The sequence below is a fragment of the Nicotiana tomentosiformis genome, chromosome 5 (assembly GCF_000390325.3).
Source record: "Nicotiana tomentosiformis chromosome 5, ASM39032v3, whole genome shotgun sequence".
Classification (NCBI taxonomy): domain Eukaryota; kingdom Viridiplantae; phylum Streptophyta; class Magnoliopsida; order Solanales; family Solanaceae; genus Nicotiana; species Nicotiana tomentosiformis.
The window spans coordinates 100,318,167-100,390,255 of record NC_090816.1 but is presented as its reverse complement, the minus strand read 5'-3'; the positions used below and the strand labels follow the sequence as shown (position 1 = coordinate 100,390,255).

Below are 72,089 nucleotides of genomic sequence, written 5' to 3'. Positions count from 1 at the left end.
ACCCACTCAACATAAACCATACCAGACTGCACATGCTCAAAACTTGTTAAAGCCCCAGAAGATATTTAACTTCTTTTCCAAAACTGGCGGTCCTATTTGGCTTACCAAAAGTCAAACATTCCATAAATATTTGCAACTTACAACAACAAAATTCAGTTTCCAAATAAAACAATCCAATTAACTTTTGCTACAAAATTGGGGCGGAGGGAGTAACTTGCAGTAGCCTAAACTATGTCTCACAAATTTAATAAAACGAAAAAATTAAACACTTAACGAAGAGAAAGAAATCATACAAGCCAGTGGCGGGAGGCGAAGCAGACATCAAGGCGACTAATCCACCAACGGATCTTGAACCAAATCGAACGGCCATCACGAAGCGGAGCACAACGCGCAAAAAAGCAGAAAAAAAGCCAGGAAAGCAACATGAAAAGTGTAGCTTCGAGAAATACAGCTTGTGATTGAGTCAACCTCCTAATTGAATCAAAATCGAAAATGGTTCCACTTCCAGGGAAGGATACGGAGTGATAGTCCACACCGGAATCCATCTCCACTGGACCCCATTCGTTGAACAAGTAACAGCTTCGGCTTGTGATGTTGAACAAGTAGCCAGGGTTGCACGCGCATTGTGTGGCGTTGTAGCGAAAGGAGTTGCTGGGACATTGCATTTTTTGAGCATTTAGAACTATGGTTTGATTTTTGTTAAAGAGTTGTCGAAGTGAAGAGGAGGAAGAAGAAGATGGAGCGGAGAAGTAAAGAATATGGGGACAAAAGAGAGCAATGACTGAAAGACCCACAACAATGTCACGAAAACTCAAAAATAGAAAAAGTGGAAGACAAAAAACGTGATCTCATACATCCAGGAATGGAATTACCTTCCGTTTGGGTTCCGTCTAAATTTTTGAATAAATGGGTACATTAACCTTTGGATCGTATATACCTCTCCCCCTAATGGCAAAGTATATGAGCAAACTTCATCGTGATCATCCAAGTGAAGGTTCATTGTACCAAAATCACTATTTTAACTTTTTTTTGCCTTAAAAATTTGTCACGACCCAAAACTTGCCTAGTCGATATGGCACATAACCTTAATGCTAGGCAACCCAACATAAAACAAAGTAACTCAAATGATAAATGATTAATAACAAGAAATTAAATGACTGGATTCTACACAACCTCCTAGTACAAGTCATGGGCTACTATGAGTTAGATTTATAAAATAGTATTGAAGAAATAGTACAATGTTTGTTTGAAATTTATATAAACAGAGTTTAAGTCCTAAACTACCATGAACAAGGGGTAGCCTGAATCTAGAACGTTGGAACGACTTCAAGGCAAGGCTTCGTCCTCCACATCTATGCGGCTCCAAGAGATGCACACAAGGTGCAGAAGTGTAGCATGATTACAATCGACCTCGTGTACTCAGTAAGTATCTTAACTAACCTCGGTGAAGTAGTGGTGAGGTTTTAAGTTAAAAGATGCATACTTATATTTGTACATGTGCAGATAATAAGCGAAAAGAACAGATTCGAGAATAGATAGACACATAACCATGTAATGAATGAAACAAGAGTACAAATGACAGAGGGTCCCAGAATATCAAAATCTCTAATCTCATATCACAACACCTAGGATAAACTATACAGCTACACACGACTATTACACATCAATTTCCGTCGCGGCGTGCAACCGATCCAAATAATTAACACAATACCATGATCGGATTTCCATTATCATACCATATCATCATCTGTTCATATCATATACGTCATTATTTCTTCATATCATATCATTTTTCAGTTCCGTTGCGGCGTGCAACCCAATTCACAATATCAATTCATTTCAATATCGTTGTAGCGTACAACCTGATTAAAAATACCAATTTATTTCAATATCGTTGCGTTATGCAACCCGATTCACAATATCAACAATATCATATGAAACCACAAAAACAACCAAACACGTACAACCTGATTAAAAATACCAATTTATTTCAATATCGTTGCGTCATGCAACCCGATTCACAATATCAATAATATCATATGAAACCACAACAACAACCAAACATGGGGAAAAATCATAAAGTAACACTAAGAAACGAACACGTAGTACCTAGCTTAGGAAATACAACTCAACAGAGTAGAATGAGCAATCCAATATCAAAACTAGTCTACCATATATAATATAACAAGGCCCACACAAGGTATACCACACAACTAATCTACAAGTCACCCAATCCAATTAAGCAAATGAGAGTAGTATATAAAACTAGCAAAGATATTTATCAAGGAAGAACATGGATCAAAGGAAGGCATTCAATATATGAAATCGTGTAGCAAGTAGAAGCACGTACCAAATCGAGGCATTCAACAAGTGAAGGCATATGATAAGTTGAGCATAGAGTGAGTGGAGACATATAGTAGGTTAAAACATGTAGTGAGTGGAGACATGTAGCAGATTAAGGTATCTAACAAGTAAATCACGTGACAATTAGGGGCATGTAGCAGGTATAACTAAAAGAAGTAAAGATATGAATTCGAAAAGGACGTGTAATAGAAGTAAATCAAGTGAAAGTGTAGGTGTAACAGTAACAGACAAGATAAAGACATAGCTAAAACAATACGGTCCAAAGGGAAAATACAGAGATAACTACATAAGGAACCCAAACGGAAGGTATCATGCGAAACAGCAAACTCTAATGAAAATCAAAGTAAAGGGCATGCAAGTGCTTAACGAACGAGTAATCATAACAGAAATCCATATTCTTTTCTTTTCTGGGTAGTAATAACCAACAAAACAATTGCATTTCACAATACATGAAAATACTCATCGTGCCAACATTATATCAACCGCACGAAAATACTCATCGTGCCAAGCATAACCTTAAGGCTCCAATCATCATCTCTTAATACGAACAAATAAGCTCAAGTAGCATGACAATAACAAATGTAGATATAGATTCCCGATACTACGATCAAGTTAAGTATGCAAATGATTCTAGAAAACGGCACATCAAATCTTTTTTAAGATGTCATGTGTTCTAACATGATTTTTAACATAGTTAATTGAGTTTACTATACATAGAGTTTAATGGAGCATAGGTTAAGGGATCATCAAGTTCAACAAAAACAAAAAGAAGCACATAATGTCCCCCTCCCGAGCATGCAAACTCTGCCAAGTGCATATACGTTATTCACCTCATATATGCATCACCCTTGCATGTAGAAAACAATATCAATTAGTAGAAAAACTTCTCCCAACAAAGTTAGAAAAGACACTTACCTCAAGTAGGCCAAATCAACACTCAAAAATAGCTTTTTCTTTAAAATTCACCTCGTCTCGGCTCAAATCTAACCAAAATCAACTTAATAATATCTAACAATGCAAGAGAAACCAATTCCAATAAATAAAGTTAAGATCTTTACACAATTCCCCAAAGGTCAACTCGGGCCCGCCCGGTCAAAACTCAGGTCTAAGGGTAGATCTTGACTAGCCATAACCTCACGAGTTCATATATGTTTTTTGTTTTCAAATTCGAATCCAATTCAACTCTTAAATCTCAAATTTTCGTGTTTCAAAACATAGGCAACCCCCTCCCCCCCCCCCCCCAAAAAGAATTTCCTTCAAATCTCATGATTTTGATGTTAAATCTCATAAATAATAATGTAATATAATTGAAAATCGATCAAAATCACTTACCCAATAGTTGTATGTGAAAATCCTTCCTAAAAATCGCCTCTTACCGAGTCTAGGGTTCAAAGATATGAAAATGAGACCAAAATTCCATTTTCCAACCCTTTTGTTCAGGTGTAGATATCACAATGCGACATATGGTTGACTTCATATTTGCGAAGTCAGGCCCTTCGCAAAAGCGATCATGTGATCGCAAATGGGATCTGGTTTAGCCCAGGTCCCCCCATCGCAAAAGCGAACAATGTGTTCCCAAATGCGAACCTAATAGATCCCAGTGAACCTCGCAAATGAGACCCCCACCTCGCAAATGCGAATAGTGTCTCGCACTTGCGAGACCTGAGGCACCAGCAACACACCAGCAAAACTAAAACAACCCGAAACACTCCGAAATACGTCCGAAACTCACCCGAGCCCCCGGGACTCTAACCAAACGTACCCACAAATACATAAACCTCATATGAACTTGCTCTTGCTGTCCAAATATCAATATATATCCAAAACCGCGAATTGGACACCAAAATAGATGAAAATCACAATGAACTTCAAGAACTTCTAAAAACACAACCACGCGTATGATTCCTATCAAACCAACTCCGAAATACACCAAATTTTGTAGACAAGTTCCAATTAGTAAAATGGACCTATACCAAGTCCCAAAACCAAAATCCTAACATGATAGTCATAAAGTCAAACCATGGTGAAACCTAAGGAATTTCTAAATTTTTAAATTGCCAATCTTCGCCACATAGTGCCGAAACCATCCAGGAACATCCAAATGTAAATCCGAGCATACAACCAAGTCCAAAATTACCATACGGATCTAACGTAACCATAAAAATTCTGATCCGACGTCAAATACACAAAAGTCAAACTTGATCAACTCTTCTAACTTAAAGCTTCCTATTTAAAAATCAATCTTCCAAATCAATTCCGAACAACTCAAAAACCAAAATCGATGATACACGCAAGTCCTAATACACCATACGCAGCTACTCATGACCTCCAACTACCATGCAAATACTCAAAACGACAAGCCGGGTCATCATATTCTCCCCTACTTAAATATACGTTCGTCCTCGAACGTGCCAAGAGTCGCTCCAAAGCCATCAAATCACCGCATAACCTATCCTTACACATACCCATGAGTGATCTCACATTGCCCCAATCCATGTAAGCATGACAACACAACCTAACTGAAGATCTTACTTCATCCAAATTCTGAGCGGAAATATGGTATCATTCTTCCAAACATTCCTTATCTCCATATGGTAGTGCAAATCTCAGGTCTAGAACCTCGCCTCACCCAATACGAGCAACCCAACCAACAAGTCACAACAAAAATCACACAGATCCTCACACTAACGCGATCTGTCTACCAAACAAGCAATAACTTAGATATATGTAAAAACAGAAAGAAAGCAAGGCACATGGACTATCCAACAAGTACAACTGATATAACAATAAAAGCACAATTTCATGAACTCGTCCCACAACTAAAAAATAAAACACAAAATAAAAATAAGGAAGGGTATCCCACATAACTCTGTTGTGGCATGCAACCCGATTCCAAATCTATATCAATCCAAATAGGGATACCTATCGCGCCATAATGCTCGGGCTCACTAACCACATGTGCGATAACATCAAGCACGATAAAGTGCACAAACATAATTGTGAAAATATGATTATACATAAAACAATAAGGAGAAAGGCAAGCTCAACTATGGTGCAATAAGCAAATCAACATCACGAGTGTTATCTCGCCCATATCGCCATAAGGCCTCAACGGGATCACAACATGCGTGCGAATAATCATGCAACCTTCCAACCCGCCATATCATAAAAGCGAAACACATAACATAAACCAGGGCACGGATAACATCCATTCTGCCCGATGATACACCCATGGTGGCAATTGCGTAAGGATAAACAAAACCGATCTAACATAGATTACGCATTCTCATTAGGCTTATAAATAACTCCCAAGCCAATTCGATCATCCCAGACAGGTAAAGGACTTTCCAAAAGTCCATAGCAGCCTATCCATAACACGTACCACCAGTTATCCAATTCTCAATATTTCTTCACAATCCGCAATCAAGGAATAGTCTGCCTACATGGAAATCCAGTCTCTAAACCTCATGAATACTAGAATATCCATATCCTATCTCAACTCTACTAATCAAATATCTCATACGTCACTCATTCTCCATCATCTTACAGAAAATACCCATATATATCTTCTGTGCCATGTAGCAAAAACCTGAGCCTCAACAGCCCAAAACCAGGCGATCACTACAACACTAGCCAAACATCCGCAAGTCAAAACACAATACGCCTTCTAATACGTGCACTCTTCTTAGGCAACATCAAATAGGACCAACATTCTCTTAAACTTCTAAAATCATTCGTGACATCAAGAGCTTATACTCTTCCCTTTGAAACTAAACCGGAACCCTAAACTCGCAACTTTCAATCCCACATGGTGCACCACCACAATCATGATAACTCCTGAAAATAAGAAAAACTCATAATCACCTCTGAACCACAAGCAAGTCGAACACCTCATCAATCGGGAACCATTCATTTAACTCAATCCAGGAGGACATCGCTTGTAATGACCCGACTTGTCATTTTCAGAATTAGTGTTCCGTTCGGTGGCTTACGATCTCAAACACCTTTGAAATGTGTATTATAACTTGCGAGGGTGGTCAAGTTTGGTTTTCGGATGATTCAGGATTTAATTGAAAGAACAATTCTTATTTTGGAAGTTTAAGTTAAAATAATTGATCAGATGATGAATTATGTGTAAACTACCCCATAATGGAATTATGATGGTTCCAATAGCTCCCTATGGTGATTTCAGACTTAGGAGTGTGTCCGTATATTTATTTTGAGGTCCGTAGCTAAATTAGGCTTGAAATGGCAAAAATAGGAAATTTAAGTTTGGAAGTTTAACCGGGGAGTTAACTTTTTGATATCGGGGAGGAATCTAGTTTTGGAAATTTTTTTAGGTCTGTTATGTAATTTATGACTTGTGTGCAAAATTTGAGATCAATCGGACTTGATTTGATAGGTTTCGGCGTTGAATGTAGAAGTTGAAAATTCTCAATTTCATTAGGCTTGAATTGGGGTATGATTCGTGGTTTTAGCATTTTTTGATGTGATTTGAGGCTTCAACTAAGTTCGTATCGTGTTTTAAGACTTGTTGGTATGATTGAATGGGGTCCCACGGGGCTCGGGTGTGTTTTGGATCACTGGTTGAGAAACTAGTTAAGTTAAGGATTTAGAGTTTGACCATGGTCAATATCAGGTCAAGATTACCTCTTTTCGGTATTTTGAGTGCGTGAACAGATTTGTAGTGTATTTTATGATTGAAATGCATATATGGTTTGTGTCTGGGAGGTTCCGAATGAGTTTTGGGTGCTAAAACGAAAATTCTTTCGTTGCTGATTTTCTGGTGTAAAATAATTAAGAAAATATCATTTTTATCCCTTACATTTCTAGATTTCACTTAAATCTTCAAAACATCATATCTCCCTCATTTTTAAGGCAAATTGGGTCATTCTGTCACGACCCAATTCCATCTTAGGCCGCGATGGCGCCTAACACCATTGTTAGGCAAGCTAACACTAATCAATGTAATGGTTTCCTATTTAAATAAATTACTAAGTGGATAACATTTTCTCATTTGTTTAAAAGATTTAGAAATTTGCAAAGGTGACATAAGTAAACGGAAGCAAACGAGTACAAATCGTAATCATGTAAACAAATCCAAAAAATCGTAAGTCTACTAGTGTGTGTGCCAAGACCTGGTGTCACAAGTATGTGGGCAATCTACTAGAATATACAAAGGAACACTAGCCTACTGTCTGAGGGCCGCGAGAGGCCGGGGCCGTGGTAGAGGTCGAGGTGTAGCTTGTAGAGCAGTTGGAGCAGCACCTGTAGCACCACCAATTGCTCCATCTCAGGAGCAAATTCCAGGTATAGTTGAACTAGAGGGGCTAACTCAGGCACCTTTTGTGCCCATTGTGATTCCATGAACGAGGTTCCAGATGAGTATTATGTGTTTTGGTGATGGGCCAGTCTGGAGGACTTGAGGCCAGGGCTAGACCGCAGCTTAAGGTCGGTAGTTTTGGATGTGAGAACTTGTGCGTTTGGACTTATGCGTCGGTAGTATCCCTATGAGTGGGATTTGTGGCTCGATGGGCGGTTGAATGACTATATGATATGAATACGGGATGTGTTCAGGTGGGTTGAATGAGACGAATAAAGTTTACTTGTCATTCAAGAGTCTGCTATTGGGTATTTGATTCCTGTTTTGATGTGACGTACAATCTTGAGTTATGAGACTGTGAGTGCGTTGAGGGATCTGTCATGCTGTTTAATTGTGGAGCGGAGTAGATTTTCATGTCGTGTTGATGAGTTCAAACTCATAAAGATTAAGTGATTTTATAGTAATTATGACTGCGAAAGGGTATAACAAGATGCCAATTTGAGGCTAAGCAGATGGGTTATCCCCTGCAGAGTAATCTACGTATGTGTGTTCCTTATAATGTTGAGTGAAGAGTTTCTTTTCTGCCAGCGGGGAGTAGGTGTTGAGACTTGAATTTGAATATGGTTTAGAAAGTTGACTTAAGTGTCAAGAGAATGAATGCGTTAGCGGATGATTGAGGTATTTTTATGGTTGGCGTTGCATGAGCTTGAGAAGAATTTTCGTTGAACTGATTGCGGTATTATGGCAGTAATAGAGTATGGGTATTGTGAGTTATCAAGTGTTTTAATTTATGGATTTGAGCCAAGTGGGGGAGCCTGCTATTGACAATTCAATTTCATGGTTATATGTTAAATTTTAGTTTTGGTCTGAGGCATACTTATGGATTTAGTTATGACTTGCATAGGTTGAGATCGAGGATGACTCGAGTACTGGAATTCCTAAATACGATTTATATTGCGCGTTATGAGTATATGAAAATCATGGAATGATTGAGTTGTTATTTGTGAAGGATGTAGTGCGCACGGAGTATGAATTTGATAGGTGGTGTTAAGGCAGGGTTACCTCTTTGAGTGTGATTGTGCTAAAGGAGCACGTGTCTTTCGTCCCGTTTGGGCAAAGCAAATTAGATTTGAGCAGAGTGAATGACTCTCGAAAGGGTCCTAATGGATTCAAAATGTATATGTGGCAATTGAAAGTTTTTTGAATTTTTATATCACTAGAATCGGTTACTTACATTGGATGGTATCGGGACGTGCGGTAATTCTGTTTGACTATAGATTCTACATTTCAGTATAAGAAAGGAAAAAGGAACAATTTTTAATTCACATAAGGTCCTTAAGAGTGGGTGTCTCGGTTGTGGTATTTATGGAGGTGCTTAAGAAAAATACAGTGTCTTATGGGCCTTAGGGTGGTATGATTTTATGTTAGGATGTCTTGTAGTGAGCTTTGGGTAAGGATCGTAGTGTTCTAACAAGGAAATAGTGTCAACTTGAGGGTAATTCAGAAGAAACTCGAAGTAAATAGGACAACTGGTAGTAGGCTAGACCAGTATGATAATAATATGCTCGGTTCTTTTGGGTAATTATGATGTGGTGAGACTGTACAGATTTTTTAGTGGCAATATTCTTGGGTTGGTGACCTGCATGACTTGGTCGAGTTAGAGGAATTCAGTTCCGATAGCTTGGTTATGTGCAAATAGATTTCAAAGTGTTCTTGATGGTTTCTACCATGGTTTGAGTAGGATACTTTCTACTGGTGTGAGAGACATGTTGTGTATTGTGAATTCCTCATGGATGAGAGAAAATGGAAGGTTTCTAATTGACCGGGTATGTAATATGCTGGTGACTCAGAGTTGATAATGAGATTTTCGTACTTGTCACATGATGGCATGATAGATGTGGTGTGTTGTGCGGGATTAAGATTTATATGTACAAGGTGGCAATTCATTCTGGAAAGCAAGACCACGAATTATGGACAGAATGGTCAATTTTAGATGTTTAGACGGATATTATAACTGCTTGGTAATTCCTGAGAAGGGTGTGCATTTCAATAGGCGCATTGTGTTTTGACTTTCAGATGTTATTGGTATTGCGATACTCACCTGGTTAATAGACTGCTGATATTCCAATTATTGTTATGAAGCACGGAAGGAAATGTGGAAGTATTCCTCATAGGATGATCGTGCGTGAAAGATGTGTTAGTCATTCGAGTGCTGGAGTTAGGACCAGTCACAGTGATTTCTGTGTTCTATGAATGTGGAGACTGGAGGTTCTCAGAAGCATATTGTTTCAGGGTTGCGGCCTGTTTGAGATGAGTATTTTATTTAAACTCAGTGGAGGCACTAGTTGCGTTAATTATTTATGATGACTATGCGCTACGAATGCGTATATATATGTGAGGTTTGAACCCATGTGCGGGCATCGGGGCAAGTATTCAGACTCGGGAAAATGTTTAGGCTATGATATGTCTAGAGTTGGCGGTTAAGCGTAAAGTTATGATGTTTCTCGTATTCGTACCTTTGTTGAGAAATATCTAGGCTATACTTGAGGTTACAAAGAGGCTAATTCCCTGAATAAATTGGGTAGTTACTATTTCTGCGTTCACTTGCCAATTAGAGTTGTGATAGCGCACTTTGCACATGCCTACTCTATGGCGTGTTATTTATACTAGTCCAGGAGCATGTGAATTTTATTTCATTTATCATATACATGTGTACTTATTTGATTGCTCATGTATGATATGCTTGGACTGGAGGCATGTGACCATGCCAGGCGGATTATGTTATTGACATATAAGTTGTCCGTGCGGATCCATATACTGATATTATTGGCATGTGAGTTATTTGTGTGGGTCCAGATATTTATACGATAGCACGTGAGTTGTCCGTGTGGGTTGCTATTAATATGAGCTCTAGGAGAGCTGGTTACCGTTATTAGATTCGTGTGTCTTGGTTTTACCATGTATGGTGAGCTCATGGAATTTCAGTTGTAGTAGTGCTTGTTGAACTTGCGAAACGGTTCTCTTCTTTGAAACATTTTCCATTTTTGGGTACACGGATTGCGCAGTTTGCGTCTTGAGTTAGGTTGGTGTGGCATATCTGTGGGATAGTTGTGTTTAATAATATACGGTCATTGGACCTAGAATGGGTACTATTAGGTTTGATTATGGTATATTTGGGAGGATGATATTGAAAGTCGGCTTAGAAAGTGATTATGGTTCTGGTTGGGGCGAGAGGGCTCCATGACTTGTTGATCTGATAAGAGGTTATGAGATTCCACGTGTTTCTTTTATTATCAGCAGTGTACAAAAGTTTTGGAACAAGGTTATGTGGAATGTGGGGTTTAATATAGTACTTGGTTAGTTTGGAGTAGTTACCGAGATCAGAAATAGTGCTGCGAGTATGCGATTTGTGTGATATATCATGTGATTACATCTTGAGTTATGACTATGGATTGATACAGTTTGTTCGGACTTATATAGTGTGTAGATGTGAGATTCGGGTCTTGAAAAGAAATTCTGAATGTTGGAAATTGAATTCCAAGGTTTACAGGCCAAGGTTAAATTAATGATCTTCATTTATGTTGTATTGTCAGACCTATATGGAATAGGGTGGCGAAGGATCACCCCCGGGTACGTGCGTGGTAAGATGGAATAGTGATTTGATGGCTTGGAAATAACCCTTGGCACGTTCGAGGATGAACATATGTTTAAGTGGGGGAAAATATAATGATCCGACTTGTTATTTTGAGAATTAGCGTTCCGTTTGGTGGCTTAAGGTCCCGAGCATATTTTAAATGTGTATTATGACTTGCGAGAGTGGTCAAGTTTGGTTTTCGGATGATTCAGGATTTAATTGAAAGAACAATTCTTGTTTTGGAAGCTTAAGTTGAAATAATTGACCGGATGATAAATTATGTGTAAACAACCCCAGAATGGAATTATGATGGTTCCAATAGCTCCGTATGGTGATTTAGGACTTAGGAGTATGTCCGGATATTTATTTTGAGGTCCGTAACTAAATTAGGCTTGAAATGGCGAAAATAGGAAATTTAAGTTTGGAGTTTTGACCGGGGAGTTGAATTTTTGATATCGGAGTCGAAATCCAGTTATGGAATTTGTTTTAGGTCTTTTATGTAATTTATGACTTGTGTGCAGAATTTGAGATCAATCGGACTTGATTTGATAGGTTTCGACGTTGAATGTAGAAGTTGAAAATTCTCAGTTTCATTAGGCTTGAATTGGGGTATGATTCGTGGTTTTAGCATTGTTTGATGTGATTTGAGGCTTCGACTAAGTTCGTATCGTGTTTTAAGACTTGTTGGTATGATTGAATGGGGTCCCGAGGGGCCCGGGTGTGTTTTAGATCACTGGTTGAGAAACTAGTTAAGTTAAGGATTTAGAGTATGACCATGGTCAATATCAGGTTAAGATGACCTCTTTTCGATGTTTTGAGTGCGCAAGCAGATTCGTAGCATGTTTTATGATTAAAGGCATATATGGTTTGTGTCCGGGAGGTTCCGAATGAGTTTTGGGTGCTAAAACGAAAATTCTTTTGTTGCTGATTTTCCTGGTGTAAAATAATTACGAAAATGTCATTTTTATCCTTTAAATTTCCAGATTTCATTTAAATCTTCAAAATATCACATCTTCCACATTTTAAGACCAAATTGGGTGATTCAAAAGCCTAACTTGACTGAAATTTCACAAGAAATCCATTGGAGGAATCAAAAGAGAATTTCGGGATTGTTTGGTATATGAAACGATGCAGAACAATATAAGCATGTAATGATCCAAAGGTCCATTTTTAGTTCTAGAGATCGAAATTCTATTTCGAGACTTCCGGGAGTTTGATAATGAATTATAGAATGATCTGGAAAGTTTGGTCTAATTTCATCAAGTCGCTATTGGGTTTTTAGCGCGAAACATGAGTTAATTGTTTAACGAGTGAAATTGGTATCGCATTGAACAAATGAGCTCCGAATTGAGTTTCGATTGAAGAACTACTAGGTTCATATTATTATTTGTGACTCATAGGAACAAGAATCATCGAATTCTGAGTTCGTATGATGGAGTTAGAGCCCTTTTAGTGAAAATAAATATTGTTGGTGCAACAGGTTCTCGTGCGCACCTTTAGCAACCAGATTTGACACTTTTTGCTACGGGAATTGGGCTTTTAGCGACCAGAATAGTGTTTTCATTGAGAAGTTTTGTTTTTTTTTGCTCATTTCAACATTTTTGGATGAAAGAACACAATTTTGGGTGATATTTGAGGGAGAAATCACGGGAAATCTTGAGGTAACTCACTTGCGATCATTTCTACTCCATAATATTGAATTATCATCGAATAATCCGACTAGATTACATGATTTTGAGGTGTAAATCGAGGATTTGGACCTAGGGATTTGAAAATAAGATTTGAGGATTTGGAGGTCGAGTTGATGTCGTAATTTGGTAAAATTGGTATGATTAGAGTCGTGGTGGAATGGGCTTTCGAATTTTGTAACTTTTGCCAGGTTCTGCGACGTGGGCCCCACAAGCGATGTTTGAGTTAAATTTTGGATTTTGTTGGAAAAATTAGTATTTTCTTATGGAATTAATTCCAATAATTTGCATTGACTGAATCGAATTAATTGTGGCTAGATACGAGTCTTTCGGAGACCAATTCATGAGGCAAGGGCTGTAACGACCCGACTTGTCGTTTTAAGAATTTACGTCCCGTTCGGTGACTTAAGGTCTCAAGCAGCTTCGTAATATGGATTATGACCCGCGGGTGTGGTCAAGTTTGATTTACTGAAGATTCAGAATTTAATTAAAAGAGCAATTCTTATTTAGAAGCTTAAATGGAAAGAATTGACCGGAAAGTTGACTTTTGAGCAAACGACCCCGGAATATAATTTCAAGGATGGAAATAGCTTTGTATGATGATTCGGACTTAAGCGTATGTTCGTATTTGGATTTGGAAGTCCGTAGGATAATTCGACACATTTTGGCGAAAGTTGAAAAAATTGATTTTTTTGGAAAAATCCTACCGAAGGGTGAATTTTTGATAATGAGGTCCCTTACGTCAATTATGACTTGTGTGCAAAATTTGAAGTCATTCCGGATTGATTTGATACGTTTCGACACAAAACATAGAAGTTGAGAGATTTGTAAGTTAAGAAATTTGGGAGTTTGGCCATGTCAATATCGGGTCAAAACGATCTCTTTTCAGTGTTTTGAGGGCGCGATCAGGTCCGTAGCGTGTTTTATGATTGACTTTTGAGCAAACGACCCCGGAATAGAATTTCGAGGATGAAAATAGCTTCGTATGATGATTTCGGACTTAGGCGTATGTTCGGATTTGAATTTGGAAGTCCGTAGGACAATTCGACACATTTTGGCGAAAGTTGAAAAAATAGAAGATTTTTGGAAAAATACTACCGAAGGGTGAATTTTTGATAACGAGGTCCCTTACGTCAATTATGACTTGTGTGCAAAATTTGAAGTCATTTCGGATTGATTTGATACGTTTCGGCGCAAAACATAGAAGTTGAGAGATTTGTAAGTTAAGAAATTTGGAAATTTGGCCATGGTCAATATCGGGTCAAGACGATCTCTTTTCAGTATTTTGAGTGCGCGAACAGGTCCGTAGCGTGTTTTATGATTGAAATTCATATATGGTTTCTGTCCGGGAGGTTCCGGATGAGTTTCGGGATGAGTTTTGAGCGAGTCTGGATATTTCGGCACTCTAATATTGTTCTGGCACTTTCGGGGACACGGACCGCGCATTTTTGGGCGCTGAGGAGAAGGAGGGATGCGGACCGCAAAAATTGGGGCGCTGCGGCCAAGGAGGGGCGCAGAATGGGTGATCAGATTTCATGAAAATTATGTCGGGTTTCGAGAGGCGGGCCCCGCGTTGACTTTTGTTGACTTTTTGCAATAAATTTTGAAGTCGACGTATTATTATCCGGAATTGTTTCCGATGAATTTTAATTAAGTTATACAATTAATGTGGATAGATTTGAGCAGTCCGGAGGTCAATTCAAGCAAGAGGGCGATTTTGAAATATCGGCATAACTTCAAAAAGGTAAGTATCTTGCTTAACCTCGAGTGGGGGAATTACCTCTTAGGCATTGAGTTTTATGTGCCATTTGTGAAATGTAAAAAGCCGTGTACGCGAGGTGACGAGTACGTACTCGGGCTTATACGTGCAAAAATTCATTGAATTAAAGTCTTAGGCATTATTGTGTAATAAATTGGAAAATTGTGGAAAATTATTAAATCATCTGTTTGCCATGCCTAAATCCTTATTGTTGAATTTGTTTTTATATGATAATTTGATGTGATTGTTACTTGAAATATTTATGAAATTTCGTTAGTATTGTTGGTTTAATATTTATTGTGAAATTAATTGATTTTGTTATATCTTTGGAATTTGGTGGTGTCCATTGGGCAAATTGTTATATGAATTGATTTTATTATGTTGCCATGTTAATTTCCCATGTAAATTTTTATGTTGTGTGAGTTGTTATTTTGGGGAGATAAGGGTGGCATTTCACCGTTGATATTATGTGGGTATAAGGGTGGCATTTCACTGTTGTTGTATTTGTTGGAATATTGTCTGAGTGGAGCGATAATGGTGGCAATAGGAGCGATAAGGGTGGCTATTGATATTGTCTGGGCGGAGCGATAAGGGCGGCTATAGGAGTGATAAGGGTGGCAATATGAGCGATAAGGGTGGCTATTGTCAGGGACGATATGTGATGATGTGGGGTTGTGGCGTTGATAATTTTCATGTGATGTTGTGATTTTCCTTGTGTTTATTTTTATACCTTGTGCAATTTATCTTGTTATTGGTAAATTGATAACAATCTGATTTATGTTGAAATTGAGAGCCTGTGGCCATTGCCAGGTGGATTATAAAATAAAATGTGGGCACGAGGTGCCATGAGTAAATAATGAGGATATTTGGCACGTGAATTGTCCGTGCAGTTGTGATATGAAATATGGACACGAGGTGTTGTCATGAAATGATAATGATAATTGACACGTGAATTGTCCGTGCAGTTGTGATATGAAATGAGGGCACGAGGTGCCGAGGAATATGATGATTTAATTATGGGCATGAGGTGCCGTGAAAATATGAAAATGGGCTGAGACCGTGTTTAAAAAATAGAAAAATGGGCTGAGACCCGTATTTTTATGATTATGAAATGAGGTGTCACATGGTGACTTCTTAATTAAAAGAATTATATTCAAAATATTTATTTGGAAGGATTTTTATTCAAAACGAATTATATGAAAGAATTGTATTTGAAAGATAGTTATTTGAGTAAATTATATTTAAAAAGATTTATTGAAAGAATTATATTTGAAAAATAATTATTTGAGAAAAACTACATTTGAAAGAGAGTTATTTGGAAGAATTATATGTGAAGGATATTTATTTGAAAAACTTGAATTAATTGGGCATACATGTATTTATTAATTGTTGAGTGATATTTATGGTATTCTTGTTGTCTTGCTGCGCATACCACTGGTTGTTTTATCCTGTCCTTATTGCTATCCGTTTCCTAGTATTTTGTATATTATATTGCACAGGTTATTAGACTAGTGAGTGTCTTGACTGTACCTCGTCTCTACTCCATTGAGGTTAGTCTTGATACTTACTGGGTACCGACCGTGGTGTATTCATACTGCACTTCTGCATATTTTTGTGCAGAGCCAGGTATTGGAGATATCGGACTTGAGCATAGTTAAAGCGTGATCGTAAGGATTCAAGGTAGAGTTGCTTGGCCGTCGCAGTCCCTTAGAGTCTTTTCATTTCATTGTACTGTTAATTTGTAATCAAACAGTATTGTATATTTGGTCCTCGTGATCATTTCATATATTCAGTTAGAGTTCGTGACTCAGTACTACTAGTCTTGGGAGGTTGTATATTGTGACTATTTTCTCTGTTAGTTTCAAAAAAAAAATGGCTTCAAAAGGTAATTGAAATCGGCTTACCTAGTCTTGGAGACTAGGTGCCATCACAACGCCTGTGGTGGAATTTTGGGTCGTGACAAGGGCATTGCAGAGTAAGAAATTACACGGTTTGAGGTAAGTAATATTTCTAACCTTGGTTTGGAAGGTATGAATCCCTAAATGTTGTGTTATATCAATTGTTGGAGGTGACGAGCGTGTGGGCGTGCACCATAGAAATTGTGACTTAAATAAATTCTGTGAAGTTGAAAAATTAAAGAACCATGTTATTATCCGCGTATCCTCCACGTGTTAGAGAAATTGAGATAAGGCTCTTATTGAAGATCATGTTTAGGCTACGTGCCGATATTTTGGGACTCATGGGGTTGTGTTGCTGTTGAATTAATTATTTTAAAAATATGTATTTCACACTCGGTCATATTCATTCATTGTGAGGATATTTATGGGATTGAGCTGCGTGCCACAGCATGCCATATATATATATATATATATATATATATATATGGGATCAGACTGCACACCGCAGCAGGCCTTATAGGCTTATTTATTATACGGATCGGGACTGCCCGCCTACAGTAGGCCATATCGGCTCTATATTACACTTGGGCTGAAGGAGCCCCTCCGGAGTCTGTACACACCCACAATGAGCGTAGATGATTATATATTCTGGATGGACTTCCTAGGGCATGGACTTGCCTTACTTATTTATATTGTGATGAATTTTCCCCGGACATGGATCTTGTCCGCATTATTTATATCTGGGGATAAATTACCCCAGGGTTGGATTGGCCTTATACGGTATTGAGTGACTGATTGTTAGTCGATGTGTATATATATGGGGGATGGAATATCCCTAGGATGGATTGGCCATAAACAATACCGAGTGACCGAATGATTAGTGACCAGTAGTACATGAGGTCTTTCCACTGAGATGTCACATTCCTCATATCATACAGAATTGATCTGTTTTGCTAGTACTGAGTTTAACTGTTGAACTTGAAAGCATGTCTACATTAATGTACCATTATTTATGTACTGGACTGTACCAACGGAGCTTGTCACTACTTTCAGCTCAGAGGTCAGTCTTGTTACTTATTGAGCTGGTTGTACTCATACTACACTCTGCACCTCGTGTGCAGATCCAGGTGCTTTCGGACACGGTTACTGTTAGATCTTAGAGTGCTATCCGTTGGAGACTATCAAGGTAACTGCCTGGCGTCCGCTGACCTTGACTCTCTCTTTCTCTCAGTTATTATACTGTTTTATACCGTCAGACAGTGTTTTTATCAGTCAAACTTTGTATTTATATTAGATGCTCATGTACTCAGTGACACCGGATTTTGGGGAGTGTTTATATCTATATTTGTGAGATTTCTTCCGCTAAATTTAAATATTATATTTTTAAATTTAAAAGATATGGTATTTTATTGAGATTGTCGGCTTGCCTAGAATTGAGATAGGCGACATCACGACAGGTGAGATTTTGGGTCGTGACATCACCACCCGCCACACACCTCCTATACCAGTAGAAGACACCAACCTCGCGTCGCGGCCATAACCATAGTGAATTCTTCGGAACTCATTAACACATAATCAAGTCATCAGAACTGACCTCCTCTAACTCAACCGAGTCATGCAGACTGCCAAACCCAAAAGTAACACAACCCGATATGCTCGCTCTGAAGGAACCTTCTATGAATTCGAAGTAGTTTCTTACATCTCTCCAATACTGCCATGTAGAGTCATTCTTGATATAGAAGTACCGCAAACCCAGACACCATCTGTTACCGATACCGATCTCTAACCATTCATAGATCTAAAAACCTTTAAGTGGCACATATAAATCTTGAACTCATCAGAATCTTTCTATAGTCTTCATCCTTGCTCTGAATCCCCCCTTCACATCCAATAGACACTGAATAGCCCGCACTTCGTCCGCACCTGAACAACCAAAAGAGGCAACCACGCAATTTATTTTCCTTGCACACTGCATCCACAACGAGCATCAAACTTGAATCTTTCCTAAGACTTCTATATACCCGTAAAGCATATTACATCATACATCCACTGATTCCTTGCTCTAAATCATTCTCGATGACACCTTTCTCAAATCATAGCCAATCTGCAAATATATCCTAGGCCAGGAACTAATACAACGCATGACCATGCTCTTCGACAATCCACAGTACCATTCCTTCGTAGTTTCCGCGGCCCCATATTGTTAATTAGCTGAATATTTCATAAGCTTCTGTAACACTAGTCATAAAACACTCTGAAGACGCTGTCGAGTGCATACTCATCCTTGTGATAGTCAATCCAATTTCTTCAAATGCCCCAAAATGATAATATATGCATTCTACTGAATAGAAACCTCATACAAAACACGTGACCTCAAATCCTCATGCAGGATATAACCCACCGACTAGGCTCAAATCAACAACTCCCCATGACCCCACCATGGTCACAATAACTAGGCAACCGACTAATACTCCTGAGTCTACACTCATCGACACAGTATAAGAATCCGTTTCATCCCACAAATGAAGAACTGGAAGATCTACCAAAACATCCGCATCAAAGCCTGGACAACACATCACGATAGTAATCAAGTATCCACAACAGTTTGAAAGTATACGAATTCTTTTTGTCCCACTGCCCTCTGTTGGAGGAAGTATGTATTTCAGCCTCAGATTCTCTCAACGGTTTTAAAGTTGCTGGTTCATTGCCTAAGTTAAGGTCCATGGAAATATCAGATTGTGATTCTTTGAATACTATGAAGGTTCATGCTCCAAGTCTTGTGTGTTTTACATACATTGGACCCGCTACCAAAGTGCCTTTCAAGAAAGATCCCCTCTAATATGAGCTACTTATTGGAGGATATTATGCTGATTCTTTTATTTTTGATGCTCACAAGCACTCTAGCTATTATCGAAATCTGAAGAAGCTTAAACTGGAAGTGTCTTCTGAGGTTGTAGCATATATCTACGCTCTCTCTTTTTTTTTATCACTTGTAGTCTGCTTTTATATTCAAATTAAATTGTTAACATACATTCCTCAAAATCTTGTTAGTTATCTAAGAAATGTCGGGAGGTTCCCGACGAACATCCTCAACTCTGCAATCTGGAAGAGTTGGAATTGGACATCACCTTAGAAGAGGATGATGGCCTTTGCTTCTTAACATTCTTGACTAAGTGTTCTCCTCACTTGTCAAGATTAACCATCAAGATAAAAGTTCACGTCGCATATGCTTCTCCTTTATGTTGTGTCACTCTCTTGCCTTCTATAAGCTATATGACAAAAAGTAACCTTCGAGTTCTTTTGAAATGAAGTGCTGATTGTATGAACTTTTAAAAGCTCATCTAAAAGCATAAGCTATTAGTGACTACCTGCCAAATAAAAAAATGCATTCCGTTTTAAAAAAAGGATAAGATCTACTTTAATTATTTAGGTTTTCACAGGTTGGCCATTATTCTACCATTAAGTTGTTGAAATTGCAGGTATATGAAGAATTTCCAAATAAGCACGCAATGAGATACGTCTGTAATTAATTGCTTTGTGATTGTGTAGTTCTACAAGCAGTTACTATCATAATACTAGTTGCATGTCAGACATCAACAAATATAAATATTTAATACTCCGAGTTATATATTGATAATTAAAAGAACTAGCATAGATGAGTAGTAACTAGTCAGGCATATATAGAGTGAGATTGCTATGCATGGGTTAGATATTTCTCCTACCAACTATTTCTGAAATATTTCAAGATTTGAAATGATATTTGAGCAGAAGTTAACTTAGAAGTCCTGCTTAAGCCGAACTAATATTCTACATTCATGATCAATATTCTAAGTATGCAGATATTCTTAACGGTTTTATCTTTGATTAATGCTTTCTGAACAACTGTCTAGGTCACTTAGGTATAGTTGGTGCTAGTTTATCATTATTGAAAGAACAACGTTTTGCTGGTATATTAATTTAAGTCGCGCATTGGTGCCTTTTGTACCTGTCACCATTTCCTTACCTATTATCCCTTCTCTTCTTTTTGGGTTCAGTGTTTTCCATTGCATATTTAGTAGAGTTAGTGTATTCACTAGAAATTGTTCTGCCCATTTCTTAGTTTAATGCATCTTAACAGTTTTACAAATACATTTTCTTCTTCTTTGTGGCAGTTATTCATCCTTTCAGGCACGCAGAAAGCTGTAAGCTAAAATCTATCTAGCTATGTAACAACCCGACCGGTCGTTTTGCTTTTTAGAGTCACGTTCCCCTAAATAAGACTCCCTGTACGTGCTTCTACTATTTTATGACTTGCGAGGATGGTTAGTTCGAGATTTGGAAGGGTTCGGGTTGAAATTGGAACACTTGGTTCCTTAAGGTAGACTAAAAAGGCTAAGTTGACTTCGGTCAACGTTTTGAGTAAACGACCTCAAAATCGGTATTTGACGGTTCCTATAGGTTCGTATGATGATTTTGGACTTGAGCGTATGTTCGGATCGGGGTTTGGATGACCCGGGAGTATATCAGTGCCTAATAGTGAAAGTTGGTTCTTTGAAGGTCTTGAAGTTCTTTAAATTTGGTTTGGAGTAGGTTTTGGTGTTATCGAGGTCCAAGTGGGATTCCGAGACCAGAAATAATTCCGTATGGTGATTTAAAACTTGCACACAAAATTTGGTGTCATTCCGAGAAGTTTAAGTACGCTTCGGCGCGTTAGGAGTAAATTGAAGAACTTGAAGTTGATATTTTGATTCAATTGGTTTGGGAGTGTGATTCTTAGTTTTGATGTTGTTCTGTGTGTTCCGAGAGTTCGAGCGAGTCCGTTTTATGATTTCCAACTTGTTGGTACGTTCGGGCGGGGCCCCGGGTGTTAAACGGACGAGGCACGGAACTCGTTTGGAGCTTGGAGGAGCAGTTGATGCACCAGGCTTCTGGTGTAATCGCACCTGCAGAGGGCTAGCCGCAGGTGCGAGCCCATGACCACAGAAGCGCCCCAACATTGGCTGCCCAGCCATCGCATAAGCGGAAGAAGGACCGCACCTGCGAAGGCGCAAGCAGGCGTCGCAGGAGCAGGCAGTGTCGCAGGTGCGCTCTTTTAGTCGCTGGTGCGTGTCTGCAAGTGCAATCGCCTGAGCGCAAAAGCGAGAGGAGGCATCCTGGCCTTGGTCCGCACCTATGCAATTTTGTCCGCAGAAGCGGAATTGCAGGTGCGGCAGTGGCACCGCAAATGCGAAAATCTCTGGGGGCAGACCACTTCATTTAATATGGGACTTAGGCATTTTTGCTCATTTCTTACACTTCTTGGGGGCGATTTTGGAGCTGGTTAGAGAGGGATTTTCAACAACTAATTGAGGTAAGTAATTCCTACTAAATATGAGTTAAATATATAGCTTATGGGTAGATTATAACATGTAAATTAGTAAAAATTATGGGTTTAGGTGAAAACCTAGGTTTTTGATAAAAATGAGATTTAACCACGAAATTTGTTATGGAATTTAGTAAAAATCATATATTTGAGTTCATGAGGTTATGCGTAACAATCTTCTTTGAAAATTTTCAAAATCCGGGCACATGGATCCGGGGGTGAATTTTAGGAATATTTCAAATAGGCTTGGAAAATCACTTTGATAGTTAGGATATGAACTTATGAACATGTATTGCTCATTTTTATATAATATTTGACTAGTTTCGAGTTGTTTGGCATCGAATTGAGGGTTTGAGCACAATCTCGGACCGGGAAGTAGGCTTTGAGATGAGTTAAGCCTCTTTTCTAACCTTACAAGAGGGAGTTAACCCCATAGGTGAATTAATTAATATGTATTCCTATTTGTGGGGGGCTACGTACACACGAAGTGACGAGAGTCCGTACGCAGCTACTAACTATGCTATTGTCCGGTTAGTCTAGGACCCATATAATGCTATATTTGAAATGTTTGCACCCCACTGGTTAACTTAATTGCCCGAGTCATTTTGAAAATGTATAAAAGAATTCTAAAAGGTTAAATTTCACTCACTTGAAGTTGTGAATGGGACACTTGACAGTTATTGAGAATTTATGTTTCTTTAAAGTATTTTCTTTTGTAGAGCGGGTTGAACGCCTCGATAGCAGATAGATGCATCTATGGTTCGAGACGTTCGACCCTCGACAATGCACAGTTTAAATATTTTATGTTGGATCGGGCCGTACGACCTCGGTATAATTTGCGCATGATAAATATTTGAAACTATTTATAATTGATATTGCTTCATTGGCTTGAAATATAAATTGTTAAATGAGGAAAAATAAATTCGGGACTTAGTACTTGTGAAAGGATTATTTATTAGTTCATGTTATTGAGTTTTCAGTATTATTCATATAATCCATGCTTATTTATAATTTTGGCATATTGTCTTTAGCCCATTGTAAGTGTCAAAGTCAACCCCTTATCACTACTTCTTCGAGGTTAGACTGGATACTTATTGGGTATATGTTGTTTATGTACTCATGCTATACTTCTGCACTTAATGTGTAGGATCTAAGGCAGGTGCATCTAGGTATCAGTTCGGCGCGCACGCTTGATCCCTGTTATGAGACTACACGGTGAGTTGCTTTTCGAGCCGTTCTGCAGCAGCCAGAGTCTTTATTTTGTTATTGTTCTATCTATTCCATTTCAGACAGTAGAGTAGTAATCTTTCGTATATTCTACTAGTAGCCCATACTCTTGTGACACTAGATCTTGGCACACACTAGTAGACTCGTGATCTTGGTTTATTTCATGGTTATGATTGCACTCAGTTGCTTTCGCTTTATTTATTTTAATCTGTGTTTTTCTTAACTCGTTTAAATTAAGAAAAATTTAATTACTTGAAAATTTATTAAAAAGAGAAATCACGTGGTTAGTTCATTGTTGGCTTGCCTAGCGACGACGCTGGGCACCCTCACCGCCTATTATGGAATTTGAGTCATGACAAGCTACTTTATAGAGCTTTCTAAAGATCGTTTAGTTAAAAAACATTATTGTCCTCAGTCTTGCTTTGATGCCATCCTTTTGGTTTTCCTATTCAAACGTAGTTTGTCTCTTTTCTTCGTCTTCCTTTATTTTAGATTGACACATATACACAGCAAAATATTTTGATATCAGAACTTAATATTTTTGATTATCATGTTCTCCGAAATGTTCCACCTAGCGTGATTAAGGGGGTAAATTATTTTCCTTACCTCTTTTTTAGAAAGTTTTGGGTCTAAAAGTAATATGACTCAGTTTCTTTTACCTCCCTAGTTGCGGCAGCAACTGAAAGGGTTGCGCAGAGCTGATCGTGATGCACAAAAAGCAACTACGTTCTGTCACAAATGTCTAGAGGTGGTGAAGTTTGTTGGTTTTATTGGTGTAACGATCCGAGCGATCGTTTTGAGTATTATAGTCTCGTTCTCCTATTTATTGCTTATTCTATGCTCATTTGTGGTTATGTGACTTGCCAGAGTAGTTGGTTTGGTTCCGGGAATGTGTCTGAATGAATTGGGACACTTAATCCCAAGGTTAGAAGCTTAAATTGAAAGAGTTGACCAGATGTTAACTTATGTGTAAACGACTCCAGAATGGATTTTTAATGGTTCTAATAGCTTCGTATGGTGATTTTGAACTTAGGAGTATGTCCGAATATTGATTTGGAGGTCCGTAGGGCATTTTGGTTGAAATTGGCAAAAGTTAGAAAGTTGAAGGTTACGAAGGTTGTAAAAGTTTGACCGAGAGTTAACTTTATTGATAGCGGGCTCGAATTTTTGTTCCAGAAGTTGGAATAGGTCCGTTGTGTCATTTATGAATTGTGTGCTAAATTTGAGGTCAATCAGAATTGATTTGATAGGTTTCGATATTAGTTTTAGAAGTTGGAAAGACATTAGTTTCGTTATGCTTGAATTGGGGTGCGAATCGTGTTTTTGATTTTGTTTGATGTGATTTGAGACTTCGACTAAGTGTGTATCATATCTTAGGACATGTTGGTATGTTTGGATGGGGTCCCGGGAGCCTCGAGAATGATTTGGGTTGAAATCGGATTGAGTTTTCGACTAATGGATTTTTTGTTAGCTTCGGTTTTGGTGCAACCGCACCGATGTGAAATTGGTCACAGGTGCGAAGCCGCAGATGCGGATTTTGGCTAGGCTGGGCAGTGGTCACAAGTGCGAGGTAGTTTCCGCATCTGCGAGCCCGCAGATGCGATGAAGCTGCCGTATATGCGGATTTTGGTCAGGAGCGATGAAATCATAGAAGCGGAAGGATTTTGCAGGTGCGCTCCCGCAGGTGCGGGACTTGGACCGCAGAAGCGGGTTTTGGACGCAGAAGTGGCTTATCGGGAAGGTTAATGAATTTTCGCAGAAGCGAAAGATTTTTCGCAAAAGCGGAGCTGCAGGTGCGGCTGTTGAGCCCTCAAAAGCGGGAATGATGGACAGAAGGATTTAAACGAGGGTTTCGAGTTTTCTCTCATTTTAGGACCTAAGAAGCTCGGCTTGTGACGGTTTTTGAGTGGGATTTCACTATAATTCAAGAGGTAAGTGACTTTAGATCACTTTTGTCCGTTTATATTGAATACACATTGAATTTCCCACCTAGATTATGTGTGTTTAAAGGTGAAATTTGAGGAATATTTGGTCTAGGTATTGGAGAGTAAGATTTAGGGTTTTGAGGGTCGGTTTGTGGTTGGAATTGGATGATTTTAGTATGATTGGGCTCGTTATTGAATGAGTGTTCAGAATTTGTGAATTTTGACGGGTTTCGAGGTGTGAACTTGGGGTTGACTTTTAGGGTTGACTTTTTGAATTTGGTTAAAGATCTTAGCTTTTATCATATGGAATCGATTCCTATAGCTTGTATTGATTATATTAAGTTGTTTATGACTAGATTCGAGTCGTTCGGAGGCCGATTCGCGAAGCAAGGGTTTGTTGAGCATTGAATTGCACACTTTGAGGTAAGTAACACTTCTAAACTTGGTACTTAGGGTATGAATCCCTGAAATACATGTTATATGGTGTGTTGGGGTGACGCACATGCTATGTGACGGGCATGTGGGCGTGCACCGTGGTAATCATGATTCAGTTGTTTCTTTTGTACTGTGTTGCTATTAAGGCTTGTCCTATCCGTGAAATTCTTACTTGTTATAGTGATTGAGCGGTGAATCCTGTTAGAAATCATGTTTAGGCTATGTACTCATCCTGTTGAGACCCATTGAGGTTATTCTTGCTATTTTGAGTTATCTACTTTAACTGCAATTATGTGTTCAGTCATGATCCTTCATTTGCATATCATATCCCAGTTTTCATTATCATTTACTGTTACATTACATGTTCTTATGTTTGGGCTAAGTAGTACGAGGTTGTGAGCCTTGAGACATGAGAGATTGGTGATTGAGGTGGGCCTAAGAGCCATGTTGTGAGTGTTATTGTGGATCGGGATGCGCCCGCAGCATGACATATTGGCTTTATTATTATTATTATTATTATTATTATTATTATTATTATTATTATTATTATTATTATTATTATTATTATTATTATTATTATTATTATTATTATTATTATTATTATTATTATTATTATTATTATTATTATTATTATTATTATTATTATTATGGATCGGGCTACACGCCGCAACATGCCTTATTGGCTTATTTATTATTGTGGATCGGGCTGCACGCCGCAGCAGGCCTTATAGGATTTATATTAGCGCTTGGGCAGGATCCGCCACTCCGGATTTTGATATACCATTAGTGAGCGCATGCACATTGAGTTATATACACGTGCTTTAGTGAGGGGCATAAACGCCAGGCACCCGTATAGTGCTGAGTGCTTGTGTGTGATGAGTGGAAATTTGAGATAGACAGATTGAGTATTCTGAGAGTATGAGTACCCGAAAATATCACTGTGATACGTTACATTTGATATGCATATTGACATGTAGGCATAGAGATGTAATATTCCTCATGCTAGCTGAACTTGGCATATTTTATCAATGTTGGGCTTTAATTATTGAATTTGAAAGCATGTCTAAATTTCGGTAATGTGAACGAGCTAAACATGGAAGTTTATTTGAGTTATTACTATCATTTTCTTTGTTATATATGTGTTGTCATTATTTGGTTCTGATTGTATCCTTCTAAGCTCGTCACTGCTTTCAGCCCAAGGTTAATGCTATTACTTGTTGAGTACATTGGGTTGGTTGTACTCATACTATACTCTGCACTTTGTGTGCAGATCCAGGTACATATGAACGCGATGAATGCTAGATTGTTGCCAGTGCTTGCTTAGAGATTTCGAGGTGGCTGCTATGACGTCGGCATGCCTTGACTCTCCTTCCTTTTATGCCTTTTTGTACTGTTCTATTATTCGGACAGTTGCACTAGAGTTTTGGTTATGTTGATACTTAGTAGTGCTCATGTACTCGGTTGTCACCAGATTTTGGGATGGTTGTAGTTGAGTTACAAATTTTTTTTGGCAAATTATACTACTAGGCATGCCTAGCAGCTATTTTATTAATAACAAATGAAAAAAGAAACCACAATGTAAAAGTACAAGTAAGGGATCTAGCTATAACAATGTTTCCTCTATGCCTTCGCTATATAATCACTCATTTGCGCCTCGATTGCCTTAAGATGGCAGCCTCATTTAGAGGATCATGGTGTTGCTGCCGGCAGAAGTCTCACGAGGGCATACAATCTCATAGCCGCTTGGATCTTCCCAAAGGCATAGGAATATAGCACACACATACTGTGCTAGAACTTACCTTACAAATCCTATTGAGGCATAAAAAACCCCATCTACTAGCAAGCATGAATAAAATATGAGCTAGAAATAACTAAGTACTCTATGATCATCACAAAGTTTATAACATACTATGTGATGATATTACAAATGATGATACTTAAAAAGTGAAAAAATAAAACAATGTAGAAATTTGTGTCTTGGCCCTCTTTCTTCAACCTTGTGCACTCTTCAATTTGTAGCTCATTTGCTTCTTCTTCCACTGTCTTCAAATATTCTTCAAATATTTTAATTTCTTTTTTGATTTATTTGACCTTGTGGAGGTGGTAGGGACACTCACCTTTTGCTTTGCAGTTCTCATTGGTGGTTTCCTAATGATAACCTCTTATGTTGCTTTGCCATCCCAGCTATGTTGCCTTTTATGTGCCTTCTTTTTGTTTTTGTTTGATCCACTTCTTTTTTTTTTTTTTTTAATCCATTTCTCATTTGCCTCGATGATAGGTCTCCCTCCCTAGCTATATATTTAAAGCAAGCATCTAGTAGTTCTTCCTCTTCCCCTTCTTCATACCAATCGCGACCCATTTCCACCCCAAAAGCGTCAATAGGATTGTGTGAGGGTACTAGAGCTCCTCTTTCGGTCCTCGGATTGTCAAGAGCCTTTAAGGTATCCATGTCATGAGTTACCAGAGCTCGGAGGATGTTTGTCGGAGTCAAGCTATATTGTGCAGCTACTCCACTCGTACTAGCTACCTGTCCAGTTTTATGGATCAATTTAAGATTGAAAATCGTACCTGATAGTTGCTGTCCAGTAGGAACAAAAACAACAGCATTAGGACTTAGTTTTGTTTTGATTTGCTTACTTGGTGAAGTACTAGCAACCTGCTCAAACACAGTTACTACTCCTTCCTTTGCGTTATCCCCTCGTATTGTTGACGAACCTGTTTGTTGAGTGTTTTGTTCCTGAGAATCAACACCATAATATTCTTCACCTTCTCCATATTCTTCTACTTGGTCAGCCCATGACTTAAGCTTATAGCTAATTTCCTCTTATAGCTCGTTTAAAATTTGGACAGGTTCATCACTTAGTTCGGCTTCACTCATCGTGTCTTCATGTTCTTCTCTTGTGTGGTCAGCCCCTCCCTTTTTTGTTGCCGACGACATCATGGATAAAGTTTGTTGGTTGTTTGAAACTTGTAACATGTTGCCAGATTGATCAAACAAATCATTGGAAGGGATATCATGTTGGGATGTATTCAATCCGACCCCTGTCATGCCATTATTTTCCTTCACCTCAGCAAGAGACATTCCCTTCGTTGGATTAGACAAAAACCCAGGCAGAACTTGCAATGGATTCAAGCCTTCCAAAATTTCAGCTCCAATTGCAGTAAGATTTACATTAGTAGGTGCAATAGAGTTCCTGGAAACTTTGCACTCATCCGCAACTACCACAATCTGCCCATTCTCATTTTTTGAACTCTTCTCTGCATCTTGATCTGGAGATTTAATTCCAGATGTTTCCTTCTTTTTGCGTGTTACAGAACCACAACCTTCCTCTCTATTCCCATCCACTCCTTTCTTGCTACTAGTGATTTCTACCTGTTCCAGCAGTTCATTAGGTTTAGTAGATTGTGAAGCAGATTGTGCACCTACATCTGATGGAACAACACCAGTTCTGACGGCATCCGTTGAATTTTCCAAAACATGATCATGCTCATTGAGCAATGCATCAAAGGAGTTAGAAAACTCAATATGCTTTGGTGTTATGACCTGGTCTTGCACGTCTGGAGATCTCCTATTTTTAGGTGATCGTTGCGTCACTGCTTGCTGCTGATTCCGTCGAACATATGTAGTACTTAAAAACTGTTGCCGTTTCATCGCTTTTGGAGATGCATTTTGCCTTGTAGGTGATCTCACCACCATTGTTCAATCAAGTCGTGCTGCATTCACTTGTGCTGCATCATTAGACGAAGTGGAAATGTGGTCTAGATCCTCCACATTCACAGTTGCAGCCTCCAAACCACCAGGTCGTATACCAGCATCAATAGCAGCAGGTTTTTTTAACTCGTTCCCCTGTTTCTAAAGCTTCTGCTCCCTTAGTAACCTGGTTATGATGTTTAAAAAATTTTTCAGCACTCATAACATCAACCTCATTCAACTTCACCTCACCATGAGATGTCTGTTTTCCAGCTTCACGCATTTCACAAATATTAATTTGCACTTCACTAGCGTGCCCAGAAATGGCCTGATCAGTTGAAGATTTTGGAGAGTTCTTAGCTTGTTCAAGCACTTTGTTATCACCTGTACCAGTCACATAATCCAAAGCATAAACTCCTTCCATTTCTTGCATCTCATCATGCATAACAGTAGCTATAAAACGTGAATGTTTTTCAGCTAGTTCTGCACGTGCATCAAATGCATCAGGCATATGTTTAAAGTTAGTCAGCCCCTGTTCCTTCTCAAGTTGATGCGCAACTTTAGTAGTTTTTTCCTCAACACCTTTAGCTTCCTTATCCCTCGTTGAAACTCCATGAACAACATGAGCATTAGTAGCCCTCAAATCCTGAGAAACTCTCGCAAGAGCTGTCGTAACTGGAACTGTAACAATGCCAGAATCAGCTGATGTATGTTTGTCTTTAGTTGCATCTGAGCCTTGACCAACAACATTAGATTTTTCTATTGATGCCAGTCCTTTTCCAGAAGCATCCTTTTGTAAATTTTTAGCATCCAACAGTTGTCTCGCATCACCTCGATATTTTTCAATACCTGTGCAAATTCTTTCAGCATCTTCTTGTGATTTAACATCATGGTTCCCTACAATTGATCGACAATCATCCTCGTCATGACCTTGATGCTTACAAAACGTGCAGTATCGAGGCAAATTATCATATACAAATTTCTGTACATGCTCAATAATCTTTCCAGTTTTTTCATCCACTAATTGAACCTTCAAGTGTTGCGGCAGATTTCCCAATAAATCAAGCTCGACTTTCACCCTAGCTGTGCTCGGTCTGGATTTCTCTTGTGTTGCTTTATCAATTGCAATAGGTTTACCCGCTGCTGAGGCAATAAACATCAGAGATTTCTTTGCAAAAAGAATAGGCGGCAGACTCAGAAACGATATCCAAACAAAAGCTCTTGACGTCTCTTCTACAGGGTTAAATCCTATTGTCCAAGGAAATATTCTAAACTGATATTCCATGCCATTAATCAGTAGATAATTAATAGATTTTGCTGCTGTTAAAACATAATCATCATAACGATCAAACCTGACCAATACATGTCTTCTGGCAAGCCATCCGATGATGCATCGACCTTGAGTTCTAAACTGTATGGGCAGTAGTTTGCGAAGCTGCTGCATATCATATGGATCATAAGAGGATTTAATCACCAAGGCTTGGTGTAATCCTTCCTCTTTTGTGAATTGGTTTATCTCCTCCATTGAGAACTTGATCGTTGCTTCACCATGAACATAAATCACTTATTTTAGCTCGATTTTTGCAACGTTCTGTCCAGTTTGTTTTGTTTCCGGAAGAGTAGCGTATGTAGCTAGTAAATTTGGCAGGTTTGACGCAGAATCAAGCTGGGAAATTTCAGATATGCCCAAGCGAGTATTTGCTACAGTAAACGCGTCGGTATTTTTGAGATCTGTAACAGCTCCTTTGGAATTTTGGAGTGAAACTTGTTGGGTTGTGTTCGCCTTATCAATGCGCATCTTTTGGGATAGGTCTGGTGGTTTTCCACCACCGGACAGAGAAGTAGTGGCCATAAGACCACCACCCGTTACTGTAGCGGCATGTCTCCTGTATAGAGAGCGTTTTTCAGTTACAATTATTTTTATCAGATTAATTATGAGATTTTTTGCTGTTGAGTTTGTTAATCATATGTTCAATCCAAATGCTTAGTTATTATGTGATTGTCGACTTGCCAAGTAAGTATGTTAGGCGTCGTCACGACAGGTTGAGATTTTTGGATCGTGACAATTTTGTGTTCAAGCGATTATAATCTTGCTTTGTGTTTGTTGCGAATTGCCGGATCTCTTAAGAAGATGATCCTTGACTTATAGGGAGATACTACTTCCCTAATTGAGGAGAAGGTAATTAGAAAGTGTGTTGATCAGCTTAAAGCAAATTTAACTCCCGGAGCTGAATTGTTGACATGTGGTCCTGGTTTTACGAGGAAAGTGGATGGCTCCGAATGAATTTAAACTATCACGATCCCAATTTTCCTCCGTAGGATGTCGTGATGGCACCTAGTCTCTAATACTAGGTAAGCCTAACACTTACCGATTAAATAATAGATTTTTAACCAAATAACTATTAAGCATGAAACGGAAGTTTCTATAATAAGTCAACAATCTCAACATGATACAATGTCCCAAAATCGGTAGTACAAGTCATAAGATTTTCTTAGAGTCACTAGAAATAACAATAAATCACTAACCCTGAATAATAGGAAACAATGGAAATAAAATACAACAGAAGGTGACTTCGGAGCCTGCGAACGTCAAGCAGGTATACCTTAAAGTCTCTAGTCGCGCAGACATAAGTCTCAAACCAACTCGATCATAAGTACCTGGATATGCACAAAAATATGCAGAAGCATAGCATAAGTATACCACAACGGTACCCAGTAAGTATCAAGTCTAACCTTGGTAGAGTAGTGATTGTTACACCCCATGTTTTCATACATAAGAGTACGTCATAAGATAGTTGATGTAAGCTCAGAAATGAGATCATTTTTGAAAGTACATAAAGTAAGTTAATCATGTTACATTGGAGGTTACAAATATGAAAGATCATGAATAACAAGTACCAAGAGGGTTGGAAAGCTTAGAAGCTAAACGAAAAAATAAGTTTCGTCGAAAGTCGATAAGTTTGGAATGTTATAACATACACTTTGGGGTGAGACTAGGGTTCTTAACATTATAATGAGGTTATGTTATTAGTTTTTTTAGTCGTATGATAGTCCTTTATTATATTTTGAAGTCAAGCGAGTTGTGGAACAAAAGTTGGCAAAGGTGAACAAGTTACATTAAAAAATGTGCTGAAAACTAGGTCAAATATAGCTGAGCCTTTCTCTAAAGATACTTGTAATTGCGAGGTGATCTACCTACCAAATTGAATATGTACGAGTCTAGTTTCTAATGCATTTAATTGTTCGTCGATACGGCATCGGAGTAGAGAGACATTCATATTTTTGCGAGACCGTGCAAGCAACTCTCATTGGCCGGGTGCCCTGTGGAACATGTTTTATGGAATTTCACTCTTTATGTAATGTTTCTTTTCTTACTGATTGAATTAAGGTAGAGAGAGGAATATTCGATCAAAACCTTTAGTCTGATCAAAACCTTTAATCCGGATAAGACACTGAGATGAAAGACGAATCAAGCAAGAAAGGCAAAAAGGGGGCCGCTTTCTCGAGTGATATTTCTTTTTTGGGGTTAGTCTAACTGTCCTAATTCTAGTTGGTAGGCGTGCGAGTAAGAGGGTAGTCGGCGAAATTATATGAATTGAATGGGACTTCCATAAAGTCGGTGTAAGACTCCAGCTTGTATTTAAGGTAATTCTAAGTAGTTTTAACTCATTTTTCCGGTCCAAAATAGTTCCTAAAATCTCCTAAATTCTCTCCAAGAATTACTCCATGATTCTAGGGTGAAAACCTAAGATAAAAACATGAATCAAACGCTAGAAATCCCATGGTGCTTTCTAGATCGTAGTTCTTCATCTTGTGGCTATTTTAGAGGGTTCTTCAAATGTAAGTAACCTCTGATTTCGTGTTGTTCTTGTTGATTAAGGTAATAATCAGTCCCTCCTTCATATATATTAGATTTGCAAGGCGAACTACAAGTGTTTACACACCAACTTAAACACCAAAAGTTGATTCAAGAAGAGAATACAATACCTATAGTGTTGTGGTGTCATTGAGGATAGTTGTGGGTTGTGCTTGGCTGAAATTTCATGTTATTTCTACTGGTTAAGGTGAGTATAACATCTTACTACATGTTCTTGAAGTTTTTTGTGTGTTGGTAGCATTATTTGAGCAAAATACTACAAGAGGAGACTTGAAATAGTTTGAGATGTTATTATTTTAATGGACTATTTTGGAAAGGTTATTTCCATGAACTATAAATGGTTGGAAATCCTTTAAAAAGTATTGTTTATTATACTAGATATATTACTAAGTTCAAGAATGAATGATAATGGGGTTGAAGGGTGCTAATGACATTCAATCCGAGCTTGTCGCTCCTCGTGATATGTTGATGACTTGTTAATGAAATATTTTGTACCCAATTGTTGATGTTGTTCTTATAGTATTGCTCTGGTTGTTGTTTTTGGTATATGGTATTGGAGGAGGCCCTTGTTACAGGGGAGATGCTGCCCAAATTTACTTAAACGAGTTAATAGTTTAAGTTGCGGACTTAGCCTTTACTCAACATCAATTTTGAATCTCTTCTAGTTGAGTTGTTTGAAGAATTTATTAGAAGGTATTAAGGGCTCAAAGGAGTTAAAGTATGTAAAGGCTATTTTCCTTTTGTCACGATCCATATGATACAACGAAATGAGCAAACACGCAACTTTCACAAATGACTCTATTCTTAGAAGTACAAAGGGTGCCTACGTTCTTGATTCCCCATGTGTCTAGTTATTATATCGTCTGTCATGGGTCTTAGAAAATACGTAAGTTGATAAAGTTTATTTCATGATATTAACCGAAGGCATATTAATCTTATGACATTCAGAGGGATCTTATTGACTTCTTATGACATTTAGAGAGATCTTATTGACTTACTGCATTATGCATTGCATTCATTTATACATGTATATTGACCCATGACCAGATGACATTATATACGCATATATTATATATATATGGGGTATGGGAAAAGGTTATGACGTTATATATACACCACCACCTGATCAACTGGTATACGTTGATAATTTCGCCCACAGAGGCCGAGATGATATAATGGGATGCCCTCAGAGGCTTGATGATGTTATGTACGCATATACCTATGCATGATATGACATTTATATGCATATGCATGACATTATAAATATTTCATGATTCACAGAGCTTTTCAAACTTACAGGTTGAGTTCTTTACTCCATGTTTCTTTCATGTCTTTTATATACTACTTTCATGCCTTACATACTCGGTACTTTATTCTTACTGACGTCTCTTTTGCCTAGGGACGCTGCGATTCATGTCCGCAGATCCTGGTAGACAGGTTGACAGTCTTCCTAGTAGGCTATCAGCTCAACGGAAGGTGTTAGTGGACTCCACTTGTTCCAGAGTTGCTTATTTGGTCAGTATAGTTTGGACATGTATTAATTGGTCTGGCGGGGCCTTGTCCAGACCTTTATGATATTTATGTACTCTTAGAGGCTTATAAACATATGTCATGTATATGAATACTTGTATGGACTTGTCGGCCTATATTTTGAGTGTATAAATATTCATGTCGGCCTTATAGGCCCGTATGTCACATGTATAAGTTTCTATATCATGTTGGGTCGTCTTATGTCTAATATTCCCTTATGGCCTATTTACCCGTGATGGTGTGATAAAAAAGATACGTTATGTTGGTACTCGGTTGAGTAAGGCACCGGGTACCCGTCGCGGCCCTCCGTACAAAATTGTATACACTCAATAAGAAAGTGGCACCTACCGTGGCTAATGAACATAAAAAAAATCAAAGATGATGTTTGAGATCATATGAGTTACAGAAAATTCTAGTATTCGTTGGCAATAAGATAAGATAAGTATTCATGCAACAAGTGGCGGAATGACCAGGAAAAGTAATTACTTACATTTAAATACATCTAAGAAGGCACGAAAGGAAATCTATGGTGCTAGCAAGTTAAAGGAAGGTTGTGAGTTGTATAAATAGATATGTGTAGGTCGCAAGATAAAGTATCGTAGAGCGACAATGTTTTAGGTAGATAAGAGTAAGGATAAGAAAGGTGAGTGAGAAGGTGATGAGAATAGGTAAGTCCTCGAGATTAAACCCATCAAAACAAGAGAGTTGATGGTTTCCGTAAGTAATAGAAAGCTCGGTACAACCTGAATGAACTCAGAGGAGTCTAAGACTAAGAGAAATTAAAAGAGATGAAATGCCGCCCTAGTAGTAGAATAAGGGTGTAATTGTAATAGATAGGAGAATGACGCTTAGGCCTTTGATTGAGTAATAATTTTAAAAAAAGGTATTTCATGAATTGCACGGGATTAGAATACCCCCATAAGATGAATCACGTTGGGATGCAATGAAATACGGTTATTGAAGTATAGTATCATTCATAGGTGGATTAGGCAAATCACTTCAAATGTTCCTCGATGCAATGTGAGCCCTAGTGAAAATGTATTACATAAGAGGCTTCAAGTTATCAAGGATAGATTATGGATCAACATTAATGTGAATTGGAAGAATTTCGACAACAAGTCATGGCGTAAGAAAGAGGTCTAAAGGGGATGTAAATTCAGAAGTTCTTTGATTCTATGGGCATAAATAAGATTAGCTTCACAAGCAAGCCTATGTACCTCAACTGTTCTTTTCTTTCATGGTATCACATAGGCATTGTTTTGATGAATTCAACAGTTGATAATATACAACAACAACAATAATAATCCAGTATAATCCCACAAGTGAGGTATGAGGAGAGTAGTGTGTATGCAGACCTTACCCCTACCATAGGGAGCAAAGAGGTTATTTCTGATAGACCATTGGCTTAATAATTGATGATATAAATACTATTATTCACGAGCCAAATAAGAAATAAGAGTCTTATATATCATGTTGAATACGTTTTACAACTGTCAATATTCTGTTATGAATCAATCAATTGTGACACTTTCAGATTACTAGAAATAGAGTTTTCAAGAAATTAATTATCATACATAGTAATGGGAGACACTGGAATTTTGTATTCACAATTTCTTTGCATGTGTATGGATTTAATCTAAATGGAAAACAGAAAGTGAATTGTTTCATGACGAAACATTGTTGGAGATGCTATGCCGAAGTATAGTCAAGTAAAGACAATAACTTAAGTTCTATAATTTGAATATATATATTTTGGAATGATCCTCATGGAATATATACTATTGTAAGCTATTTTTATTCATTTCCTTTAATATTATAATTAAAGGAGGAGAGATGAAAGGGAAAAAGAAAAAAAAAACAAAAAAAAAAACAAGAAAGTAAAAAACAAAAAAAGTGAAAAAAAAAAACCAACACAAATTTTGACATCGAGATGACAAATTTTATTGTACAATTTCCACAACTTTTTTCTTTGCTTTTATGTGTCTTCAAGGAAATGTGCTCACTGCCAGTCCTTCTATGTAGATGGAGTAGCCGTCAGTTCCTCCCTCTTGATTACTGAAATTTCTATATTATTTTCACTAAAATAAAGATCATGATCTTATAGATTATAATATGATAGGTACTAAAGAGGATTGTAAACATTGAGTAATTGCAAAAATAATGAGTAACGTATATTTAGGAGTTATAACAGAAACAATAGTAAGTGTAATAATTATAACATATTTATTAGTAAGGGAAAAAATATTTGGAGGAAAAAATAACAAAGAATGAGAAATATAACCGCGCGAAGCGCGGATATACTCACTAGTATCTTATATAAAGTAATAATGCCAACCTAATAAATAATAAGTAACCTATTATAACAACTAAAAATAATAATACAAAATTATCATTACACTATTAATGCATATAGCTTAATCCATATGTTACTTATTCATCACGAAAATGCGCACTCTCACAGTCCCACTCTGTAATGACCCGGCCGGTCATTTCGAAGTTGTAGCCCCGTTTCACCATTTACTGCTCCGTTTGTGCTTTATAACTGTTATATGACTTATCGGGTTAGCTGGTTCAGGTCCGGAGAGATTTTGGAATGAATTGAGACACTTAGTCTCATAATGGAAAGTTCGTATGATGTTTTAAGGCTTGTTGGTATGTTTGGTTGAGGTCCCGGGGGCCTCGGGTTGATTTCGGGTGGTTAACGGACTTGGAATTTGATTCGAGAAGTTGCTGAAGTCTTTGTTCTGTTGCTGTAATCGCACCTGCGGAGTGGGAACCGCAGATGCGAGCACGCATGTGCGTGTGAAATTCCGCAGATGCATAGATGGAGGAGAGAAGGCAGAGGGATGCAGGTGCGAAGGTTTTCCCGCACCTGCGAGACCGCAGATGCGGGGTGAAGGCCGCATAAGCGAAGGGAGGAAGGGGAGCTGGGCTCCGCAGAAGCAGAGGATATCACGCAAGGGCATGTTCGCATGAGCGGATGTGGGAGCCGCATATGCGGAGGTCACCGCAGAAGCGGGCATTTTGTCGCTCCTGCGAGGCCGCAGAAGCGGATTAGTTGCCGCAGGTGCGGAAAGCCTGGGCAAAACCTATATAAACTAAGGTTCGAGATTTTTGCCATTTCTTACATTTTGAGATCGGATTTTAGAGGTTTTTGAGAGGGATTTTGAAGAGATTCTTGAGGTAAGCTCATTGTGTTCATTTCTATTCAATAAATGTGTTTTACCACTGATTTTCCACTAGTTGGTGTGTTTTTAAGGTGTAATTTGTTGGTTTGAAGCTAGGAATTTGTAGAGTTGATTTTGGGGATTTGAATGACCAATTGGTGTCGGAATTTGATGAATTTGGTATGACTAGACTCGTGGTTGGATGGGCTTTCAGATTTTGTGAGTTTTGTTGGATTCCGAGACGTGGGCCCGGGGGCGATTTTGCGGATTTTGAGTTATAACTTAGTAATTTCTTGTAGAATTGATTCCTTTAGCCCGTATTGATTGTATTATACTGTTTGTGGATTGATTCAGGTCATTTGGAGGCCGATTTGCGAGGAAATTGCTTATTGGAGTAGGGATTTGCTCGGATTGAGGTAAGTAACACTTCTAAACTTGGTTCTGAGGGTTCGAAACCCCGAATTTATGTGTTATATGATTGGTATTGAGGTGACGCACACGCCAAGTGACGGGCGTGCGGGCGTACACCGTGTGAATTGTGACCTGGTCGATTCTATGGCACTGTATAATGGTTCTATCTTGTTGATATCCGTGTTTTCATCATGTGATAAAGTAATTGAGCTGTCACTCATGCTAGATATCATGGTTAGGCTTTATGCCGGTATTCTTGTTCCATAGTGGTCGTTTCTTGCTTTTGTCTTACTGATTTCATTGATATTTCATACTCAGTCATATTCATTCATTTCATATCATATCTCAGTCTCTGTTGTTATGTATTGATACATCATATCATTGTTTCCGGGCTAGTATCATGACATTGTGAGCCCGTGAGAGAGAGACTAGAGAGATTAATGACTGAGTGAGGCCGAAGGCCTGAATACGAGTTATATTTATGGGATCGGGCTGCACGCCACAACGGTTATACTGATTTATGATAGCGCTTGGACTGAAGGAGCCCCTTCGGATTCTGCACATACCCCCTAGTGAGCGCGGTTGATATTATTGAGGGATGAATCTTCCCTGGACATGGATCTTGTCCGAAGCATTATACACCTGGAGATGGTTCTTCTACACGGGTTGGACTGGCCCTACTCGGTACTGGGTGACTGATGGTCAGTGATGTATATATTCCGGGATGGATCTTTCCTAGGCCGTATGAGCCATATATAGTACCGAGTGATTGACCATTTGAGAGTGTGAGCACATGAGGCCGTCAACATGGTGCGTCACATACAACATATGCATTGTCATTGTAGAAGTAGAGGAGTTGTATTCTTCATATCATTCAGATTAGATCCATTTTACCGTTTAGAGATATCTGTCGAACTTGAAAGCATGTTTACATTTCTGCACTGTTATTTTCTATATTGAATTGTGCCGATTGAGTTCGTCACTACTCTCAGTCCACAGTTTGGATTTGTTACTTATTGAGTTTGGTTGTACTCACGCTACACCCTGCACCTCGTGTGCAGATCCAGGTGCTTCCGGTTACAGCGGCTACTGAGTGAGGAGTCGAGATCTCGGGGACTATCGAGGTAGCTGCATGGCGTTCGCAGGCCTTGACTCTCCTTCATTATCTTTATTTGTATTTCAGTTCTTATTCCTCAAACATTGTAGTAGGCTGTATCCTGGTATAGATACTCATGTACTTGGTGACACCCCGATTTTGGGAGATATTTGTATTGCATTGTGGTTTTATTTCGGTTTTTAAATGGTTTTTCTTAAGTATTAACTGTTTCCATTTTATTTTCAAAGTGTTTACTTGGTTGAACTGGTTGATTAGTTGGCTTGCCTAGTTCCATGATAGACGCCATCACGACGGTTGGTTTTGGGTCGTGACGAGTTGGTATTAGAGCCTAGGTTACATAGGTCTCACGAGTCATGATCAGGTTTAGTAGAGTCTTGCGGATCGTGCGGGGATGTCTGTACTTATCTTCAAGAGGCTATCGAACCCTTAAGAAATTTCACATTCTTGTATTCTTGTCGTGCGAATATGTTGATTCCGGTAACTAAACTTCTGTTATTCTATTCTCTCACAGATGGTAAGGACACGTACTACAGGGCAGGATGAACAACCACCAGTACCACCAGCTGGGGTCGCGATAGGCCGAGGTCGCGGTAGAGGCAGCGGCTCCTGCGGCATGGATCCATGGTCTTCCTAAGAGAAAGTTATAGGAAGTGTCCATGTTTAGAACTTGGAATGTTACTTCAAAATCTGCGGGGCCAATGGTTAGGATCAAGTCAATTTCCCCTATCGTATCCCTTTCGACACCGTCGAAAGCACGCACGCAAACATTGTTTGGTTTGATCCTTTCTGTCCCAATTTCCATCCTTTGTAATGTTGATAGAGGGCAAATATCGACTCCGGACCCACCGTCCAACATGACCCTTTTCACGTAATATTCTTCATACTTGACAGTCAAGTGAAGGGCCTTGTTGTGGGCGGCTCCTTATGGAGGCAAGTTATTTCGGCTGAAGGAGATTCAGTTGACCTCTAAAAATTGCTCTGCCATTCTTTCCAACTGTTCAACCGTGGTCTCAATTGGAACATACGCCTCATTCAGTGTCTTTAGAAGCACTTTCTGGTGTTCGTTTGAGCTCATCAGTAGAGACAAAAGTGAAACCTGGGAGGACGCCTTTCTGAGTTGATCAAATACAGCATACTCTGAGGTTTTCATCTTCCGAAAAAATTCCTCCGCTTCTTCAGCAGTAACCGGTTTTTTGAGGGGGAACCGCTTCTGCTTGGTTTTGTTCAATTCTTTTGGGTTGTGATACTTCCCAGATTTATTTGTTTCATTTACTTCCCCCCTAACTTCCTTCCCTTTATATGTGACCACTGTCTGGTTGTAGTTCCAAGGGACGACAGTAGGGTCTCTCATGGGATTTTGTGGCATGCGACTAATGATCAAAGGCTCATCCAGCCTAGGTGGAATGACTGGCCTCCGTGCCACGTAAGTCCTTTTTGGTACATACATCTTTGGCACATTTGGCGTGGTTTTCCTCTATTCAAATATCTTGGGAGGGCTTAATATAAGTTGTCCCTTCCTGGGAGCTCTTGGGACATAGAGAATGGCCTCTTTGGCAGGTACTGCCCATGTCTCTGTTTCCCCGGCCTTTCTGCATTTTGGGGAGTGGAATTTATCTTTTTCTTATCCCTGACTTGTTTTTCCACCGCTTTGGGTTTCTTTTCGGAGTCAGCGATGGCAACTATAGCTTTTAATGCTGGGTCGAATTCTTTGTCTTCGCAGATCATCCCGATGACCGGCCCGTTATTGTGGGCCGGTAACGGGTTGTTGGTTATATTAGGGACTTCCTCGTCCCTTAACATTACCCGCTTCTGTTCTATCTGATTTTCGACTGCTCTCTTAAGGGTCTAACAACCTTCAGTGTCATGCCCTTTCGCACCTGAGTGATAAGCGAACCTGGTATCTGGCCTGTAGGATGGAGATTCCAGGTTCTGTCTATTCGGAGGTACAAGCTGTAACAGGCCCATTTGGACTAATTTTGGGAAGAGGCTGGAGTAAGATTCACCAATGGGGGTGAATTCAGTTTTCCTGGGTGGTTCACAGGGACGGGTGTTATATTGGTAATTGTTCTGAGGTGGACGGGGATTATACGGAGCTTGGTGAGGAGGGTTGTTTCTTGGAGGTGAAGCTCTGTTTTGGTTGTAATGTTGTTGTGGCCTGGTGTATGGTTGGGCATTCATTACTGCATAAGGATTAGGGTCCATAGCATAGGCTGCATCCTGGTAGGGGTAATAATGTTGCGGGGTCCTGAAAGAAGGACCAGAATAATCCCGGGGCCGCCGAGAATTTCTCAAGCTTGAAGCCATCATGGCTCCTTCTTTTTTTTTCTTCTGGCTGGTTAAACCTCATGAGCCGCTCTGAATGGCTTGGGAAGTGGCTCTTAAAGCTGATTGACTTAAGATGCGGCCTGTTTTTAGGTCGTTCTCTACCATTTCTCCAATTTTGATGGCCTCCGCGAACAGTTTGCCCATGACAGACATCATGTTTTGGAAATAATCGGCCTCTTGGGCCTGTAAGAAGACACTGACCATCTCGGTCTCATCCATCAGGGGTTTTACCCTGGCCGCTTGTTCACGCCATTTGATTGTGTATTCTCGTAAGCTTTCCGAGGCTTTCTTTTTGAGGTTCGTCAAAGAATTTTTGTCTGGGGATATATTAACATTGTACTGGAATCACCTTACAAAATCCCGGGCCAGGTCATCCCATATATGCCAATGGGAGATGTCTTGGTCCATATACCACTCAGAAGCAATTCCGGTGAGGCTTTCTCCGAAATAGGCCATTAACAGCTCCTCTTTTCCACCAGTACCCCTCAGCTGGTTACAATATCGCTTCAAGTGAGAAATCGAGTCTCTATGCCCGTCATATCTTTCGAACTTTGGTGTTTTGAAGCAGATGGGTAAATACACGTGAGGGAACATGCACAGATCCGCATATGAAATGCTCTTCTAGCCACTCAGGCCCTGCATATTCTTGAGGTTTTGCTCGATGCTTCTCATTTTTCGTGCTATCTACTCATGTTTAGGATTCCCCAAGGCTTTCTCATATTCTACGGGAGACTCAAATTGTGGGTGCTGAGGATAGGAATTTGGGGTAACCCGGGTGGTGTCCAATTGGAATTGGGGAGCTTGGAAAGTAAAAGTTGATGGTTCGAAGCTTTGTCGAGGCAGTGTTGGTTGTGCCATGCTAGAGGCTGGTGGTGTTGTGAACACCGTAGATGATATTCCTGAAGATGGTGCCTGGGGGCGAACCTTAGAAGGCATACCAATAAAGTTGGTTGACATGGTGGGGTACCTAAACGGGATGAATAGGTTGGTCACTGGGATAGGGACATTAGTGGTTATTCCCGTCCCGGGGAGCAATTCAGATAATCCAGGGATAGAACTGGATGGTTCCCTGCCGTTGGACCATGCGTCCCACATTTATAGCATACGGCATCGTAGACTTCTATTTTCCTCAGCAGCTGCTGACTCTGACTGCGGGATAGCCGATACCGGGCTATCCTCGGGCTCGATGATCGGTAGATGAATTTTCGAGGCCATGGCGATACTTCCCTTAGATCTCGTGAAGTAAGGATGTGAAGCCAGATTACCACCTAAAAATATGATCTGTTCTTTTAAAGAATACACAACAAACCGGTTAGTTCGAGACTTTTAACACATAGGGAATCGCATATTGGAGGATGTAATGCACCTAAATAGTTAAACATTTTCCTAAATGTTTTGCAACGGCTGTGTGTTTCATCCCGGATTTATAGTCTCTCTCTTTTGCTTTCTTAACTACTTTTTTTAGGGCTATGATCGAATCCTACATGGATTGCCTACGTATCATGACGCCGCGTGAATCAGATCATTATGTAGTTCAGGGGATAGGACATTTTTTCATTTCATTAACAAAGATATCTCTTTTTTCGGTTTTTCATTTCAGGGAATTAAAGTACTAACGACTATAAAGGAAAACAATACAGACTCAAAATAAATGACAAAACAATTTTGAACAAAACTCTAGAAAGAAGTAAAGTACAGACTCGAAAACTGGAAAGTGAAAAGTACATGAGAACCTCTACTGGTCTTCTTGGAGCCTATGGGGCATTAGCTGGTCTTTGCGCGGGCCTTCGCGCAATGTCTTCTTGAAGACGGTCTAAGTCATCCATTACCTGGTGGACGAAGGTCATTATAGAAGCAAAAAATATGGACCTATTCATGTATTCACACTCGTGCCATTTCATCACGACATAGCCAGCTATCTCCTTAATCCTGGTTCTGATAACTCCTTTCTCTTGAAGCAGACACCCAGTTTGTTGTGCCCGGGCTTCCAACACTTGTGCGCTGGTATTGTTTTGGTCCTGTAGCTGTTGCACACTTTCTTCTAGTTGGAAAATTAGTGCGTAGCAGTGCTTTTTTCTGTCTTAAAATCTTTGGTTTCCTGGACCATTTCATTCTCAAGGACAAACAACTTTTTCTTTAGAACTGTTATTTCTTTGTCGTATTTCTGCTTCAAACGGTGGGCATGTTCTTCTGCTCCTTTGGCCAACTTTGTTTGAGCATTTAGCAAATCATTTTCGACCTTTTTCAAGTCAGCTGCATAGTTGTGTACCTTCACTCTTAAGTTACTGATGATTTTTTCATCTCTCTCGCTCCTTACAGGCGTTTCGGCGGCTATCCTCATGTCCCAGAGTTGGGCTCGGAGCGCCTCGTTCTCTCGGGTCAATTTTCTCTTTTTGCCTTCGGTTACCTATGCCTGTAAGTCATTGTCAAATGCAAGGTTCCTCAACTTTTCCTCTAAGGCATGGATGGTGGCTTGATATTTCTTTTCCTTTTCTTCCCAGGCCAAACGCTCTCGGACTTTGTTATCAAAAGCCTGAATATGAGGCCTTTTGGCGGGCCTTTCACGCTCGGGCTCTAGCTCATCATTAATGCAGTTTCTTCTGTCGAACCATATGGCATAGCCCGGATCTACTTCACCTCTTGCAGGATCGGGCACTTGGGTATCCTCTTTCAAGTATCGACAACTATTCCAGATTTGTTGGATTAAATCCCCGGGAAGTGGGGCTTCGAGGTGTAGCTCAATAACTTAGACACTCAAATCTTCATCCTCAGGTACCACTTGATATCTTCCCAATTGTCTTAGAACCCTTTGCTGTGCATATGGTTGGACACTTCTCAAGCCCATCAATAGCAAATAGTTCTTTGTGCTTGTCATATATATGACTTCCCTAACTGGGAGCCATCCTAAAGTCCACTCAATTGGATTCGCCTTTAAAGTTCTCAAGTGGGCGATCCAAGCTTCGACCCCTTCTAGAGAGTTGTAATCTTTTACCCTCTCCTCATAACTCTCAATGAAGTTGCTCTTGCTTGGGCCGTAGCTTATAAATTTCGGATGATGGTGAAGATGTTCAATCAGCCACATTTGTAGCAGGATATTGCAACCTTCAAAGAATGTCGCCCCAGACTTACATCGTGTTAATGCCCGATAGATATCCGACAATATAAGTAGAGCAAGTGTGTGATCTTCTTTGGCAATTAGAACTTGTGTAATTCTAGCCTTACGGATATCAATTGTCCCTTTTTCATTTAGGAAGACCATGATGCCCAGGAATGCCACTATGAAAGCAAAGCGACGATGAATTTTCCAAGTATCTTTGCTTTGCTTGTTGTTCAACCCCTTTTCATGCGTTTCAAACCCATTTGGATGCCCATACCTGGAGTACAGGAAGTAGAAAGAGCACTATACATCGTTTACATTGTTCTTCCTTATTTTTTTTTACTGATGTTCAAGATATCAAAGAACCGGTGCACAGAGGGAGGCCTTGGGAATATAAGTTGCTGATTTCTCAAGTCTCGGCCGAAACCAGTATATCCGGCTATTTCCTCCAGGGTGGGAATGAGCTGAAAGTCCAAGAAGTAGAAGACATTGTGAACGGGATCCCAGAAGGGCACTAAAGCCTTGATCGGATCATTCTGGGGCTTGACTTTTATAATATCTGTGAGAGCACCCAAATGTTCTACTACCCAGTCTTGACCATCTTTACCCAAGTCATACCACCACATTTGAAGCTACAGTGGAGCCTGCTCTACAACATTTAATGGCAGATTTTGGACAATGTTCATTTTGTACATGTGAATGGTTAGGGTTATGGTTGACTCTAGTTCGAAAGACACACCAGCGGACACTTTTGCAAAAACCAGTTTTCAATTTTTCAAAGGAAATCACCTGAAGGTGGCTATTTGTGCAGCGTTGGCCAAAAATGGTCATCTTTGCAATAATGGCCCCTTCCCACTTTCAAATAAAGTTTTGAGGCCGGGGTAAGGCGCTTTATGGGAAAAGTGATGCCTATTGACAGACATGTCCGTTCTTGGCGAGAATAGCCCTTCGACAATTTAAAGGTATTCTAAGGCTATTCCGGCAAAAACGGCGCAGGACTTAACCGAAGCTGGGTCTAAAAGTTTTTGACCAATGGACATACTTTATTTATTTGGTTGGAAAAATTGGGGTCGGTACCGATGAGGCTTGCCTAGGTATCTCACACCCGGTGAGAATCAGACCCGCGTAGTTCGGTCAGTTTTGACATAATTGGAAAAGCATGATATTGACTTACTTTCATTTTTGAAATGCATTTTCTTTTTCTCTCTCTTTTTCAAAAATTTTGGCAGAGTTTTGAGGCATTTTCAAATACCGAGATTTTCAGAACCGGATGAATTTTCTATCCTAACTCACTCTTGGTTTTCCTGCTGATTTTCTTTCCTTAGCCGGTCAACAAACAAGCTGAAATAAATAAATGCACACATAGCAGGTAAGATGCATCAGGATGGTCTTTTATTTCGGGTAAACCTGTCCTAGACGGACCCAACCCATGTGTTGACTCCCCAAAGTTAAGTGCACATGATACAAACAAACGTACCTACTAGGGATCCAGCATGAGGCTATGTTATTCTAGGTTTAAACCTGGGGGTGTGTTCTAGACATGGCTTACCCAAGCGAACAACTTGAGCCGAGGCGGGGGCAATGTACCGGGAGCACGAAAGTCTACCCGGTCTAGTGGTTGATCCATCCTCGTTCTATTTGGTACGACCTCTAACAGAAAAGTGGGCCACGCGTACGTGTGCACCATATTTTTAGAAGACTCAGAAGGGAGACGTAAGAAGACAGTTTAATACAGTTCAAATAATATCAAAGCGGTAAATGAGCGGCAATTAGCACATTAGGCCCACAAATACAGTAATATCAATAATGAATAAAGCTAAGCACAAATTACATTACAAGCTCGAATTCTTGAACCCTGAACCAGAGATTCTGGGTTCGATCCCCAGCAGAGTCGCCAGAGCTGTCACACCTCCTTTTTTCTGAAAGGGGATAATAGAGAGTTTTTCCAATTTAAGTGACATAATCGAATTGGGATTATTTATTTCATTTTTTAGAGTCGCCACTCGAAATTATTTATTTAAGGTGTTCCGAGTCACCATTTATTTAAAATTTCAAATCGAGAAAAATTGACTCCGCAAAAGTCTGAGAAACCAGAAGACCGGGTAAGGAATTCTATTAACCCGGGAGAAGGTGCTAGGCATTCCCGGATTTCGTGGTTTTAGCACGGTCGCTTTAATCATACCTGGCTCAACTAATTTGTTTAATTACGTATTTTTAGAACCTATGTGTTTTTACCTTTTATCGCTTTTAATTATGGCGTATATGGATTTATCGTTGAAACGGATTACATGTGTGTAAATTCGCTTTATTTGGGGCATTAAAATCATATCATGCGTACGTGTACACAATTAATTACGCTTATTTAATTATGAAGATTGTTTTTGGCCGAAATTGCCCAAATGCATACTTCGTTTAAGTTTTGAAAAATTGTAATTATGTCACGCGAACGTGTACACAATCGCAATAAGAATTTAAATCGCGCCTAAAAGCATTTCTACGAGTATTCAAATATTAAAATCGTACTCATGTCACGCGAACGTGTACACCGTCACGATAGTTTGATTAACAGCGTGCCTAAAAGAAACCTTTCCACGGATATTCATAAGTTATTCAACAATTAGCTAATTTCGGAGTAACGATTAAGCAATGAGAGTCTAATCTGTTCCTAAGGAGCGAACTTATGCTCACATGGGATTTTTATTCCAATCTACAATGTTTGCTTTCAAGAGCCTATAGATTACTAAAGGTTCTTTGAGGTGGGCCGTAACATTTGGGCCAGCCCAAAACTCATGCTTGAGTTCACATGAACTCCTTTGCTATACAACTTCAAATGTTTTGTTATTGGTCTTAGTATACAAGAGAGACACGGTTTCAAATGTCCAAACTTTAAAGATCAAAATTATAAAGAAAAGAATAGTTCAACTGAAATTTACACATTTTTTAATCATGAACAAAATAAACTTGCAATCATTACATCTGGCTAAATATTCTAAATAGTCATGGCTGTAAGTAAAAGACTACACAAATACTCATGTAACACCCCAAAATCAGTATATCCAATGAAAGAAGAAAGTTATAACTAACATTACAATGTATCATTATTTATACTCAAACTCCAAATAAGTTGTATAAACAGTCTTGTATACTATGACTCTCTCAATTATCATTTCCTAATACTATAACAGTAGTTCCCAACTACAGCCTAACAAATACAGATTCTCCACAAAACAACTGATTTTCAGATGGCGTTTGACATTCTGATGATGTTCTTGGACGCTATTTTGGCCTCAATATTTACAGATTTGGCCAATTATGGTCGAATCTGCAAATCATGGCACCGGACAGTAACAACAACTCATTTTACTCCTCACATTTTAAGCAAGCATGCATATCATGACCTTCAACATGAGCAATCACATAAAACTCAAACAAGTTTTAATCAGCCTTTAGAGAGCTTCAAACAGAAGTCAGCATAGCTTAAATAAATTATCAACCAAAACAACACCTTAAACAGTCAAACCCAAGGACACATGGATAATACCCAAACCTTAATTAGGAAGGAAACATAGAAAAACTGATAATCAACTCAAACTGGATATTAAGTTTATAACACATTTCCAGTATCAACCACATTAAACATTTCAACTAAAGTTATGCACAATGGATCACAATACATGATTTTTAGGAGTAGTAATTAACATTTCAGTATAGTTCCAAGAAAAACAAAGTTGAAGATGTGCACCTTGTTGCGTAAAACACACAAAGATGCTAAATAAAGGCTAAAAACTGAAGGATAAACTCAGCAACTCAAGCGAACAACAACAACAATGAAAAAAGCTCCAGAATAAAACTTCAACTTGAGATATCATAGTAATTCTATGTGTATGTTTTCTACTCTGAATGCAGGAATTGAGAAGGAAAATGCAGGAGTTTGCTATTGAGAATGCAGATAATTCAGTGTGTTTTCAGGGAATATTAGTCTCTGTCTAATGAAAGAATGTGAGTGCCTTTATATAGAGTAGGAATGCAAAGGATAGGAATCAGAGGTACCAGGGATCTGCCAGCATTCCCTTAAAATCAGGAAATGGGCATCTTTCCAAAACAGAAAAATGGACAGCTGTCTAATTTCTGGATATTTCACTCACCCTTATCTCTTTATAATCAGACTGGGACAGCTGTCCCTGTTCTAGAAACTTCCTATGTATTTCACCTCATTTCTGACCTAATTTCAATTATTTACACTTTGGTCCTTACCATTATTTTCTCGAACCTTCCAGACACTTCTAAATTTAAACTCCCTATTTCTGGCTTTCAATTAACCCCCTTAAAATTTTTATCATTACCCCTTCAACCCTTTTAATTCATTCATCAGCAATCAAACAATCAAAAGCCATCTCAAAGATCAAATGACAAACAGAAACAAACGACTGATTTGCCTAACTAGATTACTGAACTAATTAAATTTATGCAATTAATCTAAACAAACAGTGATTAAACTAAATATCATGCGATTAACTCAAACCTATTTTAATTGAACTAACCAAACAACAGATTAAACACATAAAATTAGTAATTCGTGGAATTAAAAAAATAAAATAAATAAGAATATAGAAAAGAGAAACGAGTGTATACCTAAACTAGACTGACTTTGACAAAAAAAAGGGTCTAGTTGCCAAAAACCCTCTTGCCAAGATACCCGTCTGGAACGTGAATCCCTGACGGGAGATCTTGGCAGGAGGATCTTTGAACGTTTTAGTTAAGGACTGAGGGTTGATCAGAAAAAGGGGCAAGTTTAGGGTTTGGCTTTTTTTTTTTAGATCTAAGATTCACCAAATTTGATGGGGGGTTTTGGAAAATCTATTGGTAGGATGACGATTAAGGGGTGTTGGAGATTATTTGGTCTCAATTTGGGATGGTTTGGGGTGTTGCCGCCGCCATAGGCGATTTTCGGTGGCGGCCAGTGGCAGAACTTTAAGAGAGAGGTGAGAGATGGGTTATGGGGGTCGTCTCTAGGGTTTTGGGGTATTTCAGACAGTTAAAAGGTAATAAGCAAATGAGTTCCGAGTCGTTCGATCAGAAATCACGAACGACTGAGATTGATTGGGGCCGAAACGATGTCGTTTTGGTTGAAGGGGTAGCTGGACCGGTTTAGGTGTTGGGCTTGGGTGGTTTTGGACCGTGTATTTGGGGTTGGGCTGGTTTAAAACTGGCCCAATCCAGCCAATGTTAATTAGACCCCTATTTTCTTTAATTAACTTTTAAAATCTAATTAATTTAACTAAATCCTAAATTAAGTATTAGATTATCCTAATTTATAAAATTAAACTAATTCACTATTTGTATTATTTGCATAATTAGTCAATCTTAAATTATTAAAAGAAAAATTACTAATTTTAACATTAAAACTAAAAATGTCAAAAATAAATATTTTTTGTGATTTTCTTCTAATAATATAATCAAATTATGTAATTAGATACTAGATTCAATTAAAAAACCTAATAATGCTATATGACGAGGATTTAAATATTTTTGTTGTTTTTTATGATTTAAAAATGCTAAAAATTCATGAAAAATGCAACTAAATGCAAATAATTGTGAATAATTACTAAAATTTAAAAATAAATAAGAAAAAATCTATTTATTAATTTTTGTGGGAGTGTTTTTAGTGAGGTAAAAATCACATGCTCACAGCAGCTTATGAACCTGATATGATAAATTACTAATGTTGTAGTATATGAAAAGGAGTATGTAGACAAAATATATATAACTGCCATAACTCACATTTAGTAGTTTATCGTATTATGGTATTTATGATGAACGTTATAGAAGAAATTTATTTATGCGCAACTAATGTTTATATTATTAAATATTAATATTATGTGATTATTGGGCCAAGTGGAAGAACGTAAGTTATTTTTCCTACGTGTATGTGGCCCATTAGGTTTAAGGCCCATAATTAATATTTAATTAATGATCAAATCTCATCCATCCGATCGATTACTTGATGAACGTACCAGATTAAGTGAAAACCTTTATAAATTGATCATCTCCCCAAACCAATTTAAATTAACGCTTCCGCTTCACGATAATGACTTACGATTCAGGTATATTTTCTGTACAATTTTATATATCATTAACATGTTCAAGATCTTGGTATGCAATTAAATTTATGCTCACATGGATTTCATTCCATAATTCTACATTGTATGCCCTCGGGAGAAACTTTTCGGATCGGGGCTAAACTCATAGTAAAACACTAAACTCATAGTAAAACATTCATGCTGACGATTATAAAACAAGATAATTTCTAGTATGACGATACACAAGCTCAGTAACAAGGTCAAATTTGACAAACCAACAAAAAAGGCGAAGAGAACAGTCCAGTCTAAGCACTAAAAGTTTACTTTATTCCCACAATCGACATAAGAAACTGAAGCTTGTCATTCACTTCTGCCAATTCGGATGTGTTCCTGAACGTAGATGGTGGCTCCACTCCAGTAAATACGTATAAAGCCTTTAGTTCATCTACCAACAAAGGTTGAGGTGCGGCTCCGTATCCAACGATTGTTCTCATTGCATTTATCTTCTCCCATATTATCTCCTCACTGAAGAACTCCTAGCAATATCATTAGTTAAGAAAAATGAATCTTCATAGCTTCAAATGTATTAGCAGGCAAGAGCAAAAACAAGAATAATGAACGAAACCAAATAAGTACGCAGCGTGTTTTAAAAAAACAAAAGACCATAAGCAGTTGTCGAGCAAACACATGTAAGAAGTCAAGAACATAAGAGCACAAAGCGTACAAACATCATTGATACCAATAGCACTAGCGTTTGACAGCCCCCAACTAAGCTGAAGTTATGGTTGCATTAAATTGAATTGATGGATATATATAGTTCAAACCGAAGGCAACAGGCACACCAACACTCATTGCTATAAGGCTACTTCGCTGCTGCATCACATCCTATTGGTCTCAATGAACCAACAAAACACAAGCCGCGAGTGCAAAACTCGAATAGCGGCTCTTGAAACACCCAATTCCCATCCAGCACGTTAGTTTTGCTCTCTTGAAAAAGCTCTCCATAGGTATTAGAGAGCAAGAGATAGCAACTACAAACCTGGCACATAAGTAATGCTTCACTAGTCTTGCAATATTCTTCTTCTAATACTCCACAAGGACAAAGATTTTGGATGACTTTACCTTTTGACACATACACAGAACCCCAAAATTCCCAATTGGGAAGACTTAAAATGTTGGTTATCTTTCATGAAAAAAACAGTAAATAACATATAGAATTCGCAGAATCCTGGCTTTCAGAGAGGGAATCCGAAACAATTCTAAACAACTTTAATGAGGAAATATCAATACAAAAGGAATTTAACTCCAACATGGAGGATCAACAAATCTTGAGGTTTGCTAGATAAAGACAAATTTATATTGATTTTCCGGAATCCGAGTATCTTTGAGAGGTTCTCAACAGCCAAGACAAGACAGCTAACAGATAGCAAAAGCGTTGCATTTGTCATGCAATCCTACTCCTCCACAGGGAAGAATTCTTCTCCCTCTCTAAGGGAGATACTTCAAGCCTCTCTTCACATAACTATTAGTCATCAACTACTAATATGTTGAGGTAACCCTACCCACAAACGAAGGAAAAAAAAGACAATAAACTGGTCCCAAAAGAAAAGACTTGAAAACTCAAAATCTTCACTTTCTTGCCCTAATAAGGGACAACCTAGCATTCCACAACTAAGAAAATAATCAGATATATGGACAGCGTGTTCACACTTTGACAAGTGCTGGACATATCGAGCCGCCAAGGCCAATGCAAATGGACTCACACTAGTGTTTTGAAATGAGCATCCCGTCACAAAACTTACTATGGAATAACATAATGGGGACACAAGAAATTAAAGAAAAAGCACTAACAGCAATGGAAGGAGAGAGCAAACGCAAGAAATGAAGTCATTATTATACCTCTCTGCTAATAAATAAACTAGAGTCCGCATTTAAGCTTTACAAGGAATAAGACCAGGTGAACGTGAAACAAACTACTACCAGTACTATAACCTGAAAGAGCTGAAAAAGAGGAACAAGCCCCTTTTAAACCTTTCCTTTCTTTAAAATGAATTCCCTTATTAGCAGAATATTCACAAGGAGCTGAGCGACATTTACTTGAATCTCATAACTGACATCCTAGACAAATGCCTGCATTAGCGGCCATTGGTTGATGCTCTGGACTTGCACCATGATATATGTTACAGATGGTTTCATCTGTTAGTCCATACACACTGCTGGACATTATTAACTTTCTTTTGAAGGATTATGAACCTTTGACACTCTTTAGCCATCAGTATATTTTATGTTTTGCCACACAAAGCATCTGGAGCAAGGCCATATAATTAGTAACTCATACTTTTTTTGAACATCGGGAAATAATTACAGTAATAGTTTATGTAATGTGGAGTATTTTTCTTTCCTTTGCAGGTGCAATCTAGGTTTCTTCATGAGGAGTGGCATTTGTTGCTAAGATAAGGAATATCTCTTTCATGAGTAAATTAAAACAGGAAAAAACCTGAATAATATCCAATATCTATTCAAAGAAATTTTAACAGCAAGTATAAGAAACAAAGCCAGCCAGTATAACCTACATGTGCTTTCAATCAAATCGATCATTTTTCCACAGTAACTTTGAACAAGAGAAACAATGATATATAAGAAGATAAGCCTCTTGGTATTTGCATAAATATTTCCAATGGAACAAACTAAGGTGGCAGATTTAAAAATAGAACTGACCTGGGTGTGTTTGGCGTCAAGAATCCCTGCTCTTCCAGGAACATGAGCAACACCACTCGCATTCCCATTTTTCTTTTGATCAGTGGTCCCTTTTCTTTCAGATGGAAGGTTCCCATGGACACCGTCTGCCTTCCTTTGAGCGTCTTCTGCAGCCACCGGCTTATCCTTGCTTTCCACTGAACGAGAAGCATCTTTAGCAACATGCTTGCCATTGGATACTGCTTTATGATCCTTAGTTGAATTCGCAGCTTGCCCAACATCCTTGCCAGTTCTCTCATCTCTTCTTCCAGGAGATGCTTTTTCCGTCTCAGCAGCTTTCTTGGCCTTTTTGGAAACACCACTTTGATTGACCTCGTCTCTTCCTTCTTTCGTCTCCCGTTTCACTGGTAAATGCTTCTCGTCTTGCTTCACCTTGACTTCATCCCTCACCTCTCCTTTTATTTCTATCATTTTCGCATCACTATCTTCCTGCTGCTTGTTGCTTAACCCCTCCCCTTTCTCTAATATTGCAGCATTTTCCCCTTCATTTCCTTTCTTCTTTTTGTGGTGTTTCTTTGAGCTTTTGCTGATGTTTGGTTTCTTTGTTACTTCTATACTCTCCTTTTCTTCTGAAATAACCACAGGCCCTGTTTCACTTTTTGTTCCTTGAATCTCTCTCACAAGACTATCTACTTTCTCATCTTTGCGTTCCATTGGCTTCTCTACTACTTCTGAATTCTCTAAGCTGCGGTTATCTTCCTTCGCTGCATCACCTACATATACCTCAACCAAATTCCTCTCTGGCAAACCTGGTGTTAAAGTAACATCTTTTTCACCCTCATTTTCTCCCCTGGCTTCTCTGGCCACCAAATCCAAACCCTCAGTTCTCTTAATTTTCTCATCAAATTCCCAGTTTTCTTCTTCTTTCCCTCGTTCCGTTTCCAAATTTATCTCCTTCATTGCTCCCTCATTCACTCCTTCCAAGTATTCACCCACATCTTCTTCATATCCTTCCTCTTTGCCACCCTCGTCTACATTGATCTCTCTTTCTTCCTCAGCTCTTCCAAAGTCTTTATCTTCATATCCCCGGCTCTCGTCCATCACCAATCGAATCCTCATTTCAACTCCTTCTTTTGCATCCTCCATTTCTTTCTTTTCCTCATCTTCCATCACCATTTCTCCACCAAAACCAGCACCTTTTCCTCCTAAATGTTCATCATATTCCTCTTCATCGCCATACATTTCCCCATATTCCAATAATAGAGGTGGCTCTGACCTTGGAAGCAACTTGTTCATAAGCTTCTCAGTACAAGTATAACCAACAAAAGCAAGACCAAAAGGGACCGAAAAAGCAAACCCAAGTGCAGAAATAACAATAAGTGGAGGAAGAACCACTGGTGCAGAAGAGACAACAATACCTGTGATCATAACCTTCTTCCCTAACCACAATCCTTTGTTCACAATCCATCTCATCTTACTCTCTTTCAGTTCCCCCTCATAATCATAATCATTGTCCTCCTCCTCTTCTTCTTCTTCTTCTTCCTCTAAAGAAGTATGCTCCACTATTCTCCACTCCACAATTTGATCTTCCATCCTACAAGCAAACATAATCACATCTCAGACCAACTGAAATATTGAATAATTGGAAGTTATTCAATCTAATAATTCTGAAAATAAACCAATCAAAATTAGTACTTTCAAAAAGAAGAACAAAGATAACACAAAACTAATCCCAGCGGAGTCAAAAACACAAAAGGTGATTTTTTCTCATTGGTCTAGGCTTTAGTGGACAAAGTTACTCGATAACTGCCCAGTTATCGAACTAGTCGATGTACGCACAAGCTAGTCCAAACACCAAAGTTACAAAACTAAAAAATTATGAGTTTATAATAGCTCATTGGAGGAGCTTGCATGCCCATATAAAAGAAGTAAGCTTTTTGCAAGTAGCAAAATTCTATATGGGTTGTAAACATAAATCCGAGGAAAATCAAGCGAAATGAGCAAGAAAATCTTTATGGGTACTCCTGTAAAAAAAGATCTATCCCGTAAACGATTTAAGTGAAGCTATAGAAAATTAATTCCTAGTTGGTTTTGGCAAGAATATGAAATACCCAATTGGATTTCCAATTATAAATCCAAGAAAACAAGCAAAATAAGCAAGAAAACACACTTACAACATGTGCACTCCACTAAAGAAACAAACTACTACTATAACTCACCTGAAAAATGCTAGAAGTGAAGCTTATACAGCAGTACTATGTCATGACACAAGAACCCGTTTGAACGAAAGAGAGAATTTTGATAGCGTGTGTAGGGGGAGGGGGTTGTTTGGTTGTTTTAAGGATAGTAGGGAGATAAGCATGACCGAATAGTGGTATAGCACGTAGAGATTAAAAGGAAGATGGGCGTGACAGTTGCAGGGTAAAGGAGACGCCAGACGTCGCAGTGGAATAGCTCAGAAACTGCATGCAAAACATTATGAGGCAATTGCAGAGGTTTCCACGTAACACATAAGGGACCTGCAGTGAGACACAGGATTTGCCACTACGTACGCGGCCAAGGTAGTGTGTCAGCTTTTTTCTTAAGTCCAACTCCCTCCGTTTTAATTTACGTGAACCTATTTTTATTTTACTCCGTGCCAAAAAAAATAACCTCTTTTCTTATTTGAAAACAATTTACCTTTATACAATAATTTATAACCACACAAAATATATGTGACTCATTTTATACCACAAGTTCAAAAATATTCTCTCTTTTCTTAAACTCCGTACCCAATCAAATATATTCACATAAATTGAAACGGAGGGTATATTTTAGAAACATTGGACATTTGTGAAATTATTCAAAATATCCATGTAATCTTATTTTTAGTTATAGATACACTGTATTTTAAAATTACGTACTTAAACCTCTTATACTATACTTCTTTGTACTGTCATGACCCCAATTTTCCTTCGTAGGATATCATAATGACACTTAGTTTTTAAGACTAGGTAAGCCTAATATTCATGCAGTAAAAACTGAAATAATGATTAAACTCTCAATAACTCAACAACTAATATAAATAAACTCTGTAACTCAGTATATACAACTTCCTAAAAACCTGGCGAATACAAGTCACAAATTCTATGAAGTGATACTGAATATCCCCGTACATCAGTATCTATAAGGATAAGGAAGATAAATAATCTAGGTAGAGGTGGACTACGGACGCCGGCATATATATCTTGAAGTCTCCAAACTAAGTTCGCCTCACTAGTGCCTGGACTAGTAGGAGGTACCTGGATCTGCACAAAAAGATTTATAGAAGCGTAGCATGAGTACATCACAACCTCGGTAGAGTAGTGACGAGGTCAGGTCAATGCCCTATTGAAATAAATAAGGAAAAGAACGAGTAATTAACAGTGTAATAATAAAAACTATGAAAATGAAACAAGTAAGAAATATACCAAGATTAACTATACTGACTAAGACAAATATTAATGCATCACGGAAGAAAACAAGGGATGTTATGCCAAGGAAATGAAACAACCAACACAAGTGAAGTAATAGAGAAGTATCAACGAGAGTCACTATCGAGGTACCGCCTCGTAGTCTCAAATCACAAAATAATTCACAATCTTTCCTTATATTACTGTGGGAGCCCTGCATTTAGTTTTGAAAATTATTTTGTCCGAAATAGCATCCCGCGTTTTAGCCCACCTTATCACACCATGTGGCTTCAAGTAGTTCCCCTACTAGCAACACGCGTATCAAGCCCACCTTATCTTACCGCATGTGTTTCAAGCTCAAAACCTTATACCACCGCATACGTATCAATATCACAACGTATCATAAATCGCACCTCAAGTGCCCAATATCACAACTTACCAAGAAAACCAACAACAACAATATTTTCACAACAAGCTCTAAATATTTTGGTGATAAATACCAATTAGAAGGTCTGAGACGACCCAGAAAGTACTTGATCATATCATGATCTGATTTGTAAGCCTACTTGGGTCTTGAGTATTTACTTGTAAGAACGAAATTCTTTTATTTTGTAATGGATAGTTGCAACTCTGCAAAAAAGAATTCAGTCAAATATTTTTTAAATTGAACCATTCCTATATCATATATGTGTATGTAGCTCACGGCTCAACCACAATATGCACAAGAGTTTCAATAGTAACAATCGAAAGTGAGTAGCTCAACAAGAATAGTATTTCACAACTTTACAACTTTGCCTCACACTACTAAACATCCGCATAAAACCGTCCGAAAAAATCGACCAAAATCGGTCGGTAATGGCCAATAACCGTCCAAAACGCGACCATTTACGTGTGGTCGATATTTTGAATGTCGATAGAGCATACCGACCAAAGTCGGTCGGAAATTACCGACCAACTTCGGTCGGTATGCTCTACACGACCATCTGACAATTTAATTGAATTACCGACCAATATTGATCGGAATGTTATTTTAATAATTTAATTTTACCGACCAACGTTGGTCGATGTTCTAAATTTAATAATTTTATTTACCGACCAACTTTTGTCAGTAATGAAAGATAAATTAATTTATAATGTTTTATATACCGACCAACATTGGTCGGTACTAGAAAATTTATATTTTTTATAAATAATTAAATTTAATAATACCGTTCGATGTTGATTGGTAATCTGGACATGGGAGTCAACTTACCGACCAAAGTTGGTCGATAATGTTGAATTTCTAGGATTTCAATGTGCATTAACCAATCAACATTGGTCGGTATTTTGCAATTAATTTTTTTTATTAGTTACCGACCAAGGTCGATCGATTTTCTAGGATTAAGTTTTAGCAGAAAATGCCTGTTTTGGTAGCTACATCACCTTCCAAATAAAAACAACATACCAATACCCCCAATTCACCACAAACAAGCCCCAATTCACCACAAACAGCCCCTAATTCACCACAAATCCAACCAAACATCCAAATAATACTTTAAAACTAACAAAGTTCAATTAAACATCACAATTCAAAACCAAGAAAAAACTAAGTAATTACAACAAGTTCAAAATTTTTCAATCTAATTCAAAACTAGTTCTATTAGTCTAGTTCAAAGTATATCAAAGTATTGATCAAAAGGTATTTTCTACAACATTATCACCATCTGATGAACTTTCATCTACAAAACGGTATAGAGACGGGAAGAACGATTATGGGGAGGACGGGAGGAACGATCACGGGGAGGACGGGAGGAACGATCACGTGGAGGTCGAGCCTCTGGCGAGGACTCATGAGACTGAGGCAACAGAAAAGCTCCAGTAGAAAGGAGAGCTCTGATCTGAGCTTGCATACCAAGGAATTGAGCATCTCTAAGCCTTTCTCTTTCCTTGGCCGCTTCTAGCTCGGAGGTAAGCCTTATCACTGTCTCCTGCATAGCCGAGAGGCTCTCCCTATTAAGTGCCTCGCCTTGTGAGGAAGTCCATATTCCTTGCATTCCACACCTATAGTGATGGAGTTTTTTCTCAGGAAGCCCGTATACCTTCCCCTTTTTTGGACGTCCAAAAACCTCTAACTATATTCTTTCAGCATCCTCGTTCGAAGGTTGGGTTGGCTCGCCTGATTCACTAGCTGGCTGACTACAAATGAAGTCCCCCACGTTACTTTTGTAGCGACCCTACGTTATTTTAAATTAAATTATTATATAAAAAATCTTATAAAAGTAAATTATAACACTTAAGGAAAATTGAAAGCTTATATATGTAGTCTCTACCTGGTCCTCGACCCACCTATCTGCATCCCCCTCTTTCTTCTTCTTTAAAATATACGTCTCCTTGAATAGCTCATCATGGTGCATTGGACGCCCATACTTCTTTTCCTGAAAATAAATTAATTTTGTTAGAATTGATATACTTAGAAAAGTAAAGACGTAATAATATAAGCAATTCCCAATCTTCTTCTTGTTGTCCCGATGCTGATAGCACCCTTAGTGTGCAAGGAGCTTCCCTTATCGGATGAGCGAGCTTTCTTCCTTAGTTCGCTCTTCGGTAAGAACTGCTCGGTCTGCCATTGCCTTAACAAATCTGCTCAGAGCTATGGTCTCAAAGGCGAAGTCCTAAAATGGATGGAGTCGATGATGAAGATGACTGTTATCCCTGTAACTGCGAGATAGCTGGATGCAATCCATGTGGCTATGATACAGATGGCTATGACAAATATGGTTGTGATATGGATGGCTGCAATCCATGTGGCTGTGATATGTAGGGATGTGATCCACGTGGCTGTGATGCAGAAGGTTGTGATCCACGTGGCTGTGATGCAGATGGCTGCGATCCACGTGGATGTGAGGCTGTTGGACTGTATGTCGGACGTATAGTCCTATGGCCGTGTAATGGAAGACCCGGTGTCGAGATGAAGGTATAGGCCTTGTGATGCTGTGGCAGCTCAGTATAGCCGTGTGGTGGAGGATAAGACATAGACATCTCTAAACATGGTGGAAATGAGGGAGTAGTATTATCCCCAGATTCTACCATCCTCTTTCCCTTCCTAGCCTTTTCTCGACCCCGAGAACTAGTAGGGTCATTGTTACCTTGATCCTTGCTTGCCATCTGCATAATATAATGCATATTTAGATTGAAACATATAAGAAAATAGTTATAACATGAGAGTGTTTTAAAACACCTGTTGATACCCAATTTTGTCCTCATATTTTTTCAAATAACATAAATCTTTCAAAAAAACATTTTGCATCATTATTGAGTTTATAAATCTATACAAGCATTTTTCTACAATATTTTATAATATTTAGAGCTTTAAAATTGATTTTCCTGCATTTTTACTTGAATAATTTATTAGTTACTCCTTTCAATTATTTTGTGACGACTTAATTACCTAAATTATCATTTGCATCCATAATACATGTTTCATATATTTTTACTTTATTTTATATAATTACATTAGTATTTTTTAATGCTATTTGCACAATTTTGTAGTAATAGCATGTACTCATATATAATTGCTTTTTATTTATACCAAAATAGCATTTTATATTTTGATAATGCCAAATTATTATTGTTAATAATTTTAGTGCATAAATAATATTTTTATTTTATTTATTAAGCATCTTTAGAAATTAATTTTGATAAATTTTGTGTTTTTAAATAGTAGCCCAGCTTTAAACCAATTTTCGGACAAATTTTGGCCCAAATCCTTAGCCCAATCCAAGTATCCCTTTAAAATCCGGGCACGACCCGTTTGAAATAACCCACACTAGTCCCTTTAAAATCCTGGTCGTTGATCTTAAGAGATCAACGATCCACGATTAACCCCCTCTTTTAATTATCCACCCCAACCCTAATCCTCACATTCACTCTGATCAGCCGCCCTAAAACACTCTCCACTCCCTTTTCTTTCACGAACCCTAGCCGTCACACCCCAGTTCCTCTTCGATTCCAACCTGGAGATGGAATCTACCTATGATATACTTACCTTATTAATTTTTTCTCACTATTGGTCGTCCATTTATGGTGTTACTTAGGTGCTTGCCTAAGTTTGGCAAGTGTCACTTTCGAGATCGGACTAAAATGGCTCGAATCTTTGATCTTGGGCGTTATTCCGTCTATATACGCTCAACAAAGAGCAATTTGCACTCTTGGTTCGAGTTTTAGACGATTGAACCCAATTAGGTTTTGAGGCTCTCCATCTCCTTTATTGATTTTGATTTGCATGTGATATTCTCTTTCCTTATTTGTGCTTAATTGATTGTTTTTCATATTTGTTCTTTCAATTTTTACTACTATATAAACCCCTCCCTATTCCCCTTTAAGACAGACCTTTAATCGTTAGATTTCACTAAAAAAATGAAGTTATTGTGCTATTGTTCTCTCATTCTCTTGTTCAATATTTTGATTCTTGCTTGGCTGAAAGCCAAGGCCACCGGGATTCGATTTTTAAACCTTCTCTTGGTGCGAGCACTGCCCGGGGTTCATTTGAAGCCCTTGGGAACTCTGACGCACTAAGATTCTGGGTTGTTGCTCTTTGATATTCAGAGTACTGTAGAATTTGTCCTTTCTTGTTATCTATTTAACTGGTAAGTCTCTTGGCTTTATGATTTCATTCTTTTGTGTTTATGTCCTGCATATTTACACCTATAAAATTTCATGACTTAGTGTGTTTCCGGGCTCACTCTATGTGCAACCTTATTAGCATTGAACTTGTTTTTGTAACTTGAACCTCTCCTAGCACTTGATTTTACCTAATGCTACCAGTTCCGGGACATGTTTATGCCTAATTTGAATAATTTGGACTCTCTTAAGTTGGTTTAGCTAATGTGTTGGTGCCTGAATGTTCATATTTGTTGCTAGGCATGAGTATTGCCTTCCAACTTTGTTCTGAATCCCTGTAGTGAATGCCTCATATTTGTAATATGTTATAATCTGTGTTAAGACCTTCACTATTAACTATGACCTGCTCCCCTGCTATTGTGTCACTCAACATGTCTTTGTTTGCTTAATTCTACATCCTTAGTAATTGTTCGAGACCTTTAGAGTAGCTATTTCGACTTGGGTTTTCTTATCATGTTTGATACTGTTAGCATGTCTGTCTTTTGACACTGTGATGGATACTTAACATAATTGGGATCCTTAGGCTTTAAACTCTTTAAGTTGGTACTCTACTCAGACTTGTTTGGTATTACGCACCTTTTTATGTTAATCTTGTAATTCCAGAAAACTTGACTCTTCTCTAACTCTCTCAATGTGTTTTCTACCAATATGTTACTTCTTGCTAAGTGTTGAACCTGTTTCTAAGTCTTGTTGACCCTCTTAATTAACATGTTCTGTGTTTAGACAACTTTGCTATGCCTGCTTTTAAAATACAAGTATGTCTTTTCAGATTTTGTCCCCTTAATCGTAGTTCTCTCACTCTCTTTTGTTACCTACATTATTCTGAATCCATCATTCTTGGCCGGCTGAAAGCCAAGGACACTAAGACTCTCTATTGACTGCCCTAGTGTGAGCACTGCTCGGGGTCCATTTAAAACCCTTGTGAAATCTGACACACTAGGACTTGAGGTTCTTTGGCCATTCTCCTTACTACTGAGACCTGAGCTATCTTTGACATTCAGTTCTTTCCCCCTTCTGTCTACTGAATCTGCAAATTAGTTTGTTTAAGTTTGGGTCATATGGTAAATCTGTGGCTGTTTGGTTTGGCTTGAGTTCCTCTATGGCTTCTGGGTTGTATGGATGGATATAGTTCCCTGTTGGGATCTGGGTATGCTAATTGGTGAAGAAAGAGTTTTGTTGAAGGTCCAGGCAATACTGGGTATCTCTTTTGGGCATGCTATGGGACTACTGTTATTACTTGTATAACATTTTGTAATTACATTCATCATTGGGTCTGTAATAATTCTGTAATAAATAATTGGGGTGTTGCTGAAATTGGAAAAATGGGTATATTCTAATTTTTGCATGAAAGGGTGGGGTATAAAGCATGCCTATAGGATTCATATGATCTACTTGCTATCCAACCTGCTATATATGTCATTTAATTTCCATGTGCACTGGTAGAAATCATGCTTTAGGAAAGTCACACACTCACACAACTTGTATGTTATCAAAGCATAAGTGCTTTATTTATTCCTATGTTTACAACTAGACATCATGCCTATAGGAAACAAAAAAATGACAATGACCATTCTTCCAATTTGCATAACTGCGGCATATTCACTAGAAATCATGCCTATAGGATGTTAATTATTTAATTTGCTATTGTATCATACTGTTCACCTAGAAAACATGCCTATAAGGGCTAAATATAAAAAAAATCGGTTCCAATCGCCAATCTTTAGAAATCCTGCCTATAGGGTATTACTACTCGCTCTAAAGCACTAATGCTGAACTCTTCAAACACTGTTTTATTGCTTAGCCATGCCACTATTAGAAAGCATGAGTAATTCTGAGCATTTCCAATAGTTTTTACTGTCCCTTACTGCATAAATCACTTAGAAATCATATCTTTAGGTTTAATAACTTATAACCTGTAATATCAATAATCAGCATGCAATACTCCTAAACCATATAGTTGTTTGGAAATCATGTCTATAATTAGCGCCTTGCATCTGAAACTGCCTGTACATTTGAATCCAAGGTCATACAGAAATCATGTCTATAGGGCTTAAGGACTTTAATTAGTCTCAGTTCTTAAATTGCCTAATGCCCAATATGAAAACCTGTCTTGCGTGCATTTGTTGTCTAAGTGTGGAGGCTAACTTGAGCCTTTAACTTCTCATATTTGAAGTCCAATATGTGTTTTGTATGTCTCCTAGTTTTGACATTTCTGAGCCACCTAAGTAAGATCTAGAACCACCCTAGTAGAGGTCCAATACCTCTTGGACCATAGGAATGGGAAAGGTAGTGCATGCATATAGCACGACTTAGAATTGAATTAGCGTGCTCCAGGTAAACAACTTTAATAGAGTAATCGAGTAGCAGGAGATGATAGTCTGTGCCCACTGAATAATATGAGTAACTCCCTACCTCAAGGGAGTTTCAAAGTATTATTTATGTTGCATGGGGTGATCCTTTAGGCTAAAAAACTTAGGACCCCCCTTTTTCTTCTTTATTCGTTTAACATCTAATATAGGTTTAATAGTTATATCCTTGTAATCCTTACTTCTCATTGTGTTAATAAATTCATTTGGCTCGTACTCTCTTTGTTTATCTTGCCTAATTATAATCCACATAGTCTTAAGTTTGGTCGGGACCCACAGTTGTGAACCTCGAAGAGTGCCTAACACCTTCTCTTTGAGGTAATTTGAGCCCTTACCCGATCTTTGGTGGCGTTGACTAGTCAAACAGACTCATTTGCATGATAGGTGCCCTAACGCACCTTAAATATTGTTAGGTGGCGACTCTTCTCTTCTTTAACACTCTATATCCCGTCCAAAAGAGTTGCAACACGTCGAAAGCCCGCTTTAGCGAGAAAATGGGACGCGACAGCATGGAGACTCTGTTGGGGATATACTAAGGCTCTTACCATAATGAACTTGGCTTATGCGGATTATTTTCTTTGTTATAACATGCACATACTTTCCATTCTCCACCTTTATTTGTTTAAATTTGTTTTAACATGCACATCCCTTCCCCATTATTTGCTATGACTGCTTTTCATTTGACTGCTATATCATGCCTCTCCCATTCCTACTCCCTTACTTGCTTTATTACATTCTCGTATATATTCCACGAACTAACTTCTTCCTTTGTCTTTCTTTCTTATGCTTTTCATGTTTTAACTTATTATCGTATTTGCTGGTTTTACATATTTATCATGCAAATACTTGGCAACGTGTTATTATCTCTGCATAAAACATGCTCCACATCATACTCCACTCGTGCCAATTATCAACATAGCGGCACTTGATGAGTGTCCGCGCTCTTCCAGAATTACCCTTTTCAATCGGAAAGGCTTATTTGCGGTAGACTAGTCGATCAGCGGTGTAGTCGATGGTCTCGTGCCTTTCCCTCTTAAGTTGTTCACTTGAGAGTACCAGTCTAAACCATTCTAGAAACCTTACTCCACCATCAAATGTACATGCATCATGTTAAACCTAGTACGTGTTTTGACATTGTTAATGTAATAGCCCGCTAAGATAAGCCTTATCCAAAGTTCAACGGGATTTCTATAATCCCAATGGACACTACCATGTTATGTGCATTACTTGGAGAAAATGTGCCAATATGTTGATCATTATTGTGTTAATGGTCGAATTTGGAGAGGGAGAGAGCTAACTCTATTTGCTTGCAGAAAATGAAGCACGAAGTCCCCAGGTTCGGCATGGTCCAAAACATCCCACCTCTGCTACTTGATTGGTGGAAAAATCTCGCGCCTTGCGACAAGAATCATGTGAGAAGGGTCCTTGGTAATTTGCCGTCCTTGCTAGACATCCGACCAAATAGGGCATTGATTGAGGCCGCTACCATGTTCTGAGATGAGAAAAGGGCTGTCTTCCGCTTTGGTGACATAAAAATGACTCATCTCCTAGAAGAAATAGGAGGCTTCGCTAAGCTGCCATGGGATAGTCCAGGGTTATTAGTTCCAGAGAATCGCACCCCTCGTGGTTTTCTAAAAATGCTAGGTTTCAGGAAAAATGATGAGTTGCTTTGTTTGAAGAAATCATACATCCCATTTGAATTCCTTTATGAGCGTTACGGGCACAGCAAGTCATATCGTCTTCATCATGAGGAACTGGCCATTACCTCCTTAGGTTGGATGCACCGCCGAGTTCATGTATTCATCATTTGCTTCTTGGGTTTGTTGATATTTCCAATGAAAGGGTGAAGGATTCAGACTCGTTTAGCTATGGTTTCAAGAACTTTAATGGAAGGCATTGAGGGGAAAACCTACACCATCATCCCTATGATCCTAGCTGAACAGTACCGCGCTCTAGATCAGTGCAAGTAGGGATTTGGAAATTTTAAAGGTTGTAATCTATTATTGCACGTCTGGTTATTGGAACTCTTTCAGAGGGGAGAATACAGCCAAGAGCTTCTGCGATGACCGTTGAATGACTACATAGCTTACCATCACCCAAAAAAAATGGCATTCATCCCAGATAGGTTTGCACAGCCCGGAGGTGCTGTAAGTTGGGTATGTTTCTTCAGCAATCTGACAGACGAGAAGGTACATTGGATGTTTAAGTGGTTTCACAGCAGCAAGTTCATTATGAGGTCGAGGGATACTACTCATATGGTATTGATCGGATTGCGAGGCGTTTATCCTTATGCTCCTATAAGGGTAATGAGACAAGCAGGAAGAAAACAGGTCATACCTCGTATTTCCAACATGGTCCAGTACAAGGTAGATTTCAAAGGGGACATCATTCCTTTCAAGTTCGAGGCGCAACATATGTGGAACCAGAAGGTCATTGTAGAAAGAGATACTATCGAGCCAGACAGGTACCATGCAGGGCATGTGTATTTCAATCCATCATGGTTGGTAGATGATATAGCGGGAGACATCAAGCCAGGGGTAAATTTGGAAAATAGGATCATTGATGATGCTGCCGATGCACAAATCAAGTATAGAAGGCTTCGCAAAAGGGTTTTTGAGTCTAAAGCTAGACATCTGGAACAACATAAAGTGGACATGGAGGCAATTAATGAATGGAAGGAAATCGCCACTAAGTCCACCGAGAGATTGGAATATTTGGAGCAAGGGTTGGTGGAGTTTGAGGGAAAGATGAGGAAGAGGCTTTCAGATTGTCAGAACACGAATGGCAATGAAGGAGGGAATCTAGCAAAGGCTTACCTATTGTTGGATATGCGCGACCTGGGAAATTTGATTGACGGAGTCAAGAGAGCCAATCATGGAGAAGGTCCCTCAGGGACCAAATAGATTTAGCAAATGATGTTCTTTAATATTTTCTAGCTTAGTTTAGATTTCGATTGTAATAAGGCTAAACGCCATTAGTAACTTCATTATTATTGTTGATTTAGTAAATGTTTGCCTCGTTTTCACATTAATGAAATGACGCAATATTGGCATTAATTTTCTCCGAGTCTATGTGTCGCTTAGGCCTACCTCGGGCATAATGAGGTCCCCAATTAGGACACAAATTATTGAATGATTTTATAGAACATGTTTAAATAGTGCAAGCATTTTTTTCAAATATCTCTACTAACTTGGTTACCTTTGTTTGTTTTTCTTTCTTTTGATTATTCCCATTCCCCAAGGTTGGTTCGCGCATACTAGCATCATCTGCATATCACACTAGATCCAGAGGTCCTCCACCTCCTCCTCCACTAAGTGATCTTAAAGGAAGAAGCAAAGGGAAAGGAAAAATAGATGATTTGAGCGGTATCAGAAAAGACAATGCTACTATCGCAGAAAACGTTGAAACTTCAGATGGCCGAAGTATTCCGGCACAGAACGAATTGGTCTTATGTCTGGAACAGAAAATCCTGGAGCTATAAAGAGAACTTGAGCAGTCCAAAACTTGGCAAGTCTTTCCCTCACCCTAAACGTCCCTGATATCAACCAACAAAATCCAAATGCCCCAAACCCGGCACCACCCCAAAACACACAGAACCAAAATCCACCGTTGAATCCTCCCGCACCACATCAATACACCACAGCTCCTCAGAACCACAACCCTCCACTAGTACCTACTCCTCAACAACACCACCATCATCCAACTCAATACCCGTAAACCACTACTTATCATGCTCCCCAGAATGCGCCACAACCTACTCTTGATCCCCAAAACTCAACCAATGACCACCCTTATGCCCAGATTCTCGGAGTTCACCAAAGCAATCTCATATATGTGGAAACGTTACCCCATACCCCACAACAAACCCCATATATACTTGAATCAACTGAGAATGACCTGTTCATCAAGAACATGGCGGAAGAACTCAAGAAGCTTACTGGCAGAGTTTAGAGCGTCGAAGGTGGTAAGGGCATTGAAGGTTTGAATTATGAGGACTTGTGCATTCAACCAGATATGGAATTGTCGGAGGGTTACAAACCTCCCAAGTTTGAAATGTTCGATGGAACTGGTGATCCAAAGGTACATCTAAGGACATATTGTGACAAACTTGTAGGAGTGGGCAAAGATGAACGAATCCGTATGAAGCTGTTCATGAGAAGCCTCGCAGGAGATGCTTTGTCTTGGTACATCAGTCAAAACCCGAAGAAGTGGGTTAATTGGGTGAGCATGGCGTCAGATTTCATGGATAGATTCAGGTTCAACACAGAAAATGCACCAGATGTTTTCTACATTCAAAATCTCAAGAAGAAACCAACAGAAACTTTCCGCGAGTATGCTACTTGGTGGAGATCTGAAGCTGCAAAGGTAAGGCCAGTGCTTGAAGAAGAACAAATGAATAAGTTCTTCATCAGAGCTCAAGACCCGCAGTACTATGAAAGGCTGATGGTTATTGAAAACCATAAATTCTCTGACATTATCAAGCTAGGAGAAAGAATAGAAGAAGGAATTAAGAGTGGAATGGTGACCAATTTCGAAGCACTACAGGCCACAAATAAAGCTTTGCAGTCAGGAGGTATCTCTACGAAGAAAGAAGTGGTGTTGTTATGGTGGCCCAGGGTCCTAAGTATCCTCTCACATACCAAACACCTCCACCCACATACCAGCCCTCAAACCCCAGATACCAACAACTTGCCACCACCTACCATGCCTATAACACCCAACCCGTATATTATCACTCACCACCACCCGCCCGCCAAAATTACCAAAAACCAAGAACAAACTTCGACCACAGACTACCCAGACAATACACTCCAATCGCTGTACCCATAGACCAACTGTATGAGAGACTGAAGGTTGCTGGTTATGTCACTCCCATTCCAGCCGTTTCTATGGAAAACTCTTCTCAGTGGATTAACCCAAACAAGACATGTGCCTATCACTCAGGCATGAAGGGCCATACCATTGATGAGTGTCGCACTCTGAAGGACAAGATTAAGACATTGATTGATACCAAGGTCATACAGGCAAAAGAAGCCACACCCAATATTCGTAACAATCCTCTTCCAGATCACAGAGGTGAGGGAATGAATGTGATAGAGACTGATGAGGAATGGGATCCGGAAGGGTCAACTGGACTCATTTGGGAGGGGGATAATCCTAAAACATCTCCAGTCACCCTCACGCCCATTGTGGTACAAACCCAAGCACCGCTTGAAGTCGAGATAACCGAACCAACACCGTTTGAAGGTGAGATAACCACACCCTTCATTGTGATAGTAGCACCCATGCCATCTTACAAGTCTGATGCTATACCATAGGATTATGTTGCGGAAGCGAGAAGGAAAGGAAAAGCAAAAATGGAAGAAACAGGTACAACACAAGGCATGACCAGAACTGGCAGAGTTTATACACCTGAACACTTGGGATGAACAGGCAAGGAAGCTGTATCTAAGCAGCCTGTCATTGAAACTGGCCCTGACGACCTTTGGAGAAAAGTGCAATCAAGAGAATACTCCGTGGTTGACCATTTGAACAAAACTCCCGCTCAGATATCTATCTTGTCACTGCTACAAAACTCTGAGACACACAGGAATGCCCTGATGAAGGTGCTGAGTAAAGCCTATGTATCACCAACATCACTAGTGGGGAAATGGCCAACATGGTCGGGCAGGTACTAGAAAGCCACAAAATCACCTTTCATGAAGACGAGCTGCCACCAGAAGGACTAAGTCACAACATGGCACTACATATCATAGTGCAATTTGAAGATAAATTCATTGCGAGGGTCCTAATAGATGGGGGTTCGAATCTCAATATATGCCCATTGACCACTCTAAAGAGATTGGGTAAAGGCCTACACGAGATAAGCAGGAAGCATGAATGTAAAGGCGTTTGATGGATCTCAAAGAGCCACAATCGGAGAAATCAACCTCAGCCTACAGATGGGCCCAACCTGGTTTGATATTGAGTTTCAAGTGCTGGATATATCTACTACCTACAATCTATTGTTGGGACGACCCTAGATACATGCCGCTGGGGCAGTGGTGTCACGACCAAAAATCTCACCTGTCGTGATGGCGCCTTTCTCAATAATAGGCAAGCCGACAATCTCAATAAACTCCCATGTCTTTTATGTTTAAAAACAAAATGATTAAATTAAGCGGAAGAAAATTCACAAATACATATATAAACACTCCCAAAACGTGGTGTCACTGAGTACATGAGCATCTAATATGAATACAAGTTTGGAAATACGGTCCATAATAGTTTGAGACTAAATGCAGTAAATAAGAAGGTAGGGAAGGAGAGGCAAGGTCTGCAAAACACGACATCTGCCTCTAAATCTCCGAAAAGTCAACTGTGCGAAAGAATCAACACCCGCTATATTCGGGAACACCTGGCTCTGTACACGAAGTGCAGGGTGTAGTATGAGTACAACCAACTCAGCAAGTAACAATAATAAAAAAGGAACTGAAGATAGTGACGAGCTACACAGTTATAGTTCACATTCAGTAATTCCAGCAAAGAATAAACATACTTCTAAATCTAGCAGTTTAAGTCAAATCGGTTTTATACAGTTCAAGTTCATGTAATCCGGATATTAAAATCTTTTAGAGAATTTCACAACAATGACAGATAGCAACTAAGTGCAACAACAAATGAAAAGCAAGTACAGCCTCTCAGGGCAACAGTCACACAACTTGTCACAACAGCTCAACCACTTGGCTCTCAGCCCTCAGCACTCACACTCAACGGGTACCTGCGCTCACTGGGGGTGTACAGACTCCAGAAGGGCTCCTACAGCCCAAGCGCTATAATTCGCACGGACAACTCACGTGCCATATTATCCCGCAAGGATAACTCACGTGCTGCACGGACAACTCACGTGCTATAATATCCATACCTTACCGACAGGCCCTCGGCCTTACTCAGTCGTCAACCTCTCTAGTCTCTCGGGCTCTCGGAAATCACAAAGATCAGCCCAAACAAAGACAACATAGTGTACCAACAAAAATTAAGAAAGTCTGAGATATGATATGCAAGAAAAATCATGAGTGAGTACACGACATCAATTAGCAAATAATTCAACAAGTACGCGACCTCTGCGGTTCCCAACAGTACTATCACATAACCTAAGCATGATTTACAGTCAAATTTCTTTAACGCATAGAGAGAGCATATAGCTAACAGCAAGTTATTCAACTTTACAATTTTACGGGACGGACCAAGTCACAATCTCCTCGGTGCACGCCCGTACGCCCGTCACCTAGCATGTGCGTCACCTCCAAAATAATCACATGACACAAAATCCAGGGTTTCATACCCTCAGGACCAGATTTAAAACTATTACTTACCTCAAACCGTGAAATTCTTATTCCACTAAGCCTTAGCCTCCAAATGCCTCAAATCTAGCCACAAATAATTTGATTCAGTCAATAAAATTTATTGGAATTAATTCCATAAGAAAATGCTAATTTTCCATAAAAATCCGAATTTTAGCTCAAAAATTACCCGTGGGGCCCATATCTTAGAATCCGGCGAAACTCACAAAATCCGACAACCCATTTAATTACGAGGCCAACCATGCCAGTTTCATTCAAATCCGACTCCGAATCGACACCGAAATCTCAAAAATTCATTTCTATGTGATTTCTAAAATTTTCCTAAATTTCAATCTCAAAACACTAATTAAATGGTGAAAATAAATAATGAATTCAGGTAATCTAACCATAATTGAGTTAAGAATACTTAACCCGATGTTTTCTCTGAAAATTTCCCAAAAACCGCCTCTCCCCAAGCTCCAATTTGACAAAAATGGGAAATGGGACGAAGTCCCCTGCTTTATAACTTACAGTTTTGTCTAGGCCCTCGGCCTTCGGTCTTCGGCGTTGAGTTTCATGACCTCGATTTTCTCCAGCCTCGATTTTGACTGACCTCGATTTTCTCTAGCCTCGATTTTTCCTGACCTCGATTTTTCATCACCTCGATTTTTCATGACCTCGATTTTCATGGCCTCGATATTTCCAGCAGCAGAAATTTCCAGCAG

At 38.9% G+C, this 72,089-nt stretch overlaps 3 protein-coding genes across 4 annotated transcripts in view; all 3 read right to left on the bottom strand.

The window, feature by feature from the left end:
* Positions 1–870, bottom strand: part of LOC104087502 (uncharacterized) — a 17,289-nt gene extending 16,419 nt beyond the window's left edge. Inside the window, exon 1 of the mRNA XM_009591996.4 lies at positions 294–870. Coding sequence (XP_009590291.1) covers positions 294–665 — 372 coding nt within the window. The 5' untranslated portion in view covers positions 666–870. The remainder of the gene's footprint in view (positions 1–293) is intronic.
* A 26,913-nt stretch (positions 871–27,783) lies between these two features.
* Positions 27,784–31,373, bottom strand: LOC104087503 (uncharacterized). Its single transcript, XM_009591998.4, has 2 exons — positions 28,232–31,373; positions 27,784–28,121 (listed from the first exon to the last, which is right to left on the bottom strand). Exon 1 carries the CDS (start codon positions 30,808–30,810, stop codon positions 29,410–29,412), a length of 1,401 nt encoding a protein of 466 aa, XP_009590293.1. The 5' UTR covers positions 30,811–31,373; the 3' UTR covers positions 27,784–28,121; positions 28,232–29,409.
* Positions 31,374–51,074: 19,701 nt separating this feature from the next.
* LOC104087505 (uncharacterized) lies at positions 51,075–55,963 on the bottom strand. 2 transcript variants are annotated; one of them, XM_009591999.4, is made up of 3 exons: positions 55,806–55,963; positions 53,608–55,180; positions 51,075–51,425 (listed from the first exon to the last, which is right to left on the bottom strand). In XM_009591999.4, exons 2-3 carry the CDS (start codon positions 55,177–55,179, stop codon positions 51,210–51,212), a joined length of 1,788 nt encoding a protein of 595 aa, XP_009590294.1. In that variant the 5' UTR covers position 55,180; positions 55,806–55,963; the 3' UTR covers positions 51,075–51,209. The 2 variants fall into 2 exon arrangements, with proteins under 2 accessions (XP_009590294.1, XP_033509654.1); XM_033653763.2 differs by having other exon boundaries at positions 51,196–51,414.
* Positions 55,964–72,089: the final 16,126 nt, after the last annotated feature.

What these genes read in the sequence shown, in the direction of transcription:
- LOC104087505 (XM_009591999.4), bottom strand. Translation starts at nt 55,179, where the DNA reads ATGGAAGATCAAATTGTGGAGTGGAGAATAGTGGAGCATACTTCTTTA. An exon ending in TTGACGCCAAACACACCCAG is followed by an intron (nt 51,426 to 53,607) that starts GTCAGTTCTATT and finishes TGATATTGCTAG; the next exon opens with GAGTTCTTCAGTGAGGAGAT.
- LOC104087503 (XM_009591998.4), bottom strand. Translation starts at nt 30,810, where the DNA reads ATGGAGGAGATAAACCAATTCACAAAAGAGGAAGGATTACACCAAGCC.